Source organism: Lathyrus oleraceus, chromosome 7 (genome assembly GCF_024323335.1).
Source record: "Lathyrus oleraceus cultivar Zhongwan6 chromosome 7, CAAS_Psat_ZW6_1.0, whole genome shotgun sequence".
Taxonomy (NCBI): Eukaryota; Viridiplantae; Streptophyta; class Magnoliopsida; order Fabales; family Fabaceae; genus Lathyrus; species Lathyrus oleraceus.
The window spans coordinates 144,934,165-145,006,253 of record NC_066585.1 but is presented as its reverse complement, the minus strand read 5'-3'; the positions used below and the strand labels follow the sequence as shown (position 1 = coordinate 145,006,253).

The 72,089-nt window shown below is 38.8% G+C and overlaps 2 protein-coding genes across 2 annotated transcripts; both read right to left on the bottom strand.

Annotated features, from left to right (window-relative positions):
• Nucleotides 1-11,801: 11,801 nt before the first annotated feature.
• Nucleotides 11,802-12,787, bottom strand: LOC127102495 (uncharacterized). The gene is made up of 2 exons (XM_051039862.1): nucleotides 12,580-12,787; nucleotides 11,802-12,289 (listed from the first exon to the last, which is right to left on the bottom strand). Exons 1-2 carry the CDS (start codon nucleotides 12,785-12,787, stop codon nucleotides 11,802-11,804), a joined length of 696 nt encoding a protein of 231 aa, XP_050895819.1.
• Nucleotides 12,788-17,415: 4,628 nt separating this feature from the next.
• Nucleotides 17,416-20,992, bottom strand: LOC127101020 (protein OBERON 3). Its single transcript, XM_051038327.1, has 2 exons — nucleotides 18,915-20,992; nucleotides 17,416-18,229 (listed from the first exon to the last, which is right to left on the bottom strand). Exons 1-2 carry the CDS (start codon nucleotides 20,809-20,811, stop codon nucleotides 17,643-17,645), a joined length of 2,484 nt encoding a protein of 827 aa, XP_050894284.1. The 5' UTR covers nucleotides 20,812-20,992; the 3' UTR covers nucleotides 17,416-17,642.
• Nucleotides 20,993-72,089: the final 51,097 nt, after the last annotated feature.

The following is a 72,089-nucleotide window of genomic DNA, read 5'->3' as shown; positions in this document are numbered from 1 at the left end:
AAGATAGAAAGGATGAAATGAATATATTTTTTTGTGTGACGCCACCCCCTCTTAAACCTTAGTTTTAAAAACTTTGTTGTTGTTGTCTCTGTATTCTTTTTCTGTACTCTAAATTCTCTTTGAATGAAATGAATATATTTTTTTGTTGGAATGATTGTGTTTACTTTGTATTTAATTTCTTTTTGAATATTGACAAAGGGGGAGAAAGAATGATTGCTTTTTATATATATCTAATTTCCAATTCTGAAATACAAACATATTTTATATATTTATGACATTGGTAACCCTTATGAGAACTTTGAATAAGTTCACCATGTTAACCAAGTGTTTCAGGTGCTTAAGTTAAACCAGACGTATACAAGCTCTGAACTAGACAAAGTTCTGAACCAGATGTATACAAGTTCTGAACCTGATGAATAAAACTAGGATATGAAACCTGACATCAGTTCTCATAAAAAATTCAACAAGGATATGAAAGCTCTGACAAATCATGATCTGTGATAATGTTGATAACCAGACTTTCTAACACTCAAGTAGGACTCTGAATGAGTTACTTCTGAACCCAAGTTGATGCTTTATGGAAAGTTACTTCATCCATTATAACCACACTTTTGTCTCATGGGAAGATATCAATCAGATAGTAACCAAGTGTCTTCCTTTCTGAAAGAGAGTAACAACTAGGCATTTGCTTTATGGAAAGTTATTTCTTTCATGCTTATTGAAATTTTTATATGTGTTAGGATTATGTTTAGTCTTGAATTCAGGGGGAGCTTACAAACCTAACTCTAACATTCTAAGATGAAAAATAATTTTTAATAGTATAAAATTCAAGGGGAGCTTACAAACCTCGCTCTGATATTTTTATGTGATTAAACCATGTAAAAATTATTCATCAAAATATATTGTTTTGTCATCACCAAAAAGGGGGATACTGTTAGAATAAGATTTGGTTCTACATCTAGCTTTTAGTTTTGATGATAACAATGCATTGTTTATTATAGAACTATTTTATACACTAATGGTTTTTTGTCTAGTGTGTAGCTTTTGGCTAACAGGTTCTTACTCTAAAGAAACGACGTGTGACATCCCCAGATTCTGGAATCAATACACTCTGACTCTGAGGGGATTCAAGTGCTTTACAAGATATTGTCAATTTTTATAAGCAACGATTCTGAAAGCCAATTTTTATTTCCCCTTTCAATTTTTATTTATCGTTTAAGATTTTATGGTTTAAATTGGGTTTTGTTAATGGGTTGGGTCTAAAAGCCAATTTTGCCTCCTCACCATACCCCTATATGTTTGCTTGCCCCTTTCTCATAATTTATATGTACTTAATCTGTTTTTATAATTACTAGTTTGATTCATTGTTAAATATTGATGATGACTTTTCTTGTTATTAATTTTGTTCGCAATTAAATAAGCAAATCTTTTTTCACCATCGATTCAATAATCTTCAAACATTTTTAAAACCAAGTCAAATTATTTTACAAGTCGTTTTCAAACCAACGCGATAACCTCTCAATCAACACTGATATTTCTTCTCCACTTATCTGAAGTGTGTAAACCTTTTTAAAATAAATATACTTCGCATGAAAAAGAGTAAAGGGGGCGTTCGCTTCACTATCTCTCAAGAATTCGAATGATTGGCGCACGCCACTTTGCTCAAATTCTTGTCGCCCCATTAAAGCTTCAACCATGCAAATTCAAATTGCTTTTCTAAACCAACACAATTTCTAAAAAACTTTAATTTTATAATTTTTACTTGGGAAGAAAAAGAGTATAGGATGCGTTCGCTTCACTATCTCTCGAGCATTCGACTGATTGATGTTCGCCATATTGCTCGAGTTCTTGTCGACTAATTAAAACCTTATCAAAACTCAAATTCAAAAACATTTCTTCTAAATTAAATATAATTTCTAAATATTTTTTTTAATTTCTAAACTTCGAATGAAAAGAATGGGAGGCGTTCGCCTCACCATTTCTCGAGTAATTGAATGATTGGCGGTTGCCATATTGCTCAAATTACCGACTTCCGATTAAAACACGCTAAATAAATTTGGATAAAGGAATAGGTGGCGCACGCCTCATTATTTCTAGAATAAGAAAGTGGGAGGCGCACGCCTCACTACCGCACTATTCAACACCCGCAAACAAAACTTTCAAAAATAATTCGAACGAAGAAAGGAATAGAAGGCGGTCGCCTTACTGTTCCCCGAAAGAATTGAACGATTGGTGTGCACCACATTGCTCAATCTTTTGTCGTTCTTCAAAAATATCTCAAACACGTTAAACCCAATTTCTCGCCCCCGTGCGATCGAAACCAACCAAACAAAACATCAAACACATCAATTCAACTCGTCACCCCCGCGTGACCGAAAATATTTTCAAAAAGAACACTGTTAATCCTTTCTAATGCGCACAACAAACCAGTGCTTAAGCCTCCGCCGAGAGTAGAAAAACCAATGTTTAGCCTTTAGAACGCGATTTACACAGTCGTTCATTAAAAAACACCAACCAATCGTAGTGCCCGAACTACGAATGCTCTAATTTCCTTATTTCACCATAAGGATACGTAGGCAGGAGATTGTTGTATCTTCGTGAGCACACTAATAAAAAACCTCCCTTTTCTCCTTTCTGAGGTCCTTATCCATATCTATTATCTATTCTAATTACTCAAAGAAAGCGAATAACAATCAACTAACATTCAAATAGCAAATTAGACTAAAAGGTTCCCGTTGAGTACAACGGACGTGAGGGGTGCTAATACCTTCCCCTTGCATAATCGACTCCTGAACCCGAATATGGTTACGAGACCATTATTCTTTTTTTTAAAGGTTTTATCGATATTTTCCTATTCCTTCATTGGAATGAATAAAGTTCGGTGGCGACTCTGTTCGAACTAATTTTTTTTCCGTGTCCATCGCGAGGGATCGCACTTTTCGAGGTGCGACACTGGTAATCAGGAAAAGTGAAGCATCGGTAGAGAGGGTCATAGAACTGAACCAAAACACTCAAAAGTCCTTCAACCATATCAGCAGATAATACAGACAAGAGCTTCTCATGATGTTGCTTAAAGTCCAAGGGATCTAGTATAAAGGATGATAACTTCCTTAGCTCTTTCAAATCAGGACATCTAAAACTGTACTTCTTAGTGTTCCTTCGTCCATAATCCATGGTCTAAAAATATTTGCAAACAAGACCTTAGTTCCTTGAAATTTATTTTTCTGTGATGAATGTCATGATGCGTATGTATGCATGAATGCAACAATCACAAATAAGGGATCACACACAAGGCGAACACAAACAAAGGTCAAAGGATGGATCAAGTCATCATCAAGATCAATCATCCATTTTGGTGGATTATGGTTTTCACCTTATCAACACCCAAGTTCCATTGATATTGACAAGACTGAAGGAGAATTGCGGTCCAAAACGCAGCGGAAATTAAAATTTTCTCCTTTAGAGATCCTTACGAATGGTCATGATCAGTGATAGAATATTTACCTCTTGTGACGATTGAAACATTTGGTGCAGATCTCTTGTGATGATCAAAACCTTTGATGCAGATCCACGGAGCGATCACGAACGTTGAACGATGACAACGTCTCTACTCAGTCCACACGAACGGATTCCTTCAATCTCAGTGCTAGCTGGTACGAATGAAGGCTTTGAGTGAGAGAGAGAGAGAGAGAGAGAGAGAGAGAGAGAGAGAGAAAACGAAAATAATGCAACCGCAATGAATGCTTCTGCACAAGGGTTCTATTTATAGAACCACTTGTGTGGGCTTCAAGCTAAAAAGCCCACTTAAGTGTATTTTGGCCCATATCTTATAATATGCCCAAAATCACTTAAGCCCATGGTACCTTACGATATTTCGTATTCTACTCAAGTACACCGTACCTTACGATGTTCTATAATTCACTTAAGGGCACCGTACCTTACGGTATTCCTTAGTTACTCTATCTCTCATCAATCTGTCCTTTGTGTGTGACCCTGTAGGTTTTCGCGGCATTGGCAATTATATTAAATCATGTATTTAACATAATAAACAGTGAGCGATATCTAGCAACACATCACTGCTACCCAAGACACGAAAATGTCATGTGATCTAACAATTCCTTCTGTGATAATACTTATGTGTATAATTACCCTTTTACCCTTATGTCTATATTGAACACAAGGCATAGACCGTGTCATCCTTGTCTAGTTCAATATTGGGCCCATAGACATTTATTCTGTTATGCAGGATGGGCAAATTCCATATAGGTCACTCATGTCCCTCAGCATGCTTCGTGGAGTACCCATCAACTGTCTTTATGGTTATCCAGTTACGGACAACGTTTGATCAGCAATAAAGTACTCGACTCTACATCTAGGGTCCATAGTGGTTTCAGGTCGAAGAGTGGTATACACCATTATCACCATGAGAATAACTTATGACACTTTGCATAACTTTCTATATAGTATTCTCATAGCGGGTCAATCCGGTATAAATATTACTCCTAATATTCATACCTATGTTTAAGACTTGATAACTCTTTATCCATGATCCATGAGATGTGATCATCAGTCTACAAACATAATAGTCTTAATGCTTTAATGTTATCCCACTTCACACTAAAGCTCGAATACGGATACTTTAAGAATAGTGTCCTTATGTTTAATGTGATCTCATGATTAAGTCATACTTGATACATTAAACAGACTAGCTATTCTAGGGACTTTATTAAACAAACGTAATAAAGAAAAAGCCTTTTATTATTAATAAATAATTCGATACAAGTATCAAAAGTATTGGCCTCTAGGGCTTACACCAACAAAGACTTGATCGGATCAACCAAAAATTAATGGGTTTGTTGTGAGTCACGAGCACGGAGTCGGGTTAAGAACCATCCCAAAGGAGTGTACTAAGGATACAAACCTATAAATCATGTTTTATGAAAGTTCCCAGAGTCTTAATCCCATCTTTCGGATATTACAGGTTACGATGACTGACTCATCAATCCATAATATTCTCAAGAGAAACTCGTCTGAGTGTGGTATCGTGTAACAACTGTTATCAAGTATACACCTGAACAGTCTCTACACTACGTCCTAAATAGGCCAAGTTGGGTTAAATGTTCTACGGTCCTCAGCTTCTCGGACCCCAAATCAGAGAAAGTAATGCCTAACCACAAATGACTTGTGTGACATTAGTAACTCTAAAAAGGTCTCCACTGAGTAGATGGCTCTCAAGCCAACTTGTTAAGGACTACTCCACACAAGTTGAACATGACTATACCATCCTCCTATATTAATTTCAATCAAGTTCGGGTTAGAACTTATCTCACCACTCAGAGATCACCAAGCACAACAAACAGATTATATCATACAAACAAATATACAAACATCAAATATACAAATATATACACATAGAAAAGTAGTTTGAACCCACTGAGGACTAGACCCCAGCAGAGTCACCACTTAATTTCTGTAGCGATAAATTCATGACCATCAAATTATGGATAAGTTTAACGTCAATAAAACCAGAATCGCCACCGTGCTTTTATTGTTTCCAAGGGAAAAGGGAAAAGTATGAATAAAACCCAAAGATGAAAAGTTTTCAAATCAAAACTAATAAAATGCCAGAGATTACAGATAAGGGGGTTGGTTACACAGAGGGAAGGTGTTAGCATCCAAAGTGTCCTAGGTACTCCTAGGGAGCCCTTTTTTATGTGTGTATGTGTTTTTGGTATAAAATATGTTTGAGAAAAATAGAGTGTAAGGATGAGAAAAGAATTCATTGATTATATTTTTGTGTTTGACAAGACCTTCAGACTTGTGCCTACATACCAACATAAAAATGAGGGATCAAAACCTCGTAGTTCGTGGTAACAATTTCAAAGTTGGTGAATTGCTTTTAACAAAATTTTAATAAGAAAAGGCATAAAGGGCCAAAAGTTTGAATGGGGTTGTTAGTTCTTTTTGTCTTTTGAAATTTTAAGTCAATATGATTAGATTTATTTACAAGTTTGATTTAAGAAAAAGAAGTTCAAAAGTTCAATGGCATAAGGCCAAAGTTTCTACTTGAAATAAGGTCTAAGTTCGAAATCACAAGCAAAGAAAGTTTTTGAAAATGGGGAGAGATTTTGAAATTTAAGAAGTGGGAGGCGATGAAGAGGCTATCCTAAGCATAAAATTAAAAGTTACGAGTTAAAAAGATTTGACCAATGAGATGCAATCCAACAGACAAGAATGTCATATAGAAACCCATTTCCCTTAGACTTTGAATCAAGAAATAATCAACAGGCAGATAGCAATCTCCAAACATCAAGAAGATCAAGGCATCAAATAAAGATAGCCACATCCAAGCAAGCAACTTCATAGCTAACAGTCTTCTTTGTCTTATCATGTATCAGATGAAATATTCCCTGATCAACTCAGAAGAAAGCATTAGACACAAGATCAAAATAACAATTAGCACACAGATAAAGTGACAGAAGAATTCAAATAGAGTTCAGGGCTTGCATCAGATGAAGGATCAGTTCACAATAGCTTGGTTTCAAAATGTTGGCATTGGCCAAGTCCTTTTTGCATAGGGAATGTTGCCAAATATTTTTTTTAGGGTTTTTGTTGTTTATTAAGTGTTGTAAGGTTCTAAGGCCACAAACAAAATCAAAATGCACAAACAAATATATACAATCACAAGATATGGCTGAAATGAGCAAAGTAAAAATGACATAAACATAAACAAGTTAAATGAAATGGAAATGGAAATGAATGGTAAATGATTGGAAATTAAATTTCATAAAGGAAATGACTTGAAAGTAAAACAATATTAATAAGAGTTAGTCAAATGTTAGTTAAATGTTAGTGGTGTTTTGCTTTTTTAATTGATTAAGTCATTCTTTGGAGAACACTCAACCATCCATTCACAAGCATGGATCCTTAAACCAAGACATCTTCCATAGGAAGGAAAAAAGGTCAAGTTTCCACACAATACCGTGAAGGATGGGAGACTTACAATCTCACTTACTAGAATGTTATGCCTTTAGGGTCAAATTTAGCTCTATGTTAAGCAATTGTAATTGGACTTATGTAGAAGTCACAACTATCTAAGGTCGGGCAATAAAAAATTAGGTGTTAATGCATGTTAGAGATTTGGTATAATGAACAAAACTCCTAAAACATACCACACACTAAAAGAAAAGATCAAGAGGCATGGACCTATCTCATCCATACTTGTATTGGTTCATCTAACACAAGGTCATGGATGAACCAATTAGCCTAGGATATTTGAGATTTCATTGGTCAATGAAAGGAATGGGAAAGAATAGGGATGAAGATGAAGGGGGGGGGGGGGGGGGGGGAATGAGAGAAACACAAATTGGTCATGAAAGGAATTTTATCAAATTAAAATCATTCATTCATTTTGGGAGATGAAATGTACATTTCATCAATCCCCTAAATCCAATGATTTTAATCCAACAAAAGTCAAATCAATCTTAACCAAGGCCCAAACAAATAGTCAAACATCACAAGACCATAAAAATGGCTCAACATAATTTTCACACATTTAATCAATTTAAAAATGCATTAAAATATAAATTAATTTGGTCAAACCTAAAACCTCTTCAAAACACCAAATAAATGGCCAAGAGATTTATCCTAGGTTAAACAAGGTCAAAGGACGTTAAACAAAAAATTTCATCATTTTTGAAAAGTCAGAAGTATTTTTAAACAATTAAAAATATTTTTAAACAATTAAAAATATGCACCAAAACATTTAATTCATGAAAAGTATCAAAATCAATCCAAAAAATAATTTTAATTCAGAAAATGAAAGAGAAAAATATTTAAAGATTTTTGGTGAAAGTCCCATATTTTTTGGATTAAAAATGAAATTATTATGAATTAAACAAAATAAATGGATTAAACATAAAATCAAAAATTAAAAAGAAATTCAAAAAAATAAGGGCCATCAGATCTCCCTCATTAATTGAGGTGGCAGATCTGATGGCCAAGCGCGTGCATTCGACAAACACCTGAGTCAAACGCGTTGCACAATTAATAATCAAAATGGATGCTCAAGATTAAAACGGTTGAACCAGATCAGATGGCTTGGGCTTTGCCAACGCACCATCGGAGCCCTAGCTCCAGTCATCTTCTCCAGTGACCTCCACCAGACTGGTCCAAGCTCAACTTAATGAAAAATGAAAAACAAGGACACTATTTCAAAGAGAAAATGCTCAGGAGCTTGAATCTGGTCTCAATTTTCTCCAATTCCAAGTATATAAAAAGATACAGAGATTTGAATTTTGAGGATCATGAACTGGGTTACTTCGATTTGACCTCAAAGCAACTCAATCTTGTTGCCTACATTGGTAGGACTTCAGCCAACCAAAAATCACAAAAAAATAGTGAAGAATTGAGAGAGAATCGAAGAGATGAAGTTTCTGAAAATTCACCTTCGAGGGAGCTTCAACCTTGCTTTATCTTGATTCCAATTGTCCTTTGCTTGGTTTCAAAAGCTTGTAGGAGGTGATTAGGCTCAAAGAAAGGCTTGGACTCTTGGAATTTCAATCTCAAAACAAAATGAGATTTGAAGCTCGATTTTCAAATGAAAACCTTCAAGATTATCCTTTAATGGTGAGGGTTTAGATTGAAAGTTCAAAGCTTGGGCATGAGGTCCTCAATTCTGAGCCATGAAGGTTGTATTTATAGCCAATGTGATTCATTTCCACAAACTTCCAAAATTTGCCAAATTTAGCAATTTGCATTGCATGCTTGCATGGGCGTGTGATAGGCCCATCATGTGATGTATTCAAGTCCAAAATCGCTTGTGTGTAATGCTGAGATCATGTCATGTGGCCATGCATTTGAATTTGAAATGTGAAGGTGAAATCCATCCAAATGGTCCTTTGAAAAGAACCCATGCGCAAGTCCTTCATTTCTTGGCCATATGAGATGATCTTTGACTTTTTGGAAAGGTGAGATCAAGGGGAACAACTTTCATGTTGAACACTTTTCCATTTGAAGCTTGTATAATGACGAGTTTTGAGGTGGAAGTTTGGAAAATCAAACATATTTGAAAATTTTCTAAGTACCAAGTCAAATGTTCACTTCTTCCACCTTGAATAACTTTTGCTATGGACTTCAAATGGAAAACGTTCATCCGTCAAAGTTGTAGATATTTCAAACCTCTTTAATTTGGTCACAAATTTGACCTCATTTGGATTTGGCATGAAGGAGTTATGCATTTTAGAAGTTAAGGAAAATCACTTGTTCAATGATAGTGGCCTAAAAATGACCTATAATGTTTCCTCTTGGCACATGCATTTGCAAGTTGAATTTGAACTTCTTTCAAACATAAAAGTTGGATAGGACATCTTTAATTTAATCATGAAACTTGAATGGCTTTCATGTCATAAAATTTGAGCAAGTTATGGTCTTTGAAAGTTGACCTCTCAACTAGGGTTCAGACAAAATGACCTATAATCTTTCACCATAAAAAATGACTTTACAAGAAAAACTAGCTCTTGACTTCAACATTAAAGTTGTCTTTAATGTAATAAGGAGTAAATTTTATCTTTGAATCATTTTCATATGACAAAAATTGTAGGAGATAGGGTCTAGGGAACCCCAGTTTTGACCAGTTGACTTTCTCTGGTCAACCACCATGAACCAACTTGCTAACTTGACATTATCTTGATATTTGGGACTCATGGAGGATCATATATGTGTAATAGTATGTAATATGAAGTATCCCTTGAAATATTTGATCAAATGATGAAGAAACTTGTTGAGGAAGTCACACAAGATACCTAGATGAATTAGGGCTTCCAAGGCAAACAAGCTTCAAACTCTTGATGAGTTCTTGATCAAAATGATATGTGAAGATCATGAGGATCCATATATGATGTCTAGAGTCAATATGAACCATATCTTGATTGATCTCCTTGCATTAAGGGTCTTAAACCCTAGATATGAGCTTGAGGGAGCATGGGTGAACACACACACTACCTACAAAAGCAACAAACTATACATTGACATATTTTTGGTATTTTGGTTAGTAAATAATGAAAAAAAATTATGATACAATCAAATGTTCCTGGTGATCTCTCCTAATGCAATCCCAATGAATAAGGGGTGAGGATGATGCCAAGGTGTGATCCCAAAGCTAATGCATATGATGAGATAGCATGAGGGATCTTAGGATCAAAATTGGGGTCTTACAGGGGGGTTATCCCATAATATGGGGTGGAAAAACACCATATGAAAAATTTAAAATGTCCCACAAATTCTAGGGATGCATTTTTGATGCACCCTGTCTTAAGTCAAAGCGTTAACTGATCCGGAGATGCATCTCTGAAAATTTTCAAAACAAACCCCCATGTATCCTTTTTTGAAAGGTTCGTTTTAAACATTTATTGATCTGGAGATGCATTTCTGTTTAGGATTTCTTGAGATGCATCTCAGTAATCTATCAAAACAGTGCAAGTATAGTTAGTTTTATGGTTACTCGTATAAAAATGCTGATTTATAAATGTTAATACCCATGTTATATGATGAGCATTAAACCATACAATCGATATGGAAAAAATGATATATATAAATCTAGATGGTCGAAATAAGTCATCAGTCGATACACAATGAAGTCGAAATACACAATATAGTCGAAATAAGTCAAAATAAAATAAAATCGATAATAAATGTAAAGTAAAAATACTATCAACTACTGTGTATGTCAGACTAGACCTCCTCAGCCTCCTCTTCCCCCCGCCCTCCGACGTTGTATCCAGTACATCAATGCCTCTCGTTCCTCTATCATAATGGCATCTAGGACATCCCTCACCTCAAACTCATCAAGAAAGATACCTCTACCAAAGTCTGACTATGAAATATCCATAATGCAACGACATCTAGGAAACAAATCATGAGCAGGATCTAACCATGCATGCTCCTCCTCTAGTATCTCCTGATGAGCTAGTCTCGGTGGATCTCCTAGAGCATCCTGCACAATGTATGAATGTGAAACCCTGAAGAACCACCTAATATACTTGTCGACAAAGCTCTAATAGCTCTCAGTTATGCTACTATGTGCCTCATCCGGTACCAGATGACTAAGATAATCATTAAACATGGCATTTTATATCTCTACGTGTCATAGCAGGAGAAGCTGAGACAAATGGGTGTTTGAGAATAGTCTGGTTGTAGTCGAACTGACGCATGACACACTCAGGAAAATGAGGAAATTCCAGACGTGAATTACAAGCCAACCATCTCAAGTATAACACCATGTCATCAAATGGTCGCGTCTCACGGTGATCGACATAGTTGTTAAAATGCATATCCTCGTCTACCAAGTGGTCAAGATACACTTTGAATGGTTATATCGCATGGTTCCCTCTGAGCGGGGAAAATGCATAAGAATGTAGGTCGGTACATACAACCAGTTGGAGATGTGTGGGGAGTATTGGAGGATACAAGCCTAAAAAGTATTGGAACACGCAAATCATCAGTAAGGGCGTTGTAAAAATGTAATGAAAATGATACAAACACTAAAAGACCAATAAATATTACCGTAAAAAATATATGCTTCTTGTTACCTACTTCATCTTCCACCTACAACCCTCAGATAAATTCAAGTACAAGTAGATCAAACAAGAGGTCCCCCAGTTTTACTCATGGACCAACTCAAAGTCCTTGAAGTATCATAGCTATACGACATCCACATAAGTGGCACTATTGTCCATAAAAATCTCAGTGCCAACCAAATATAATAGGTATTCTCTCATAACATATTCTCTATGGAGCCCCACCTACTCTTCATCACCTCGAGCCTGCTCTTCTCTAAGGAGCTCGTATGTATATACCTTTTTCAGGAATTCAAACCTAGCATGATCCCCTCTGGTTTTTTCCAACTCCATCATGGCGGCCTCTAGGTCAACGCCCAAATAGTCTACCATCAACTCTAGTGCCTCTTCTTTTCTAATCCTCCCATGATCTAAAATTTTCCCCCTAAGCAAAAGATGTAGCAAACACGATACATCATCGAGTGTGATAGACATCTCACCAAGTGGCAGATTAAATGACGAGGTCTCCGTGTGCCATCTCTCCACAAATGCATTAAGAATATCATGGTTTACCTTAATATAAACAGTCTTGCATAAGTCCTTCATCCCAAATAGAGACAAATTAGTCTGAAACCACTCGTCATTAGGCTGATGCAAGCAAGTAATATTCCTCCCATGGTTAATAAATTTTAGAGGATCACTGTCCTGTAGAAAAAATAAATCAATATCAGAAACTTGTAATACAATAATAAATGTAATTTAAAAAGAATGCATCTAACTAATTTCACCTATTTGTCCTAGATATGTCTGGCAGTATGGTCCAGGTAAAGAGGCAGCAATGACAACTCTAGAGGTCCTCCTCCAAATACCTGTGATGGAACTGGCTCATCAGCCTCATCAGCCTAAGGTGGAACTGGCTCATCAGCATGAGGTCCCTCTGGTGCCTGGAGTGACACAGGTGCCTCAGGTACCTCTGGTGACTCGAATACCTCTAGCGTCTAAATAGGTGAAACCTATCACTTACAGGAAGATGGAGGCAATGATACGTCACTAGGTGACACTCGTCTCCTATTGGGAGAAGAAGATGGAGAAGCATGAACCCCAAAAGTCGATGCCTCCGCATGAATTGGGCTAGAGGGAACAAGAGCCTCTGAAACCTGATTATTTTCCCTCCTGAAAAATGCATGTTGTGCAATCCTCCTGTGCCTCAGTATGTCGTTTGTATCAGCCATAATACACGTAAGTAAACCAGACAAGTGTCATACAATTACTACAAGCAACCCTACAAGTAAGAAAATAAAAAAAAAAGCAAACAGATAAATTACGAAGATGTAGCTCCGGTTCCTGAGAATCCAAACGTTGAGAAATTCCGGATAAGCATCTCTAGAACTTCCTGTAACTTTCTGTTGCGTCAATGGTTGTAATGTAGCCTTCCAAAACCCAAAAAATAATGCATTTATCGTTACTTTTAACCATCAAACACATTTCCCATTATGTATAAACTAGCAATCATGCAAAAACTATCTATTTCATAAATTTTAATCGTCAATTTCTACAAATTTATACCAAAAAAAAGGTTACAAAAAAAAACTTACAAATTGAGAGTTTACGTCAGTGTTGCATGATCTCTTTGAGGTACTTGATGTTGATGGAAGATGGTTTGAACTTGGTTGGTTAATTTTGAGAGAATGTGAGTTGAGAAAGTTTTAAAGTTATTTTTTTAGAAGTGAGGAAGGAGAAGGGGTTATGGCACATTTTAAAACAAATAATGTCCGGAGATGCATCTCTGTAATATTTACGAATATGCATCTCCATAGATTTTTAAATTAAGTTAGAATTTTATTTACTCAAGGTGCGTCTGGAGATACATCTTCGGAATCTGGGGTCATTTTTATATTTTCACGTGGTGCCCTAGTAATACATATGGTAAATTAAGAAATCCCCAAAAAAACTAACTAACTAACTATGCATAATGGACTGGGCTTAAGATAAAGAAAACATAAATTACAATTTAACATCCCCTTCAAACTGGAATGTATGTTTAACAGTCCAAGTTTGTGAACTAGAGAAATGAAAAGACCAAGATGCAAGGGTTTTGTGAAGATATATGCAACTTGGTTTTCTGAGTTAATCGACATGAGGTGGATGACTTTGGCTTGTAATTTCTTGCAAATCAAATGTCAGTCTATTTCTATATGTTTCGTTTATTCATGGAAAATTGGATTTGTGGATATGTATATGGAACTCCCATTATCATAATAAATTGTGACCGACTGTGGATGTGAGATGTGAAAGTCTTGCAGAAGATACAATAACCATTATACTTCACATGAAGTATTTTCAAGGTCATTGTACTCCGCTTTAGAAGATGATTATGAGACTACCAATTGTTTCTTATTTTCCAGCTTATAAGATTGTCACCAACGAAGAAATTGAATCATGCGGTGGATCTTTTGGTCATGGGGTAGGCTCCCCAGTCTGAGTTTGTGAAACTAGTGAGGTTAAGCGTGGAGTTCCTTTTGAAATGGAGACCCAATGATGGTACATTTTTTAGATAGCAAACGGTTCAAAGTGCAACAACCAAATGAGTATTGATAGGCTTGGACAAGTGTTGGTTTAATATGTAGATAAAAAAGATGATGTCAGTACGTGAACGTGTCAAGTATAACAACTCACCTATAATGTTGTGAAATTGAAAGGGGTCTGAAAAAGTGGGATCATCAGTATTGTCTAATTTATGGCCTGGGTCCATTGGTGTGGAATCAGGTTTAGCTCCTAACAGACTTGTAGCTTCTAGTAAGTCAAGGCAATACTTGCATTAACATAATGTGATACCTTTTGATGTGCGAGCTATCTCAAAATCTAATAAATATCTTAAGTGTCCAATATCTTTAGTGTTGGATTTATGGTCCAAGAGACCTTTGATATTAGTTATTTCGGAAGCATCGGTACCTGCAAGAATTAAGGCATCCACATACACCAAAATGACAGTAAAATGATTATGGGTTTTCTTAGAGAAAAAATAATAATTCAATTTAAATTCATAAAACCTATGTCAAATAAGGTAGTGGTTGATTTATGGTTTCATTGGCGATTGGCTTGCTTTAGCCCATATATGGATTTGTTGGGTTTACAAACCATATGGGGAGGCACTTTAAGGCCAGGAGGGGTTTCACACAGACTTCCTCCTCAAGGTCTTCATGCAAAAAGGAAGTCTTAATATCTAACTAGTGTAGATGTCAATTAAAAAAGATGCAATAGATAATAACAAACGAATGGTGATCATTTTAATTACAAGACTAAAAGTCTCTAGATAGTTTAATCCTCCTGTTTGATTAAAACTCTTAGCAATAAGTTTAGCCTTATATCTCTTAATGATAGCATTAGGTAAAAATTTAAGTTTGAAAATACATTTGCATCCAATGGTCTATTTATTTGGGGAAAAGGTTGGATGTCCCAAGTATGTGTATCAGTGAGAGAGATAAATTCACTTAGAATGGATTGTTGTCAATGCAGATTTGTGATAACAGAAGAATAAGAGGTAGGTTCATGCATAGTAGAGATACTTAAGTTAAACAGCTAATGACCAGTAGATAAATTAGCATAAGAAAGATAGTGGGATAGAGGATATGGAGTATTGTCTGTGTTGGATGTAAGAGTGGATGCAAAGTCTGATGAAGTCTAGAGTCCAGAGTTTTATGAAGTCCAGAGTCTGGTGAAATCCAGAGTCTAGAGTCTCTTTATCTAGAGTTCATAGTTTATTTTGTCCAACTTTGTTCAACGTCTTGGTTTTTCAGGGTCTTACTTTATCCAGCATCTGACTTGTTCATATTCTGCTTTATCCAGCATCTAGCTTTTCAGAGTCTGCTCTATTCAGCATCTGACTTGTTCACAGTATACTCTATTCAGCATCAGGCTTGTTTGGATTCTTCACACTTAACAAATTGTTAGAGTACAAAATTGTTCTTTATACTTTGTTATCATTAAAACTCAAGGATTATAAATGAAGAACCAAACTTGTTCCAACACCCATGTGGTTCCTAGGAAAATGGCATCAACGTAAAGTCTCGGAATAATGGAACTTTTCCGAATGGACAAACTTTGCTAAAGTTGAGTGTCGTCAATGGAAACATCATTAATGGGTCCTAACTGACGATGTCATGCCAACCGAATCAAAACTAACTCCTAATTATACGTATTGAGGTCGGTTACAACTGAGTTTGTGTTTGAAAATAAGTATTTAGTCAAATCACGCCAACAAGCGTCAACATTTAACCACTTACACACAACTCTCTATCCAACAAACTTACCAACCCAAACACTCAAACCCACAACCATTACATGTCACTCACTGAACTACAAAACCAAAAGCATACCCCATACCTCCAACAACCACATGATTATAACCAAAACACCCAACAAAACTATATCGCCAACACATCCTACCATAGCCAAAACACCTAAGAAACACATGACATCAACACTTCCTACCATAACCAAAACACTTAAACATCACAACACCAAAACACTCAACAAACATATGGCTACCAATTACTACAACAACCATTTTCCTTTCCCCAACGAAGCATTCACATCAACGTCGTCATTCAATCGACCAAGTTGTGCACCAATAACCTCAGCAACCCAAACAACAACAACATGGGCAATGAATGCAATTACGACTGTGTGTTAATGCATACACAAGACTACGTAGAATTACAAGAAATTTTTAGGGATGATGGTGATGGTGATGCTCCAAGGACCTTGTATCAAACATCTCAGCATGTGAATCAAAAGAGACCTCTACGAGATAGGGTACCTCAGAGGTGTGAAATCGGTGGCATGTATGATCAAGTAGGTCATTATCATTAGTGTAAAAAATATCCTTGCATATAATTCGATTTAAATTAAATATTAGTATTTAATAAAAATAATTAATTAATTAATTGTTTTAATTAAAATAAAATAAAATACAAAAATACAAAAATGTATGCGACAGATGAATTGACACTCTTTTGAAGATTAAAGTGTAGGCGTCAATTGAATTGATTTGTCCTACTAAAAGCGTCAATTGATTTAATTTGATCTATTATAGACATCAATTTATCTAATTTATCTTCTAAAATATTAAAAGCGTCATGAATTTTTCTTTTTGAGAAATGAGTATTTTAACAATATTGAGAAAACATATTTATTGTTATTTTTATTGAAAAACACGATTCTTTTTTATAACAAAAATCCATCTTTACAATACGATTTGGAAGATGAGTAATGGCACTTCGATTCATGTGAGATTTAAATATTTGATTAAAGTCACGACTACAAAATCAACATAGAGCTTCATCCATAAAAGTACTAACAACACTAAATATGAAAGTCCTACCTAGCCACCCACATTTAACAAGAACACTTAAATAAGATAAAATTAAGACCAACTTTTAAGACAGAAAAATGATAATTGCATTGCATAGAAGAGACAAAAACAATAATATTAAAACATGTTCTATTGTCGATATTACCCCTATATTTACCACATGCTTTAACATAAAAACTCGTTATTATACTTAAAAATCATATTTCAAACATACGGATATGAGATGCTCTTAGTTGTCGAATATAAAAGTGAAACATGAAAGCACATTGCTCAAAATGAAACCATGAAAAGATTCATATTCCCTTTCACAATCATCAACATGGTGTGAACTTGTTTCAATGTCACCAAATAAACAAATCCTAGAAATGCAATCTAACCAAAGTGCTTCACCATTATCCTTTTATGCTTCATCCACCAAGTAGTATATTACCAAGGACCACTCAGTTTCATGTTTTTATTATGTTCTCTCAAACCATGCAAAATATATAACAGAAAATATATAACAGTTAAGATATATGTCTAAAATTGTATGTTTCAATAACACAACTCTATAAGCAATGAAACACCAGAATCTCGGCGAATCTATAAACCGAAAATCGAAAAAAATGATCCATTCTGGAAACAGTCAGAATACCGGAGCAGAACTTCAATAAACAAAATAAAACCGGATAATAATAATAATAATGATAATAATATGAAAGGAAAAAAAGAGGTTAAATCCATTGCTGCTTTGTTGCCTCCATTCTCTGCAACAAACCATCGATCTCATCTTGCATTCTCTTCTTCATTTTATAGTAATCGAAGTAGGAATTTTCCACGACTTTCAGGTCATCCAACTTCCTTCTCTGCGTTTCCTCGGTCTCATGCAGACTCAGTTTCGAAAGCTTTGTTGTATACTCATCTTCCATCTGAGCAGTCTTTAAACTGACCATCTTCTGAAACCCTTCTGCTTCTCTCCTCGCTTCGTCTGCTTTAGTTTGGAACATTTTAGCTTCTGCCTCCTTTATCCGCACGATGCTCTCCAAGCTTTCGATCCCGCCTTTGCTTAGTAAAGCTGCTAATTGAAGATCAGCGTCGTTTTTTAGCTCGCTTAAGATGGAAGCTTTGAGGTCTTTTTGATGAAGATCTTTAGACGAGGTACCGGAATGTGGCCTCGAGTAGCTCGAGTCATAAGAGTATTTCTGTATTGAAGAGTTAGCTTTTGGAAGAGATAGTGTGTCCTTTGGAAGGTTGGCTTGAGAGACTACCAATTCCTTTGAAGAAAAACCAGAAGCCGGATAGTTTGCCATGTTCTCCGCATCTATTTGTCAGAATAATTATCTCTCAAAAATTAGACATCAGATAACACTTAAATAATTTAACGAAATCAAACATGTCTTCATCACAAAAAGCTGATCAATAACAAAACAAAGCAAGTTTATAATAACAAAAGTTGCAATTTATGTAATACTAACTCTTCAGATTGAAGACATGTCTGGTGTTCTATGTGTTGAAGACATATAGAACACCAGACATGTGTCCAACATCAACACATTTGATTACATTAATCACTTTATTTTCTCAAATTATTATGGGTGTTAGTGTCAGGTGTCTGTGTTTGTGTCAGTGCTTCATAGGCGTCAGGCGTTATTATGGGTGTTAGTGTCAGGTGTCTGTGTCCGTGCTTCATAGGCGTCAGGCGTCAGTTTAGGAATTTACAACATTCCAACACTTACTATCTCAATGAAGCACTTCAATGCAAAGTACCAATGCTAGGACACAAATAGTTTGACCAAGAAAGAAAATAATGTCATACCGAGTTTGTAGCATAACATTCGTGCCATATTAAGCATAAATATTCAAAGTAACACATGATTCATTGTTCATTCCAATCAAGCATAAAAAGACCAAAAACTATTAAGTTTCCTTTATTTCACCGATCTATGATTATAGAACTTATTCAACTCAAAAACAAATTTAATAAAGAGCACAGTTGAGACACTTACAGTTGAAAAATTGCATGATGTAATTGCAGGCATCTGAAGGAGATACTATTTTAGTTTGAAGCTTTAATAGCAAGTCATCGGTTTTAAAATGCAATTCCTTCCCTTTGCGATCTTCACTTCCCATAAAAATCCTCCTAACACAGTCAAGCTCTTTCAACAAAGTTTCAAGTCCCCAATCCTTAGCACAACACATGAACACGTCTTTGACGAATCCAAACATTTCCGAGGCATGTCCGCATCCAATACAATGAAACTGCATTTCCGATGTCCCAGAAGGCCCCTTCAAGCTTGGCCCTGGTTTGATGAGCTTCCTTTGGAGGCCACAGACAGCATGGCACCAGTGCGAACAAACATCGCATCCAATCCAGCTACAAGTGTTACTTGCGCAATCGAAGTTCAAACAAATAGGACACATACAAGAGCTACAAAACCCTTTGTTTCCCGAGCAAATCTTACAGTCACAATCATCAACAGGAAGCAAACTCTTGCAGGTAACATTTCTACATCTCCTATACAAGAAAATCTCTATCATCTCAGATAATTGAAGATTACCGTATAAAAAGCTCGACAGCCCCATCTTGACAGCAACTAAAATCTCTAATTGAACTTTATTGCCCTTTGAAAGAGTCTCCTTGGTAAGATCAGACCTTCTCTCAAGGCGGTTTTGAAGGCTGACCAATTCTTCTTTCTTGTTCTCAATCAGATTCTTCAAGTATTCCTGAGTCGACGCAACGACTTCATCGCTAAACTCCTGAACCGTCAGTGAAACAATAGGGATAGATTCTGAAACAATTTCCCTAACAATTCTTTCCGGTCTCGAAACATTCCTAACCATACCACCATCTAAACCTTCAAACATTCTCAGATTCTCAGAGTTTCTTCCTCTTGAATCCCCTGAATGAGCTTCAAATCTAGGTCTAGCAGGCAACTCAGACGGATAAAAAGAATGATTCTCCGAACTAGTAGTTTTATACTGACTATTATTCCCTTGCTGCATGAACGAACTGATACCGGTTCCACCTCCATGATTCGACAAAGCAAGAACACCATCACCTATTGGTTTAAACCTGCTATGAACAGAACCATTAGTCCCTTCACCACAGTTCCAAATATGATCATCTTTGCTCATCGAAAACTCAAAATTCTCAGTCGAATTCCGCGTTAGAGAGCAACTTGGATTGTGCGAAAACTGGTGTGAATAAGAGTGAGACAAAGAAGGTGCTGTATAATCAGTTGAATAAGTAGTAACTGTAGTTGAAGGCCTACTAGGTTTGGTCCTAACCAGTTGCTGTTGCTGATCACCATTATTATGTAAGGCGTTTGAAGCAGTGAGAGAAAGAGACACATCAGGTAAAGCAAGAGAGAGATTCAGTGTCTCAAGCTTCGGTTTCTTATCCCTAACACTCTCTCTTTCTCTCTCAACATCTTCTTCTTCAACAGATCTCTTGGAAGAATCCTCTCTTGTTTCACTCAAACTAAGAAAATCTCTTTCAACCCATTTCCCATCTTGGTTTGAATTCTCAGAAACCATAACCTCTTTACCCTTTTGACTCATTTTATCAAAAGAATTCAGAAAACTCTCATCATCACCATCACCATGAACATCTTTATCAGCAAGACTCAATTTTTTACTTCCACAAAGATAGCTTAGGGTTAGTTCTTGCATACCTGAGTTACTACCAACAGCGTTGTTATTGTTAGACCCACCAACACCAGAACCAGAACCAGAACCAAAACCAGAACCAGAACCACCCATCTCTGAATCCTTCCGAAAACCAACATCTTTCTCATCTGGGTAGCCTTTGTTAGGCTCAAAATTCGGTCTTGACAACTTGCTCCTTGAACTTTCACCATCAGAGTCAGCAACACCATTACGAAGATCTTTGTTTGCCATCATGGCCAAAGGAACAAGAGAGAGAGGGGGACAGCTTAACTAGGAGAGAGAAACTAAACTAAGGTTAACAATTTTAATGTTATGGCTATGTTTGGTTTCGGTTTTTCAGCAGAGCATAGACAAATAGCTATGATTTCAAGCAACGGCTGGATTTATATTTTTCAACCGTTCACATTAACTAAGTACATGGAATACTTGTTTTACTTAAATCAAATTATATTTGAATACATTGTATAAAATTAGAAAAATGCTTAATGATTAAGTTTTTTTTATGAAAACTTGTGTATTCAATTTATTGAAAATTGAAAATTTATATTTTTTCAAACAAAATAATTTTTTTAGTAAATATCTTTAAAGAGAGTCCATTATTATTGAATAAATATATATTTTTATTTGAATATATATATATATATATATATATATATATATATATATATAGTTGAAGTTTTGTGTTAGTTAAGGGATGACAGAGTCACAAGTGTAAGTAACGGCAACAGCTAGCAAGACTTGTTCTTCTTTTATGCAAACCTCATTTTCTGCGTTGCTTCTTTGGATACTTTTCTTTTTCTTTTTCACTAAAATAAGAACTGTTCAAGATAGACTTCACAGATACGATAACAGTTGACCAATAAGGTTTTTATTTATAGAAATTGAATTTATTTGTATATTTTGTCATTAATTTTATACAATAATCAGTCAAATATTGTGTTTTTATTATATTTAATTTATTGAGTTTTATACTATTTTGTTTTATTTAATTGATATACTTAATGGGTAAGGATTAAATATAAAAATATTTTTTTTATAATTGTGTATTGATTTTATCAATAATTTATAATTAATTTTTTTATTAATTTTTTCAATATAAATTTTTTATTTATGAATTTTTTTTAACAAGTTAACATTACTCATATTTAATTTATAATAAAATAATTTAAATAGTCAAATATTTTTTCTTTACATTTTGGTCTAAATACATTTGATTTTTGAATTTATTTGTTTTATTGTTTTTTTCGTGGAGGTTTGTTCAAATTTTATAGAAAAAGTGCATTGGTAATATAATTATTTTATGAGTGGCGTTATCCAATATTAAAATTTATATGTTTTTTATTTTTCATTTATATTAATATTATAAAAATATATTATTTATAATTAATGATCTCAATTTCAAAATATATATATATATATATATATATATATATATATATATATATATATATATATATATATATATATATATATATATTCAAATATTGTGTCTAATATTCAAAATGGTGTGAAAATAATATTTCCCATAATTTATACAGTCAAATAGTCATAACTGTTACTATCTACTTTTCTTTATAAATTAAAAAAAAAAATGCTTTTTTATTTTCTAATTGTATTTTTAAAGTCAAATATGGTAATTGAATTTTATGTGTATATTTTGTCATTAATTGTATACAATAATAATTCAGTCAAAGATGGTGTGTTTTTATTTAATTAAATTTTATGGTATTTTGTTATATTCAATTGATACTCTTTATCTATAATAAAATATAAATAAAATATTTTAATCAGTCCAATGTTTTTTGTTTAAATTTTGGTCTAAATAAATACATTTTAGTTTTTGAATTCATTTGCTTTATTGTTTTTCTTCTAGATTTGTTGATGTTAGAAAAAGTGCATCAGTAATATAAATATTCAATGAGTGGCATTATTTGAATATTAAATTTTGATATTGTATATTAATATTATAAAAAGAAAATACTTGATATTTATTCATAAATAATACTTTATATATAATTTTAAAAAAGTCAAATTTTAACATAAATTTACTAACAATATAAAATTTCTTTACACCCCGTAAATTTTAATTAAATTCGTTTAAAAACATATTATTTATAATTATTGAACTTAATTTCAATATATATATATATATATATATATATATATATATATATATATATATAAACTAATTAATCATAATTATTACCGTATATTTTCTTTATAAATTAAAGAAAAATTTATCTTATTATTTTCAAACAGTAATTTTTTAGGTCAAATATACATATTTAAAAAACTAATAAATATTATTATTTTTCATAAAATTATTTATCTTTTATTTATAATATCATTGACTATTCTCTATTTTATTTACATGTTTTTGTTTTACTTTTTAACTTTTAACTAAATAATCACGATTATTACGGTCTATTTTCTCTTATAAATTAAAAAAAAAACTTACCTTTTTATTTTCAAACAGTAGTTTTTAGGTCAATATATACATATTTAAAAAACTAATAAATATTATTACTTTTGATTAAATTTTTTATTTTTAAAAAAACAGTATTTTTTATTCAAATATTCCTATTTAAAAATTAATAAATTATTACTTTTCACTAAATTATTATTTTTTATTTTTTAAAAAATGGTATTTTTTAAGTCAAATATATGTATTTAAAAAACTAATAAATGTTATTACTTTTCATTAATTATTTATCTTTTATTTATAATATCATTGACTATTCTCTCTATTTGTTTCCATAACTTTAGTTTATTTTTTAACTTTTGACTACCCTCCTCATTCGGTAAGATGACCCTTATTTTGTTGGTTTTTTTAATGTTTTGTCCATCTTAGAAATTTCAATTTCAACGAAGTCTTCGTTTGATTTCAACATTTCAAACTCCTCATATGTCTTTAATATTGGAATTTTGAACTACAAAAATATTGAATAATAGAGTTATACCATAAAAAAGGAGATAATTGAGGATAAGAATATTTTCATTAGTTTTTGAAAAGATGCATCCAAGACATTTATATCAATGTTTTAAAAATCGGATTGAACCAGTCAGTTCAACCGATTGGACCAAGAATCGGAGATGAATCCGATTGGATTAATCTTTCAAAATCGTTAGTGGATCAAAACCGGAAAAAACAGATTGAATCGTCCAAAACTATTCGAAACAAATAACCGGGGTCGATTTTGTAAAACCGCACAATAAAAAAAAATCATCAAATTAACTATTTTTTAATTCTTTTTTTAAATTTTAATATGTCAATATCAAAACTTAACATACATTTCTCAATAAAAAAAATAATTTCATATTTTTTTATAACTATACAAACTTCTAAATTTTGTCATTACATTATAGTTTTCTTTCAACCACGTTCCATCATCGTCACGTCGTTTCTTTTTTAAAATGGTTACGATATTCAACTCAGTATTGATTGTTGTTCAAGTCAATATTGTTTGATATTGTCATGTAAGACTTGTTTGTGGTAATTCAACTCAAAATCGTTTTTTTTGTTTAATAAAGTATTTTGTATTATTTATTTCTGGTATTCTATCTTAATTATTTGAACTTTATTTTAGTTATTATATTCTATTATTTTAATTTTGATTTGAATTAGTTTAACTTATTTTATTATAATTTTTTTTTAATTTGGTCAAATTATTCTTAAATAAAGGTTGAAATGAAGTGTAGAACTATGTTATGTTATTATATGTATTATCGATATTGTTGTATTAATTTTGTAATAGATTTTTTAAATATGTATTTTATTAAGTTGTGAACGTATGATTATGTGTAACATATTTATGAAATTTAGTTTCATATTATTAGTTTATATAATAAACGGTTCGACCTTTGATCAACACAACCAATGAGAATGAAAATGAATTGAATCATACATACAACATATCTAAAGATTAATCAGATGATTTTACAAGTCCTAAATTAGGGGAACAAACATTTCAAGATTTAAAACCCTAAGTATTAAGGCTAATTGCACAGTCAAGAAAAAAGATCTAGTTAAAACTAAATAAACGGTCTAATCATCTAATTATATTATAACAATTTTAAAATCTAATTATCATTCATCTAATTAGAATTCTAAAAATATAATCAAGTTCTAAAACAAACTAAGTAATCTAATTAAATTCTAATACCTAATTAATTTAATCAATTCTAGAAATCTAATTATCCAAAAATTCTAAATCAAACCTAAAATTCTAAATTTAATTAACCTAAGATTCTAATTAGCCTAAAATCCTAATTAGCCTAAAAAGATCTGAGTCTTCACAATATGTTCTTCGTATGAGCTGAAACGGAAATGTGAGAAAATGGAAAAAGATAGACGTGCTTATCGAAAAAGCTTCTTGCAACGCGTGACATCGCTTCTTCATGTCGGTGTCTCTTCATCATCATCAATGGCATTCAATGCTTTGGTCCTAACAAGAAGAAACAATCTACTCACAGCAATGCGTTTGTTCTTTAGTTTCTGTCTTCATCAATCATCGTGGTTTAAAGATTCATGATTAACGTTTTAACTCGCTTCGTGATCGCGCCGTTCAATCCCCAATTCGAAGAGTCAGAGATTCAATTCGCGCCATTATCGTCTGTACGCAAACAGAAGAAAAAAACGTGTCGAAGGCGAATCAAAAATTCACCAAATTGAACAGGTATGGAATCTTCCTTCTTCCGTTTGATTTCCAATTTGCTTCCTCTTCTTCTCTCTCCGTTTGATTTCGATTTGTTAGTTTGTTAGGAAGTTGTGATTGATTTCTGAAGAATTGATGGGTGCATTTTCTATTTCGATTGTGATGCTTCTTTTCTCTACTGAATTTCTGTTATGTGAAAAGTGTATGAAAAATGGAGTGAAAAATCTGTTGAATGAAAAATTGTTGTATGAAAAATGTGGACTTTGTAAAACGGTTCAATGAAAAAAATGTCTTCTCACTTCTGCATTTGGGGCGTGTGAGTGAATTTATAGGACTCGATTATGTTAGAAACTCAATTGAAATTCATAATGAAATGTAATTATAATTCAAAGTTAGTTGAAATCCAAATTGAAATGTAAATGAAAATGAACTATGATTGAAATTCCTCTGATGAAATGTCCTCTTCCGCAAAATGACTTTCTGTTTGCAGCGGTAAATTCATGATCATCAAGTTATGAATAAGTTAGATATCAAATAACAAGAGTCGCCACCGCGCTTTTATTGTTTCCAAGGAAAAAGGGAAAAGTACGAACAAAACCCAAAAATAAGAAGTTTTCAAATCAAAAGTAATAAAATATCAGAGATTAAATGTAAGGGGTTGGTTACACAGAGGGAAGGTGTTAGCATCCAAAGTGTCATAGGTACTCCTGGGGAGTCCTTTCTTGTATGCATATGTATTTTGTATAAAGTGATGTTTACAAACAAATAGAATGGGGATGAGAAAAGAATCCATTAATTATATTTTTGTGTTTGACAAGACCTTCGGACTTGTGTCTACGTACCAACATAAAAATGAGGGATCAAAATCTCGTAATTCGTGATACAAATTTCAAAGTGGATGCTTTGCTTTTAACAAAAATTAGATTTGAAAGGCACAAAGGTCTAAAAAATGGTTTGAATGAGTTAGTTCTTTTTGGCTTTTGAAAATTTTAAGTCAAGTATAGTTAAGTTTATTTACATGTTTATTTAAGAAAAAAATTTTAAAATGCAATGGCATAAGGCCAGAGTTTCTAGTTGGCAAAATAGTCTAAGTTTAGAAAAAAAAAACAAGTACAAACAAAGAAGTTTTTAAAATGAGAGAGATTTTGAAATTAAAGAGGTGGGGAGGAGATGAAGAGACTAATCCTAAGCATAAATTTAAAAGTTAAGAGTTGAAAAGATCTGACCAATGGGTTGCAATCCAATAGACAAGAATGTCATATAGAAACCCCAAATTCCCTTGGAGATTAGAATCAAGCAACAAACAATGCAAACAATATTAACTTGAAGAGCAAGGCATCAAATAAAGATAGCCACATCCAAGCTTTAGCCACTCCATGATCTTCTTCAAATTTACCTATGTAGCAGATGAATTCCACAAGTCACAGGTTCCAAATAACAATTGATCGCGACTTTAGGAGTCTATCGGGGTACTAACTGCAAGTGCACATTCTAATCGCGTAGTTTTAAAAGATATCGATCCCACAGGGACTTAATGAATCGATCTACCGTTTTTCTAGGGTTACTGCGTAAAGCTAAGGCGTTTGATACTTTAATGATTAGGGGGAAAAGTACAACTAAATTTGGATCTAGATAAAATATTAAATAATATGGATATCAGTATGTAGTTCGTCGTAATTAGGGAATCAAATCTTCGTTGGTCTTTTTCTTAATTTTAAAATAAGTCTTTTCAGTAGACACTATTAATTAAAAGTCTTTTCCTCAAACTCTCGCTCTGTTGAATTAGACTATGACTTTATATTTTAACGTACGCTCTCACTATTTCGTTAAATCTAAAATCACTTTTGAAAATAATAGAATCTATGGAAACTCCTTTTGAGAAAATACTAACCGTTTAAACGCCCTCGTCTCAAACTCTCGCTCTGTTGACTTAGATTATATGATTAAACTTAAATGCTTAACGCTCGTCCTCACATTTAACTTTTAAAAATAATTTTTGAAAATGATTAGAATTTAATTAACCTTAAAAATTGTTTTCGCCCTGATTTAAAGTTAATGTTCAATTTACACTGTCCAGTTAAAAACTCAAACCGTCGTTCTATTGATTTTAACTTCTTTATGTCTTTTACTCTCGTACAAAAACCTTGGTATTAACTTTGTAAATTGAGACCAGAAAAAGAGTGACTATATTCTGAAATAAATTTAAACCAACTCAATTTCGATTCCTTTATTCCGCTTACTTTACATACCGATATCTAAATTAATTAGCCAGACATGATAAACATGCATAAACAATAATCATGCATAAATACGGCCATATCAAACAAACAATATATATAAACAGCGGAACAAAGCATATGTAATATAAAACTATAAATCAATTAATTAATGAACCTGGAAAGATACTAGAAATCTGGATTTTATCTCCTAGCTTCGATGCTCGAACACTCCACCACAAGCCGGTTGGATTTGTTCTTCACAATTCTCAATCAGATAGGAAAGTAAAAACAAGGAAATAAAATACTATGATCTAACGTAAGGTTAGATCCAGTAAAAATTACACAATAATTTCCAGTGTAGAAACTATCGTGAGAAAATAAATTGTATGCTTCGGAAATTAAACTAGAAAAGAAAAGAAAATAAATTGCTTGAAAATTTAGAGTGCTGGAAAAATAATGTTGGAAAAATAATGCTGGAAAAATTGTACGGAGAAGAGAGAGCTTCAATTGGCTTTTGTGAGGTTTATTTATATTAACCTCCCAAAATAACCGTCTCCTAGAATGTGTCTTCAGTATGGTCCAAGCGTCTCCGAGTGCATGAGAAAATTTAGGGGAAACCGTCCATTCCGTTACGCACGTAAAGCCTAAAATATAGGATGGAATGTGTGACGTCCGTCACATTATGTGTTACGGTCGTAACACTAGGTTTTAGGATGTGGCGATCGGCACGTGCTTGTCGCGGTCGTGACAGAAATTTTCTTTGTTCCAAACGTGGGTTGGGCTTTGGTGCTTCAGCTTGCTGCTTTTCCTATAAAATCTTCTTTTTGCACCCCTTTCCTTTCTTTTTCACACGTGCTTTAAATAATGATACCTGAAATAAATAATAAGAAAATACCAAGTAATATCGAATAATATAAAATAAATTGAATCAAATAACGATATACTTTAATTAAATCAAGTCTAAAAATGTGATGTAGTTTCATGTTATCAAACTCCCCCACACTTAGACTTTTGTTTGTCCTCAAGCAAGATGAAATTTCCAAACACACATCAATTCGTAATAGGTTGCAAGTAAATCTCGTTTAGAAATAACCTGAGTTTAATCTTAACATCAAAACTACCGTAACAACACTAGATAACCCCACCTTATGCAAACCAGTTCGAGTCATGCTATTATAGCTCAGCCTAGTTCTTTTACTCTTATTTCACCCGTTTTCATTCGAGCGAAATCACATTAAGCCCTTTGTCTTTTCGCGCACTTAGTGGAGTAACCGGTTATCAATTCTGATCCCCTTTTAGTTAGAAGTTCTGGTACATAAGTTGGATAACTTCTTTATTTAGTCTATTGCAAATTGCGGGGGATCGGACCGTAGTCCGCCCTACCAAGTTCAGCACCAGAAACCACTGAACCAACTCACAATGGATCGTTCATACTATGTTTTTGTAGGGTCCGCAACCTTTGGATTAAATGATTGGGTAAGGATCACCTAACTTAATTAGTGCATTTCCTGATTTTTAATATGTTGTTTTGGGAATCATTCACTTGTATTCATCGGCTCTCCACGTAGTTTGCTATTAAGATGGTGCCGACTTCTCATATAAACTACTCGGGGTTACTATAGAACTAAAAGTTCAAGGAATTGGTATAATAGATACTTAGACTGATCTAACATGCTGAGGTTTTTAGAGTGTTGGAGCGGTAATAATTTTGTCTTAATTTCACTCAAGTTTTATAAAATAAGCGACCTTTATACTTATTGAGTGTGTTGAATTTTGTTATGGCTCAAGAAAATTAAGGAGAATAGATAATAAAAATTTTCACACTAGGGACTTGACTTAAGAAAAAAAATTGTTGTTATTGAAAGGGAAATAACATACTCGAAAGGGAAATAAACATACTTGAAAGGGAAATAAACATAACTGAAACAAAGTTTTCCCCCCTACACTTAAATAAAACATTGTTCCCAATGTTTCAAAAAAAGCGAAAAAAAGGAAAAAAATGGAACCCAAACTCAATTCTGCTTGCGTCCTCTTGTTCTCGGACCCGGTGATCGTTCACGTACTGCCAAGTCATCAAACCTGTTAAGCAAGTCAGTGAACCTCTGGTCGGTTATTGCATTCCTCTCTTGTTGTTGTCGTTGCATCTGGCGCATCAGTTGCATTACTTCGTTATTCTGCACATGCATGGCATCAAGCCGTTGGGCTTGATGTTCAATAGCATCCATGATGTCATCATTTATTGCATGCCTTATTCTTCGACGACGTCGGGAGGATGGACCAGCTACATTATCAGAAGGATTATGTGGGACAGAATGTTGTTCAGGACCTTGATCACCTTGCTCCATTTCATCAAACTCGTCTGGGGGCGGGTTTGCTTGTGTAGGCATGGTAGGTTCGGGAGCACTCAGATCGTAGATGAATCTGTTGGGGTTAGTAACATCGGTGAGTGCAATGTTGGGCATAACGACGCTTGGGATTTCTTGGTTATTCACCATAAGATAATAATTCCCGCCTACCCTATTTTTGATTAAGCGGCAGGAGCGACAATAGCTGATATCCATAAACAGGGGTGGCAAAGATTGCAAATTCTGAAGTCGGTCCCCTAAATTTAAACCGAGTGCGATGGTGGTTATTAATCCTCCAATCACAAAAGGTTGATTGCCTCGAGCACAAAGGGTACTGTCATACGGTGAACTGACTTTGTGTGTTTTTGCTTTGGAAAGCAAATGTCGCGGATAGCAAGAGTCGCCACCGACTTTTCTTTTATCCCATAAGGAAAGGTGGAAAAGAACAGGAAAGACCTTAATTAGATTTTGGGTTCGGGAGGTACATTATACAAGGGGAAGGTGTTAGCACCCTTTGTATCCATGGTTATCCATGGGCTCTTAATTGCTGGATCACTTATGTTCGTCTGAAAAAAAAGTGTTTGTGAATTGCTTAAAAAATGTTTTGAAAAGAGAGTTTAACTTTGCAATGATTCTTGTACGAATGTATACAAAGTATTTATCTCGTTTAATTTTGAAAGCGGTTTAGAAAAATATAACTTGGCAATGATTCTAGTACGAATGTATACCAAGTGGTGATTTTCTAGTATTTGCAAAGTGTGAGGTATGAAAAATGTTTTAGGTTGTGAGCCAGCAATTAAGAGTTATACCTACTCAAGGTCTTTATGGGCATTTCCTATCCTTATGAGGGTAAAACTGTCCTTACTATTGAGAAGTAAGTAGTTTTATTCTTTGGATGTAAAAGGGTCATCGTAGGGTCATCGATTGGTCATTAAAGGCAACATTTGTAAGGATACCTTAGCATTCGAAGGGACGATTATCATTTAACCGTAGGCTACAACGACGGGTCACCGAGGGACAAAATCATATATTCGCAGGCAACATCCGAGGGACGATGATTTATTTTATAGGGACATGATGATTTGATCGAAGGGTCTTTGCTAAGTGTATCCCCACATTCGCGGGACATGACCATAATACCGTAATACCGTAAGGCAATAAAGAGAGGTCCAAGATCACATATTCAAAGGCAATTATTTTACAATCAATTAGGTAATTAGGATGAATCTCCACATTAAAATCAATTAAGTAATTAGGATGAATCTCCACATTAAAATCAATTAAGTAATTAGGATGAATCTCCACATTAAAATCAATTAAGTAATTAGGATGAATCTCCACCGGGGTATCCCACAAATAAAGTGGAATACCTAGCAAGCTACCTTCTCGGGAGTATGTGAACCCTTACAAAATTCAACAAACAGGTCAGAATACCAAATCAAGGTGCGGTCAAGAGTTGCACCCAACAAGAGGCATCACAACAGAAATCGTGTTAGGTGAATAATGTATGATTACAATAAAACATGTCAGATAAGCAAGAATCAGAACAAAAAAAAATCAGCGACTGTCACGTTCGCTCCTGCCTCGCCTAGCGACGGCTTAGCAAATGCTCGCTACATGCTCGCTTAGCGATGTGCTAGCGAGCGGCTGCGGGTTCTGGTTTTAATAACAGTACAATTCCAGAAAGCTCCAAACCCCATGGCATCCATCATAGAAATTACATGGTTAAACGTTCAAGACATTCATACATACTTAAATTCACATGTAAGACTTAAGATATTTTTATAAATTCAATCATAATGCCACATGCAAATTAAGAACATAAAGCGGTAATGGTAATGCAAACCTGTTTGCAATTGAATTGCAACCTTGAATTGGCAAGTCACTTTTAGGGTTGGCGCCAGATTGAGTTGGGCGGAGATAACCTTGGTGCAGATGAGTTTCCTTCAGGGTTTCCTTTAGGGTTGCTCTGAATTCTCTGGGTTAGCCTCCAGGGTTTGCTGTGCCTTCTCTCTATCTCCCGTTGTTCGTTCTCCCCCTTTTCTGAATGAGGTCCTTGGTATTTATAATAGTTTTTGTGACCTAATGGGCTCAGAATGAAGCCCAAAAATTCTGGTATTCGCAAGCTTCGCTAGGCGAGTGGCGTAGCGAAGAGTTCGCTAGGCGAATGATTTTGCTCGCCTAGCGAGCAAGCCATTTTAAGCCATTTTCTGGATTTGACCACCTGTGTACTGGGTCTTGATTCCTTTAAGATCAATGCCTTGAGTAATGAGTTGGAGTGCCTTGAAAAATGTCTTGCAAAATTAACGGGCAAATTTTGGGGTATGACAGCTGCCCCTGTTCAATTTTCTTGAACCGAGAGAGTTAGAATGGTATGTACGCCATTCGGGGTCTGGAGGTGGAAGATTATTGAACACTTAGAATGCCCCAAAATTTTCACTTGTTAATCAATTGTTAGTCTTGATGAAGATGGGCTTAAAGATGCCATCCAGGGAGTTTGATGATGAGAGCTTCAGAGTGCGTCGTACATTAGACGATATCTGAAGATATGGGTGTCATACCGGGTCATACACTAGACCGTAGAGTGAGTCATCCATTAGGCTGTCGACTTCGTTGGGGAGTCAGAGTGTGTTATACGCTGCTGGGGATAAGGGATCAGAATGGATCATACGCTAGACCGTATCTGAATAGTAGAGTGAGTCGTCCCTTAGGCGGTCGACTTCGCTGAGGATGAAAGATCAGAATGGATCGTATGCTAGATCGTATCTGAGTTGCAGAATGAGTTGTCCATCAGGCTGTATCTGAGGATGAAAGGGTAGTCGTACGCTAGACCACGTTTCAGAATGTACCGTACGCTGGGTAGTATCGGAGGAATAAAGATCAGAATGGATCATACGCTAGATCGTATCCGAGGGGTGAACATCCAAATGGGTCGTACGCTAGACCGTATTGGAGCCGTTGGAGGAACCATACGTTAGGCTGAATCAGAATGAACCGTACGTTAGGCTATATCTGACAATATTTGTACATGTTGGATTTGCAATAAATGTCTGGGATGGGCTTAAAGATGCCGCCATTAGGAGAATATCAGAGTACTTGTCCAAACGGATGTTCAAGTGGACTATATCTGAAAGATGTAAATGTAATCGATAAAGATGTCCGTCTGAATGGATCTTTATTTTGACTGTATCCGGAGGATAATTAACCTGAAAAATAAAGTTAGCTTCATGCCATGTCATGATGCATGAGATATTTTATGCTTATGAAAATAAATGCGAACAATGTATGCATGCGTATGCTGTGAAATGATGTAATGAATGAATTATGCGTCTGAAAAGTTTTTCCTAGCGACTCCCTGGGGAAAATAAATCCCCATCTTCTGGTTGGAGATACTTGTATTGATGACCCTTTCTTAGCTGGGGATACTTGTATTGATGACCCTTTCTTAGCTGGGGATACTTGATTTCTGTCTGATGGTGGAAACACTCAACAGAGCCTGGCTGGGGGACGGAAGAGATGACCAGTCTGTCTGGTTATGCCAACCTCTTCTGGGAAATAGCTGTTTTTGTTGGGGAATGGAATTAGCAACCGGATTCATTGGAACGCATGGTTAGACCTTCTCCTCGATCCTGAAGTCTTTTGTAATTGCTATTTCCGTTTTATGCATGTATTTTTGATAAACATCGATCATATTCAAATGCATATACCAATTCAATCTAAATCAATGGACGTTTACGCAAACAAAACAGAGAAAGTAAAACAAAAGCATTTTTTTTGGAAACAAAATTGTATTGATTTTGAAAGAGGGCCTATAAACAGGCAATTTTGTGTACAAGGAGACAGAAATCCTAGTAAGAGGAAATTGCCAAGAAAACGAAGAGAAAGCTATGCAGAAAAAGTCCTATTGATTTTAATTCCACTACTGCCATTATGTCTTCAAGCCTCTCATCTCCTGCTGTCGGATAAAAATGATTGGCTTGTTCAGTCCTTTTGACTTGGGTGAAGCTGACCGAGAACGGGACATAGTCATACGCTTTAATCCCTAATTTTTGCCTGGACCGCCTTTTCAGGTTTTCAGTCTACCAGGATACCCTTTTTTGCCCAAGCCGCCTTTTCAGGTTTTCGACTTGCCGGGTGTACATTTTTACATGTTTATCCCTAATTTTTGCCCGAACCCTTTTGGTTCGCCGGGATGCCCTTACTTTTGCCTAGGTACGTCGACCTAGCGGGTCTCTTTTATGCGTAGTATTTTTTAACTATGTCTGCGTTCACGGGATGTGGGAAGTCTTCGCCATCCATTGTAGCAAGTATCATGGCTCCACCAGAGAATACCTTCTTAACTACAAATGGCCCTTCGTATGTGGGGGTCCATTTGCCTCTGGGATCACCTTGTGGTAGAATGATACGCTTGATCACCAAGTCGCCGATTTGATACACCTGTCTCTTGACCTTTTTGTTAAATGCCTGGGTCATGCGCTTCTGATATATCTGCCCATGACAAACAGCCGCAAGTCTCTTTTCATCAATCAAATTTATCTGATCGAGTCGAGTCTGAATCCATTCCCCTTCATCTAAGTTTGCCTCTTTCATGATTCTTAGATAGGGAATCTGAACTTCCACTGGTAAAACGGCTTCCATTCCATAGACTAAAGAGAAGGGAGTTGCCCCTGTCGAAGTGCGTACTGAAGTGCGATAACCATGAAGAGCAAACGGTAACATCTCATGCCAGTCTTTGTACGTTACTGTCATCTTTTATATGATCTTCTTGATATTCTTATTAGCAGCCTCCACGACGCCGTTCATCTTTGGCCGGTACAGAGAAGAGTTATGGTGTTTTATTTTGAACTGCGTGCAGAGTTCAGTAATCATTTTGTTGTTCAAATTGGTGCCATTGTCCGTGATAACTCTTTCAGGGATGCCATATCGACAAATAAGACTATTCTTGATGAACCGTGCCACCACATTCTTAGTAACAGAAGCAAATGAGGCTGCCTCTACCCACTTTGTAAAGTAATCAATAGCAACCAGAATGAAACGATGTCCGTTGGAAGCAGTAGGTTTAATCTCTCCAATCATATCAATGCCCCACATTGCAAAAGGCCAAGGGGTTGTCAACACATTTAATGGAGCAGGAGGCACATGCACTTTGTCCGCATAGATCTGGCACTTGTGACAAGTTCTGGAGTGATGGTGGCAATCAGCTTCCATGGTAGACCAATAATACCCTGATCTCAGAATCTTCTTGGCCATCGTATGTCCACTAGCATAAGTCCCAAAAATACCGTCATGCATGTCTTCCATAATCTTTTCTGCTTCCTTTTTATCCATACAGCGAAGCAAAGTCGAATCATGATTACATTTGTATAATATTCCATTACTCAAAAAGAATTTAGCGGAGAACTTCCTCAGGAATTTTTTGTCGTTGATGGACGCCCCTTCAGGGTATTCCTGAGCTTCTAAATATCTTTTTACTTCGTGGAACCAAGGTTTCTCTTCTACTTCATCAGTGTTAATTTCATAACAGTATGCTGGTTCATCTAATCGTTCAATGGTGATCATGGGAGCTTCATTGTCCCATCTGACTCTGAACATAGATGACATGGTAGCCAATGCGTCTGCCAACTGATTCTCTTCTCGTGGAATATGTTCGAATGTAATCTTTTCAAAGTATGGGATTAACGTCAACACCCGTTCTCGATAAGGGATGAGATTCGGATGTTTAGTGTCCCATTCTCCTTTGATCTGACTGATTACTAAGGCTGAGTCTTCGTACACACTCAAAAACTTGATTCTTAGGTCTATAGCAGCTCTGAGTCCCAAAATACATGCTTCATACTCAGCCATATTATTTGTACAATCAAAACATAGTCTAGAAGTGAAAGGAGTATGGCAACCCTTAGGGGAAATGATTACAACACCAACACCATTGCCCAACGCATTAGAAGATCCATCGAAAACCATAGTCCATCGGGATCCCAGTTCGGGTCCTTCATCTGGTCCAGGTTCTTCATAATCAGTAATAAGCATGACATCCTCATCTGGGAACTCAAAATTCATAGATTGGTAATCATCCACCGCTTGATGAGCCAAATGATCAGCTAGCACGCTTCCTTTGATTGCTTTCTGGGTAGTATACTGGATATCATACTCTGTTAAAATCATCTGCCATCTTGCTATTCTTCCGGAGAGGGCAGGTTTCTCAAATATATATTTGATAGGATCCATCTTAGAAATCAGTAAAGTGGTGTGATTCAACATATACTGTCTTAGTCGGCGAGCAGCCCAGGCCAAAGCACAGCAAGTTTTCTCAAGCAGTGAGTATCTTGTTTCACAGTCGGTAAACTTTTTGCTAAGGTAGTATATGGCATGCTCTTTTCGACCAGACTCGTCATGTTGCCCCAACACGCACCCCATTGAATTTTCTAATACTGTCAAATACATGATTAGAGGTCTTCCTTCAACTGGTGGTATCAGGATCGGAGGTTCCTGGAGATACTTCTTGATTTTGTCAAAAGCTTCTTGACATTCGTCATTCCATATCATCTCTTGATTTTTCCTCAGTAGTTTGAAGATGGGTTTGCAGGTAGCAGTTAAATGGGAGATAAATCGGGAAATGTAATTCAAACGTCCCAAGAAACCTCTGACTTCTTTATCTGTACGGGGAACTGGCATTTCTTGAATGGCTCTCACCTTAGCCGGGTCAACCTCAATTCCTTTACCACTGACAATAAATCCCAAGAGTTTACCGGATCTTACTCCAAAGGTGCATTTGTTCGGGTTCAATCTCAGCTTGTATTTCTTCAACCTCTCAAACAATTTGTACAAATGGTCGAGATGTTCTTCTTCAGTATGAGATCTGGCTATCATGTCATCCACATATACCTCTATTTCATGATGGATCATATCATGGAACAAAACCACCATAGCACGCTGGTACGTCGCCCCTGCATTCTTTAAACCGAATGACATTACTTTGTAACAAAAAGTGCCCCATTGCGTCACAAACGTAGTTTTCTCCATGTCTTCAGGTGCCATCTTAATCTGGTTATAACCCGAGAATCCATCCATGAAGGAGAATACTTTGTGTTGAGCGGTGCTATCTACCAGAACATCGATGTGCGGGAGTGGAAAGTCATCTTTGGGACTCGCTTTATTCAGATCTCTGTAATCGACGCACATTTGCACCTTACCATCCTTCTTCGGTACCGGTGCCACATTAGCAACCCATTGAGGATAAGAAGTAACGGCTAGGAAGCCGGCGTTAAATTGTTTCATAACTTCGGCTTTGATTTTCTCGGACATCTCAGGACGCATGCGACGAACCTTTTGCTTAACAGGATGACAATCTTCCTTCATTGGCAAACGATGCACTACTATATCAGTATCCAGTCCTGGCATGTCTTCATAAGACCAAGCAAAAATCTCCATATAGTCATGTAACATCTGAATCAATCTTCCTTTGACACTGTTTTCCAAGCCTGCTCCTATTTTGACTTCTTTCTTGTCCACTTCAGTACCCAGGTTTACAATTTCGATTGACTCTTCATGCGGCTGTATAGTCCTTTCTTCTTGCAGTAACAGTCTGGCAAGTTCTCCAGGTACTTCACAATCTTCCTCACTTCCATCCTCGGCTTGGTAGATCGGATTTTCAAAGTCATAATGAACAGTAGTAGAACTATTATCAACAGGATCCAGAGTGGGTATGGATCTGCAATTTGTTACGTGAGTGTGTGTAAGAAAACATAGCTTGTTTGGAAGATGACAGGAAAGATAAAGAGCGCGATATTTGAATGCAAAACGTCCATTGATTTATTGAATGTGAATATGCTTATGAAAATGACAAAACCCTTAACAAATTAGCTATTGTGCCCCGGGCATAGACACAATGCTTTAAGAAGTTCAATTGTAAAAATTAAAAATTTGCAACACTAAAATAGACAAAAACAATTACTCCTGACTAAAGGAAATCGGGATAGTGTCTTCAGCCTTCCAATTATTGAGTCCGTCACCAATTGTTAGGAAAATCCAGCTATCCAGGTCGCAATCGCTGTCAGCATCTTCTACAGTATTAATCTGATTCTTGACTACCCTCTCAGAGCTAAATCCCAGGCCGAATCTATCAGACTTGTATGATGCATCGATCAGTTGACCCCAGCCAGTACGGCCACCCTCTTCAACCACGGCTTGAGCGTCCTTCAGAGAAATCATAGCAGGAGGAGCACGAATAACCTTGGGCACACGGGAAGTTGGCTTAAGGACAGGACTAGTCGGAGGAACTACTTCGAATGACTGAGAAGGAGTCTCAAAGAATTCACCATCCATCTCGACGTATCTGAAGGTATGCACACTACTGACAATATACTCTTCTTCCCCACTGTCGCAACCCGAAAAATACAGAGGTGCGAAAAAACAACCAGCGAGAAAGAAATGACAGAAGAGTCGCCACCGTGCGTTATTTATCCCAAAGGAGGGAAAGGAAACGCTCGAAGTAAACCTGGAGAAAAGGAAAGGAAAAGACAAGGTCTCGCAACCAAATCTTGGGTTCGGGAGTCGATTATGCGAAGGGAAGGTATTAGCACCCCTACGCATCTGTAGTACTCTACGGGATCCACTCTTGTTGTTTCTTGTCTAAAGGGTGTGTGTTTATCTAATGTACTATTTACTAAAAGGGTCAAGAGAAAAATGACTCGCACGGATGTCGCATCCACTGCATACGTATCTCATTTGGAATGAGAATCAGAGTCTTCGTAGCTCGGCTACCTATGGGTGAAAGAGATGTGTGCTCGCTAAGACATCGCGTCTTATGCCTACGTATCTCATCGGGAATGAGAATCAGAGCAATACGTAGTTCAAACTAACTATGGGAACAAAGGTCTCGATTGCAACTAGGGCAAGAGAAAGGGAAGGTCTCGATTGCAACGAGGGCGAGAGAAAGGAAAGTCTCGATCGCAACGAGGGCGAGAGAAAGGATCGCAACGAGGGCGAGAGGAAACAAGGATTAGTTGTTAGTTGTTAGTCAAACTCGGCAAGACATCGCATCTTGTGCCTACGTATCTCATCTGAACATGAGAATCAGAGTTGCCGTAGTTCGGCTCACGCACGCCGAAACAAAACAAAACACAAAGGGCAAACATGGAACCCGAACGCCAATCGCTGGACTTACATCAGCTTCCGAACCAAACATACCCACACTGGAAACCAGATGCCACTTGATGGACTTATACCGGACTCCAAGCACACAACAATAGGATACGGAATGCCAATCGCTGGGCTTACATCCATATCCTAACACACACAAGAAGAAAACAAGCAACAAGTTACTAAGGAGTCGGGAACTCGAGCCTAGCAACTGTCAAGCAAACACACACAAAAAGAAAAAGGGTGAAAAAGAAAGAAGGGTGCCCGGAGAGATCTAGCACGATCTCCTGCCTACGTACCTCATCTGGTATGAGAATCAGGGCGACGTAGTTCCCCTAGACGGGATTGAGGACTAGCCTAACCAGATAACAGAGGGAGACACAACTAGGGAGACTGCGACTCGAGCCTAGATGTGATCATGCAAATTCATCCCTAAGTTAAGGTTTCTAGATAACTTGCACAGGAAGCAAGCCTATCCTAAACATGACTTGCACAGGAAGGAAGCCACACCAAACCTAACTTGCACAGGAAGCAAGCTAAACTAAACCTAACTTGCACAGGAAGCAAGCTAAAGCAAACACACAAGCACAAGTAGCACACACTATATGCAAGCAATGGGCTCAATCAAGGTTAGGTTTTAGTCGAGGGGTCATATCAACCTCAACAAACAAACCACTGTAACTGGGTAGTGTTAGCTCTTAACCTTGCCATTGAGGGGCTAAGGTGAAGCAGATGAAAGGTGAGTGAAGATGAGACTTCACAGCTCTTATCCCTGGCCTGGGAGAGCTTAAGACAAGAATGTGTGGGTTTAGAAAGTGGGAACCCTTCTACACATTTGAAACTGACTCAACTGTACAATTGTACAAGATCTTGGGTTTGTATCTGCAATGCATCAACACAGTGGTGTGAGCAAAGCAGATGACACACAGAATAGCAGGGGATAGATTGCATATCCCTTGGGTTCTGCCAATTGCCTCTTCACTTAGGAGGTCTTTGACTCTATACAAGGGCAAATGTAAACAGTCACAAACATTGCCTCTTAAGGAGGACTTCAGACAGTTGCCTGGCCAAGTAACAGGCCAGGTCTTCCAGACTACATGAAGTAAAGAAGTTATACCTCAATGCAAATTGCTCTTAAGCAAAGCAAAGCAAAGTTCTTAAAGAACTATAAGCAACTAAAGGTACCTGAAACCAGTCAGACAACATCAGTATACAAGTCAAAGTTAAAGCAGAAAGAGATAGAAATCAACAGTCAACACAATCAGTTAAATATGCAATGCACAAGGCTCAAGGCCTGTGAGCCAAGCAACCTACAAGACAAACAAGTTAGTAATGATAATCAAACAGGCATCAATTAATTTGTATTGATCTCTCTAAGGCAACTGCTTCTTATCCTGAAAAAAGAACTCAAACATGAGCAACAGGACCACTAGGACAAGCCTAGGGTCAAAAGGGGATGAGAAAGTCAAAACAGCAAGTGAAATCCAATCAAAATCATATTCAAACAATCAAGAAACAAACTCAATTGGTTTCACATTCATATCAATCATCATCATCATTTTATAAGCAAATTAGGTCAAAGCATGGCATATGGAAGCTCATAGAAGTCAACAGCAAGACTCAACTCAAACCAATCACAAACAATTCCAAAAATTCTCAAATGATTCATGATCAAACATCATCCATAACATGATAAGCACACCAAATTTCAGCTCAATTGGATCATAGGAAGTAGGGAAATGAAAATCAGAAAGGCAAGGCAAGTTCAAACATGCTCAAAGAAGTCAACCAAACATGCACCAACTTGAATAAATCATAAATCAGTGATAGCAAATGATAAATGAATGGGACAAACACCATGATAAACCTTAAGGTGTCTACTAATCACATGTCAAATTTCATGTCCATCCAATAATGTATGAGAATTTCACAAAGCATATGGCATCAAGTGTCACAAAAGTCAACATTTTGGTCAAACAGGGGAGAAAAATCCAAACAATTAGGAAATGCATTCCAAAATTCCAGAAAAATTCATACATATTCTCAACATCTAGAAGCATGTTCATGCAAAAATTCAGACCAAATTGAGTTCATTAGGCAAGGTAAATAAAATCATGAAATTGGACATCAATGGTGTGACACAAATTGTCACACCCTAATTCAAAAATTCACAACTCACAAACCAGCAATGATAAATTCACAAACTCTATACCAAAATCACCATGAGTGTGTCTAGTTTAAGCACAAAAAATTTCAAAGCCATTGGACAAAGCATCATCATTTCACAAATGTTTTGGCAAAGTGTACAAAAAATGAGCACATGTCACAAACCCTAGCACAATTTAAAAATCATACATGCAAAAAATCTGGAAAAATCATGATTAAAAACTAGAGATTGAGATGAACATTATGCAAAAAGTCTCATTAATTTTGGATTAAAATTGGATGTGATATGATTTTTGCACGTTGGGTGCATAAAATGGAATAAAAATTGAAATGAAATTATTTAAATGGATTAAAAAAGAGGAACCGGTGGCATAATGGTAATTAAGGGCTCCCTTAAGTGAAACGCACCGTTTCACTTAAGGAGGTGGCAGACGCGGGTTGGATACATGGCTATGTAACAGTATGTTCATGCAAGCAAAAATGTTCAACAGCCAAAACACGAGCAGCAACATGAATTCTGGGTTTGGAAATAGGGTTTCACTACTGTTCATCACCATCCCAAATCGTGGAAAATAATTTCGCCCAGAAAATGAAATTAAACACATCATTGTAACCAGCAAACATCATGCATTCATAATTTAAACTCCATTTTCATTAACTCAACTTATCATGGAAGAATCAAGTAGAAACATATATGAACACCAAGTTTCAAATCAACATATCTTCTTAATTACTTAACCATTTTCAAAACCACGACTACCATTGAGCTCAGCATACAAAGACCTTTCTAAAACATGTCAAGATTTTGCAAATGGCCAGGTTCGAAATCTTACCAATGTTGAAGAACAGTTGAGATTCAAGGTTGTTTGGTCGTGTAAGCTCAAAATAGTTGCTCCTCAAGCTCCCAAATGAAGAATGGTTGAAAGATTCTAGCTCAGCAAGGCTTGGAATGGCTCAGAACTTGAACTGCCATTGATGTGTTCTTGATGAAACAGTGGAAGGCAAGGCTTTACAGTTGAAGAATACCACTTGCAATGATCTCAAAATGGTGATGAGTGATGAAGGCACTAAACCCTAACTCGCGTTCTTGAAGTTTTTTTGACAGAAAGTTCAAATGAAGAAAAATGAATTTTTTGAGAGAAAGAAGTTTTCAGTTTCGAATCTTGTGGGCTGCTAGGGTTGGTTTCAGCAGAAAAATCAATATATGTATGCTGTTTAGTGTTGGTTAAGTGTGGTTAGTGGAATTTTAAACATAATTTGCTAAAGTGACATGTTTTGCAAATTTGCTAAAAACCAACTAAGTTTGTGTGGGGTATAAGTGACTGCACGAAAATGGGCCTCAAATACATTCCAAATGAGTTTTCTGAACATTCTCAATTGGCAAAATATATTGGAAAGGCTTAAATTGCAAAATCACTTTTTCACCTCACTTGAAATAATTCAAGTCACTTCAAAAAGTGCCATTTTGATTGGTGAGTTTTTGGTAAATTGTGATGGCATATTTGGAAAGAGGGCATCAAATGTGACTTGTAGCAAAAAAACCCCACCCAATTTGGCCAAATGGTTTGGAAGATATGCCACTTTGAAGTTCAAATATTTTTGAGAATGATTTGGTCATAACTTGCCAACCATTCATGGGAATTGAGTGTTCTTGGACTTTTTGAAAATGGGAGAACAAGATCTTCAACTTTCATGTTGGGCAAAAATTCATTTGAAGCTTGTATCATGATGTAATTTTGAGGATCAAGACTTTCCATTTTTGGCAAATTCCAATTACAGGTCAACTTTCTATTTTTGGAAATTTCTTGTTTGACTTCAAATTCTTCCATGATGATGTTTGACATGTTATATGGACATGAATGAACCCCTTCAAACCATTTCCCACCTTGAAATCCATAAAATCAGGCACAGTTGACCACAGTTGACCATGGTTGACTTTTTAGGGTTTCTGGTGAACTGAGCCATGACTGATGACTTCTGGGCACCCAATCTTTGACCAAAACACTTCAAAAGGACCCCTAGGTCATGTGAACATGTTGGACCAACCCTAGGGCGTTGTCTCAAAGGAAAATGCACTTGCTTGCTTGATTGACTGATCTCCTGACCAGTTTGACCTAATCTGTCTGATGAACCTGCACTTGGGCAAAAGGGACAATGCAATGTTATGCAGTGGACTATGTTAATGTTATGACCTAATATGAGAATGTATGTACAAAGGGTAGGTGCAAATTTGAGGTACTGCAGCTGCCCCTATTCAATCAGCTGGGAACCCGAATGGATGAGAGCAACGGCTGTCAGACTTTCAGGGTAAACAGGGATTGAATACCAAGAACCGTAGAAATTTGCACTCTGCTGGGAAAATAATTAACAACGCCTGTCAGGATCGGCAAGGAAACAGTCTTGAAACAATGATCCGTCTGAAACGGAGAAAGTCGGCCTGATCACCGAAACAGAAACATATGGGTAACTGGTGACACCAAGAACCAAGGCCTGAACGCCGCCCGTCAGTCTGAATACTGAACCTCGGAATATGAGAGATTTGATGTCGATCTGAAACATCGGAAATTGGCCTGGACGCCACATTCGGTCTGAATACCGGAAAATTGGCCTGAATGCCAAAAGTACATCGACCTGATCGTCGGAAACTTCTTCGATATGAAAATCGGAAATTGGCCTGAACGCCACTTCGGTCTGAATACCGCCTCGATCTGAACACCGGAAAATTGGCCTGAATGCCATAAGTACATCGACCTGATCGTCGGAAACTTCTTCGATCTGAAAATCGGAAATTGGCCTGAACGCCACTTCGGTCTGAATACCGCCTCGGTCTAAACACCGGAAAATTGGCCTGAATGCCATAAGTACATCGACCTGATCGTCGGAAACTTCTTCGATCTGAAAATCGGAAATTGGCCTGAACGCCACTTCGGTCTGAATACCGCCTCGGTCTGAACACCGAAAAATTGGTCTGAATGCCATAAGTACATCGATCTGATCGTCGGAAACTTCTTCGATCTGAATATCGGAAACTGGCCTGAATGCCACTTTGGCCTGGATATCGAAAACTGGCCTGAATGCCACTTCGGTTTGGATACCGGAAAAAACTGGCCTGAATGCCACTTCGGTCTGAATACCGGAAACTGGCCTGAATGCCACAAGTACTTCGACCTGATCGTCGGAAACTTCTTCGATCTGAATATCGGAAACTGGCCTGAATGCCACTTCGGTCTGAACACCGGAAAATTACTGGCCTGAATGCCACTTCGGTCTGGATACCGGAAACTGGCCTGAATGCCACTTCGGTCTGGATACCGGAAAAAACTGGCCTGAATGCCACTTCGGTCTGGATACCGGAAACTGGCCTGAATGCCACAAGTACTTCGACCTGATCGTCGGAAACTTCTTCGATTTGAATATCGGAAACTGGCCTGAATGCCACTTCGGTCTGAATACCGGAAACTACTGGCCTGAATGCCACTTCGGCCTGGATACCGGAAACTACTGGCCTGAATGCCACTTCGGTCTGGATACCGGAAACTACTGGCCTGAATGCCACTTCGGTCTGGATACCGGAAACTGGCCTGAATGCCACTTCGGTCTGGATACCGGAAAAAACTTCATGTCTATCAGCATCGGCGAAGATAACAAAACAGTGATACGTGAGCCGACACGCATGCCAAAGACCCATGCTGGGGATAACAATCGAAAGATTGACCAAAGAGTGCATGAGATATATTATCTGTAGCCGTCAAAATGTAGATAATACACTCGCATGGAAGATTATCCATAACCGGGTTGTAGGTTATTAAATGAATAAATGACCGAAAAGAAAGGCAACGGGGTACCAGACTAGGTATGCAAAAGATGACCAATCAAAAGAGGATAAAGTTGCTTACTCAGAGCAAGTATCCAAGAAGAAGGGGAAGACCCAATGGGGACAATACTGCTTGATCAGGGCAAGTATCCAAAGGGGACAAGACTATCAATACCACAAAGAGGGGATTACATCTACCGGTTAGTAGGCAGAAAACCAAGGAAAAGTAACCAGTCATCGATAGGATGAGCACACAGGGTTAACTCCACCAAGGGATGAAAGTGGGATTTTACAACTACCAGTTAGTAGGTAGAAAACCACAAAGATAGGACTTACAACTACCGGTTTGTAGGTAGAAGCCAAAAATTCCGCTGAGGATGAGATGAATGAGTGCCGGTTAGTGAGCAACCGTTCATTTATGCCCCAGAGAAGTACAAGAGACAGCGAACAAGAAGCCAATTTAGGATCGATCCAAGAAGGCAAACTGAATCAAGACTCATCCTAATGAGGAAAGAACTCAATAGGGAAAACCCATCCCATTATGGAGGGAACGGAAGCAACCGTCATCCACGAGGATGTATCTCGGTGGGGAGCGCAGAAGGAATGATGGACATTTTCTGCTTAAGGGGTCGACTCTATATGGAGAGATCAGACACGCCCACATATGCTAGGGGAATTGAACCAAGCTTGCAAAATGATGCCAACTTCAGGGAGTAACACTGCTGGGGATACCCACTCAACTAAGGAGTCACTTGTTGGGAAAACACCAACCTCTCAACCATGCTGATGAACCCAATTCTGAAGCCGATCCAATGGCGCGATGCTAAACTCTTTCCAACAACCCAATCTCGGCTGGTCACCACGGCCTAGGGCTAATGGACATGTTTGCAATGTTGATGCATGAGTTTTTTTTTGTTTTACACAATGCCCCATGATCATGGAAATGCTATGCACTAATGATGTAATATGCTATGCTTATCTAAATGATGAATGCATAAACACACGTCTCCTCCAAAGACAACACCGGGGAACTCCAGGAACTGTGCTGAGGATCTTATAATCACGTCAACTTCCACCCTGCTGGGGAAAGACAAACCTTGCTGAGGATGCACTCCATCGAACCCGAACTGCTTGGAGATTACCCTGCTAGGGGAGGCAACCCATTCTTATCTCTACTGGGGATGATTTTCTCTGAACCCGATCCGCTTGGGGACCTCGCTGAGGGAAAACCATCAACACAAACCCTACTGGGAAGGCAGTAACCTTTAGGCTCGCTAAGGAGACACTGATCTCAAATCTGTTAGGGAGGTAACCCTCTCACACCCACTGGGGAAATACAGCTTATTGGACACGGAACACCTGTCGAGTCGCCGAACAAGCGGCATCCATCGTCCACCCACAGTGTCGGCTTTCCTCTTTTGAGAACACCCAGACTCGCCTAGACTCCTCTGATTCATCCCACGAAGATCGAATTCCTGGGATTCATACAAGCTTTCCAGTCCTTAGACTTTGAAGATGATTAATCCTCCAGGGTCGCCGTCACAACTCTGTCACGGGCTTTTCACCGTTTGTCTATCCATTGCCCCTGGTCGGGCTCTGCAGGGATCTCTTTTGTCAAAAGGTTTCATACCACTACATGCTAGCGAATGAAGATATCTAACGGTACCTGCACAAGAGATTGTTAGATAAAAGCGTGCCCCAGGCGTGCCAACACTTCAACACCTTGGTCACTCAAACTTCCGAATAAGATTTCCAGATTTCAATCTTATAAGCACGCATCGGAAGGGACCTCTATGTTTCAAAATGCAACTATTCTTATCAAAACGAATGGATGTTTTCGTAATCAAAACGGTAATGAAAACAAAAACAAAATTATTGGACTGAACACGCATTTATTGATTGAAACAAAAAGGACGGCTCAGAACTGAGCGACGCACAGGAGGCAAACCCTGGAAAGAGGTGATTGCACACAAAAGGAAAAAAATATCTATCCTAATGGCAATATGAAACCGTGATCTCATCGGGTTCCAACTCGGTTACACCTCATATGTCCTCAAGACTTTCCGCACTTTCGGCCTTCTAAACAAGACGCTTCTGATTTGATCTCTGTCGAAAATTAGCCGTGATGTCTTAATCAAAGCACAAACGATCATGCCAGACACAGTTGTTCGTTTCATTCCCTCTTTTGCCTGGACCGCCCTTTCGGGTTTCAGTCCACCGGGATACCCTTTTTTTTTGCCCAAGTCGCCCTTGTGGGGTTTTCGACTTGCCGGGTGTACAGTTCTTTTCTTCTATTATCCCTAACTTTTGCCCGAACCTTTTCTCTCTTTTCTTTTGGTTCGCCGGGATGCCCTTTTTGCCTGGACTCTTTTGTTCTTTTTGTCCAGCGGGTCTCTCTCTTTTTTTCACGAAGTATCTTTTAACTGCGTCCGCATTCACAGGGGATGGAAAATCCTCGTCATCCATGGTCGTCAGCAACAAGGCTCTGTCAGAGGAGACCTTTTTTGACCACGAATGGATATTCATAATTGTTTATCCACTTGCCCCACGATCGTCTTGAGGAGGAAGGATCCTTTTCAACACCACATCTCTTCCATGCTACCCACGAGGTCGCACTTCTCGGTTAACAACACGCTTCACTCATTGGGTACCACTGCCCCAGGTAGATGCACGTACCGAAGTACGACACTCAGGATACCAACTTCGTACTCAGCCACCATCGTTGGTGTGTTCAAATGTTATCGGGGAAGCACTAGGTCATTCACCTTAAACTCTCCCCATCAGACATCAGAATCCGTTCGGATTCGGGGTCAGGCCCCTCCTCCGGGATCGGTCACTCTCAATCTTTCGATTCGAGTACCTCGAGATGTCCTCATCAGGGACTTCAAACTTCCTGGACTGATAATCATCAGTGGGCGAGATAACCATACAGTACCCTCCTCTTGATTACTTTCTGGGAGACATACTGAACATCGTATTCAGTCGACACCATTCGCCCTCTCTTAACCCGTCCGGTCCATGCTGACTTCTCAAGCACGTACTTGATCAGATCCATTTTGGACATCCACAAGGTGGTATGAACCAGCATACACTGTCTCAATCGGCGAGCAGCCTATGCCAAAGTACATCAAGTTTTCTCGAGCAGTGAGTGTATTGTTTCACAGTCGATAAACTTTTTGCTTAGGTAAATTGCGTGCTCTTTTCGACAAGACTAGTCATACTAACTCAATACGCACCTCATAGACCCCTTAAGGGCTGTCAGGTACCAGATTAGCAGTCGTTTCTTCCCCGGAAGGTATCAGAATCAAAGGTTCCTGCTACTCTTTTTTTTTTGTCTTTCCATGCCCCTTGGCAGTCCTCATTCCACCTGACCATTTGATTTCTTTCTTTTTTTTGTTTATTTTTGGTTCAGGCGTTTCTAGTACTTTTTTTTTTTTTGCAGGATCGACCTCGACTCCTCTTTCGTTTGCAACATGCCTCGGCAGCTTGCTGGACAACACTTCATAAGTGCGCTAATTCGAACTCAACAGTATGAGTTATCTCTACCTGTCAAACAACTTGATCCATCGGATGCCCCTCTTCTGCTTGGGACTTTGCCATCATGTCATCAACATGGCATTTGCTTTCACGATGAATCATATCATGAAACAAAGTCACCCTAGACTTCTGATACTTGGCACCGGCCTTCTCGATACTGAACGACATCACCTTATAACCAGAAGGTGCCCCTTGTGTGATGGACATGGTTTACGTCATATCATCTGGCAACAGTTCAATCTGGTCTCGGCCAAGAAGCCATCCATGAAGATAAAACTGAGCATTATAATCAATCCAATACCTCGTTGTGACGTACCGGGAATTCATCTTTCAGATTAGCTCAGCTCACATCTCGACAGTCCACACACATTCTCATCTTTCAGCACCGGTTTCCGCTTCCCTGGAGGACAATCTTCTCTCCATGGTAACTCGTGCCTCCACAACATTGGTATCTTACCTTGGTGTATCTAGATACAACCAGGCGCACATATACCATCCTGTTCTTGACTTGCCTCTGAAGCGGCCTCAATATTCGCTTTCTGACCTCGGCGGTGCTTGGAGCAACAATTCTGAGCACTCCTCATGCGGTTGAATCACCTTCTCCTCTGGATTCAACGACCCGGCTAATTCCAACAAATCACAATCTTCTTCGCCTTCTCCTTCGGCATGATAGATCGAATTGTCGAAGTCATACAGAGGTGTAACCAAATTGTTACCGATGAGATTATGAGGGTAATCACTTTTGAGGTCGGAACCAAATGAATCAAAAGGAAAGAGAATAAAAACATTGCCATTTTTTTTAAACGGTAAAAAAATGAAAAACAAGGAACACCGCTTTTAATCACAAAAACATCCATTTATTACTGATGCAAAACGTTGCAAAATGAAACACATGAGATGGCCCTTACCATGGACCAGTACGTTTCGGGCAAAACGTATGGTTTTCATGCAAACGACAATTGAAACATAGAAATACTACACTTCCGGATGAGTGACAGTGATGCTTTTGGAGGCCTTCCAGTTGCCTGGTACGCACGACTTTATCCACAGCTCGAGCTCGTGGTCGCGGTCGATCTCTTCACTCACTGAACAAGCATGATCAGAATCCAGCATTCCTGCACTGACAAAGATGTACGGTGGACGACGTCCTCTGTTTGGTCTAGACGACTCTTGATCTGGATAACCAATCCCGAACATGTCTGCCTTTACCACTATGTCGATGATCCTGCCCCAACCTCGGGTCTCTTGGTTCTTCACCACCTCCAGAGCTTGTTTATAAGAAGAAATGGACAGCTTCTTCTCTTTCTCGACAACAAGAGCGCTCTCCACCTGGACGGTTTCGATTGCTTGACTGGGTATTTCAAGTTTTCCAATGTCCATTTCTACTTCTTTCATCTTCTGGGTCGTGTCTCCCATCAATACACACCCCTCTGTGGCAACAGCCGCACAGCAATTATCAACCACAGGGAAGACTCCATCCTGCACCAGAGGTTTTGGAACCACAGCCAGGGGAACCTTTAGCTGATCTTCCTCAGTCATCTCCATTCCTTTCTTGACCTTTTTCACCAACTTCACTTTTACAGGACCCTGCCTGGGTACCGGGTTGACATCCCCATTCATTATCTGGGCCAAGCTGATAGCTTTAGAGTTTACCATGTCCTGGACGACATGTTTGAAAGCTCTACAACCCTCAATGTTGTGTCCGGGCACCTCAGAATGGAACTCGCACCTGGCATTCTCATCATAGTGTGCATGCCTCTTCTGTTGTGCTATGGGAATCAAAATCCTTGGCCGGACTAACCCCAAATCTCTCAATCTCCTGAACAAAAGGGTATAAGTCACAGGTGGTTCCTCAAACTGACGATCCTCCTTCTTCTTCTTCACCTGGCTCTTAGCTCTCGGTGCCTTCTGTTGAAGTGGTGGTTGTTGCGGGGGTACAGGTGAGTTACCAACAAGAGTGGTTACAGCAACAACATAAGGATGATAACGATCCTTACTGCGTTCTTTCTTTGCTGGCACACCACTTGACTCAACCTCCTTTTTGAGCGAACCACTGTCAGAGAGTTTCTTTGCTACCGAGACAGAGGGATTTGTTACATCGGATGATGGAGCCTTTCCCTGAACTTTCTCCTTGATCATCCAGCTCTCAATCCTTTCCAATCTCTCAGACATGGCTTTCTGCCCCAAGGCAAGTGTAACACCCCGATAATAATAAAATAATTATTTAAAGTGAGTTAATAATATATTTATTAATTTAATTAAATAATTGGAAATTTTATTATTATTATTATTGGATTATTATTATTATTGGAAAATATATAAGTTGGAATAAGGAAAAAGGGTTTCAGTATTGGTAAAGAGTTTTCACGTGAAACAGAGAAGCGGCTGATAGGTGAAAGGTGGAGAAAATGCAAAGAGGAAGAGCTAGAGAGTAAAGGTTGAAGAACAGAAAAGCTCGAAGCTTAGAGATTGCCGGATTATCTCAGGTAAGGGGGGTTTATCGTCGTTTAATGGGTATTATAGATTAACATGTCATGGGTAGTAATAGCCGTTGAATTGACCCTAATTGGGATTAGGAATGCTGGAAAATTACGTTGGATGAAACTGTGTTTAGGCTGTAATTGAATATGTGTTTGGGTTAATTGTGAATTTCCGAACGTATAGCTTTTTACGGAAGTTGAATCGGAGGTCCGGAAGTCCTCCAACGGCGGAAAATGCGGAGAACTCTGCATTCTGCCTTGTGTTAGCGCAGGAACTGCTGTTTTGCCTGCGTTAACCGGTTAACCCAGGGCGTTAACCGGTTAACACTGTTATAATTTGTGAAAATGTGCTGTTTTGCCTGCGTTAACCGGTTAACCCAGGGCGTTAACCGGTTAACACTGTTGCGTGTTGCCAGAAAATGTATTTTGTCCTGCGTTAACCGGTTAACCCAGGGCGTTAACCGGTTAACACTGTTGCAGAGTGGGAAAATTGATATTTTTAATGTTGTGAACATAATTGGGGATTAGCCTATTATCGTTAATTTTGATGAGTGATTCTGTTGGGTTATGTTATGAAGTGTTGATATAAATATGTGGATAAGTTGTGTTAAAGTTGTTGAAAATACTGAGTTGTAGGCTTGATGAGCCAAAGTTGATTATAAGTTGATTTTGTTGAAAATACTGAGTTGTAGGCTTGATGAGCCAAAGTTGATTATAAGTTGATTATGTTGAAAACCTTGTTGTGTTGCTATTAAGATTATGTTGTCGAAAGTTTAAAGTCGTGTATGCCATGTACATTTCATATGCATTAAGTCGGAGCTTTGCTCACACCACGTTGGCCTGGATTGGCAAAAATCGGAGCTTTGCTCACACCATGTTGGCCTGGATTGGCAAAAATCGGAGCTTTGCTCACACCACGTTGGCCTGGATTGGCAAAAATCGGAGCTTTGCTCACACCACGTTGGCCTGGATTGGCAAAAATCGGAGCTTTGCTCACACCACGTTGGCCTGGATTGGCAAAATTTTAAGTTGAAAGTTGAAGGCTTATGCCTTGATGCCCACTAAAATGGCAATGATTTTAAGTTGGGAGTTTTACTCCGGATGGTACCACATGCATGAAGAGTCGAGTCTCATTTGAGTTGCATTTTATGTTGTTATTGAGTTGCATTGTTTGTCGTTATTGAGTTGCATTTTACGTTGTTATTGAGTATGATATTTGAGCTGATGTGCCGTTACTAAATGCATGATATGATTAGGGTGATTAACGTGTAAATTTACTTAACATAACATGATAATTTATAATGTTTGTTATATCGATTGAGGAACTCACCCTTACAACTATTTTTCAGGTAACGAGCAGTGAGTGAGTAGAAGCTAGTGCCTGGAGTCTAGTGTAGTCTACGTAGGGGGTCGTGCTCTGATAGATGTAACATCGGGACGGGATGTTTTAATTGTTTATTGTTGATTGTGAACCTTTTTACCTGTAAAACGTTATATGTTTTGAATGGTTGGTTGATTCTATCCGCTGCGAATTTTGCAAAAATGTTGTTTTGATTAAATAAAGAGCATGACAGTTATTATGGTGCGAAATGTTGTGTGACACCCTTGGTGCATGATTACTCTGATATATATATATATTTGTTGTTGTTATTAAATATTTGGGGTATTTTAGAAGGGTGTTACATTAGTGGTATCAGAGCAGGTCGGTCTGTCCGGCCAGTTGTCGTGTCGTTACTGTCTAACAATTGTGTAATTGTTACTAGTCTAACTTTAAGTTGTGTTGTAGTGATAAGTTGAAATGGCTGGAAGGAATGACGCTGCAATGGCTGCCGCAATGCAAGCAATGGCACAAGCTGTGCAGAACTTGCCAAATGCTGGTGGAGATGCTGGATCACGTAGCTTGGCGACTTTTCAGAGAGAGAATCCGCCGGTGTTTAAAGGGAAGCATGATCCAGATGCAGCCTTGGGATGGTTGAAAGAGATTGAGAGGATCTTCCGTGTTATGGATTGCACTCCAGCTCAGAAGGTTCGGTATGGTACTCACATGCTAGCAGTCGAAGCTGATGACTGGTGGCTAGAGACTCACGAGAGGTTGACCGTGGCAGGTGAAGCCATTACTTGGGATGTATTCCGTAGGGAATTCATGAGAAAGTATTATCCGGAAGATGTCCGTGGTAAGAAGGAAATTGAGTTCCTTGAGCTGAAGCAAGGAAGCATGTCTGTCACTGATTATGCTGCGAAATTTGTGGAGCTGTCCAAATTTTATCCTCATTACACTGGTGCTGGTGCTGAATTTTCAAAGTGCATCAAGTTTGAAAACGGACTGCGCTCTGAAATTAAGAAGGCTGTTGGGTATCAAAAGATACGCATTTTTACTGAATTGGTTGATAGCTGCAGGATATTTGAAGAAGACAATAATGCTCATTACAAGGTTGTCAGTGATCGCAGAGGCAAGCAACATCAAAACCGTGGCAAGCCGTATGATGCTCCAGCTGGAAAAGGGAAGCAAAGAGCTGCTCCGGCTCAGAGAGCTAGTGGGGGAGGTGCTCCTGCTGGTATAGTTTGCTTCAAATGTGGTCAGGCTGGTCATAAGAGTAATGTATGCACTGCTGAAGTAAAGAGGTGTTTTCGCTGTGGTAAGATTGGTCATGCAATAGCTGATTGCAAGCACAAGGAAGTGATTTGTTTTAATTGTGGCGAAGAAGGGCATATTGGAAGTCAGTGTCAGAAGCCAAAGAAATCTCAGACGGGGAGGGTGTTCGCATTGACCGGAACTCAAACCTCCAGTGAGGACAGACTTATCCGAGGTACGTGTTATATTAATGGCTTTCCTCTTGTAGCTATTATTGACACAGGTGCGACTCATTCCTTTATATCTTTGGATTGTGCTGTGAAACTTAAGTTAGAGATATCTGAGATGTTTGATAGTATGGTGATTGATACTCCTGCGAAGGGTTCAGTGACTACTACTTCGGTTTGTTTAAATTGTCCTTTGAGTATTTTTGGTAGAGAATTTGGGATGGACCTAGTGTGTCTTCCACTAGTGCAGATTGATGTTATTCTGGGTATGAACTGGTTGGTGTTTAACCGAGTTTCTATCAATTGTTTTGATAAGACGGTGGTCTTTCCTGAGATTGAGGAGGGAAAGAGTTTGTTTCTATCGGCGAGACAAGTGGATGAGGAAGTAGCTGATGGGGCAGAGTTGTTTATGCTGTTAGCGACTCTGGAGGCTAAAGATAAACTGGTGATTGGCGATCTAGCCGTGGTGTGTGATTTTCCTGATGTGTTTCCGGAAGAGGTGAATGAATTGCCGCCAGAGCGTGAAGTTGAGTTTTCGATTGATTTGGTACCTGGTACTAGACCGATATCGATGGCTCCGTACCGTATGTCTGCTGTTGAGTTAACTGAATTGAAGAGTCAGTTGGAAGACCTGTTGGATAAGAAATTTATTCGTCCGAGTGTGTCACCGTGGGGTGCACCAGTGCTATTGGTTAAGAAGAAAGAAGGTACTATGAGGTTGTGTGTGGACTACAGGCAACTGAATAAAGTGACGATCAAGAATCGGTATCCTTTGCCGAGGATTGATGATTTGATGGATCAGTTGGTTGGTGCAAGTGTGTTCAGCAAAATAGATTTGAGATCTGGGTATCATCAGATACGTGTGAAAACCGAGGATATTCAGAAGACTGCTTTCAGAACAAGGTATGGACATTATGAGTATTCTGTAATGCCTTTTGGTGTGACTAATGCGCCTGGAGTATTTATGGAGTATATGAATAGGATTTTCCATCCGTACCTAGACAAGTTTGTTATGGTGTTTATTGATGATATTTTGGTGTATTCGAAATCTGAAGAAGAGCATGCTGAACATTTGAGAGTGGTTTTGGGAGTTCTACGAGAAAAGAAGTTATTTGCTAAATTGTCCAAGTGTGAATTTTGGTTAGGAGAGGTGAGTTTTCTTGGTCATGTGATTTCAAGAGGTGGCGTTGCTGTTGATCCTTCTAAGATAGAAGCGGTATCTAAGTGGGAAGCTCTGAAGTCTGTTGCTGAGATTCGAAGTTTTCTTGGTTTGGCTGGTTATTATAGGAAGTTCATTGAGGGATTTTCTAAGTTGGCGTTACCATTGACGATGTTGACTAGAAAGGGGCAAGCATTTGTTTGGGACTCAAAATGTGAAGAAGGTTTCCAAGAGTTAAAGAGAAGGTTAACTACTGCTCCTATTCTGATATTACCGAGTTCGTCGGAATCATTTGAAGTTTACTGTGATGCTTCATTGTTGGGTTTGGGTGGCGTGTTGATGCAGAATAAGCAGGTTATAGCTTATGCTTCAAGACAGCTGAGGGTTCATGAGAGGAACTATCCGACGCATGATTTAGAGTTGGCAACTGTGGTATTTGTTCTGAAGTTATGGAGGCATTACTTGTATGGGTCAAGATTTGAGGTTTTCAGTGACCATAAAAGTTTAAAGTATTTGTTTGATCAGAAAGAGCTGAATATGAGACAGAGAAGATGGTTAGAGTTTCTGAAGGATTATGACTTTGGTTGAATTACCATCCGGGTAAAGCAAACATAGTGGCTGATGCATTGAGTCAGAAATCATTACATATGTCTATGCTAATGGTTAAGGAATTGGATTTAATTGAGCAGTTTAGAGACTTGAGTTTGGTGTGTGAGAGTACTCACAATAGTGTTAAATTGGGAATGTTGAAGTTGACAAGTGGTATTCTGGATGAGATCAGAGAGGGTCAGAAATCTGATATGCTTTTGGTTGATAAGTTGACTCTAGTGAATCAAGGTCAAGGTGGCGAATTCAGAGTTGATGAGAATGGTATTTTGAAATTTGGTAGTCGGGTGTGTATTCCGGATGTTGCCGAACTTAAGAAGAGTATTCTTGAAGAAGGACATCGTAGTGGGTTGAGTATTCATCCTGGAGCTACGAAGATGTATCATGATTTGAAAAAGTTATTTTGGTGGCCGGGAATGAAAAGAGAAATTGCGAGTTTTGTTTATTCTTGTTTGACTTGCCAGAAGTCAAAGGTGGAGCATCAGAAGCCGTCTGGGCTAATGCAACCGTTGGCTATTCCAGAGTGGAAGTGGGATAGTATCAGTATGGATTTTGTTTCTGGTTTACCGAGGACAAGTAAGAATTTTGAAGCTATTTGGGTGATTGTTGACAGATTGACGAAGTCGGCTCATTTCATTCCGATCAGAATGGATTATCCGTTAGAAAGATTAGCTGAGTTGTATATTGAGAAGATTGTAAGTTTGCATGGTATTCCGTTGAGTATCGTTTCGGACAGAGATCCTAGATTTACATCGAAATTCTGGGAAGGTTTGCAGAAAGCTTTGGGAACTAAGCTGAGATTGAGTTCTGCATATCATCCGCAGACTGATGGTCAGACTGAGAGGACGATTCAGTCACTAGAGGATCTGTTGAGGGCTTGTGTTTTGGAAAAGGGAGGTGCTTGGGATTGTTATTTACCTTTGATTGAGTTTACCTACAACAATAGTTTTCATTCGAGTATTGGTATGGCACCGTTTGAAGCTTTGTATGGTAGGAGATGTCGGACACCTTTATGTTGGTATGAGTCCGGTGAGAGTGCTGTGGTTGGACCGGAAATTGTTCAACAGACTACAGAAAAGATTAAGATGATTCAGGAGAAGATGAGAATTGCTCAGAGTCGTCAGAAGAGTTATCATGATAGGAGGAGGAAATCACTTGAATTCCGAGAGGGAGATCACGTGTTTCTTCGTGTTACTCCGATAACTGGGGTTGGTCGAGCTTTGAAGTCAAAGAAGTTGACACCTCGATTTATTGGTCCTTATCAGATTTTGGAGAGGATAGGAGAGGTAGCCTATCGTATCGCTTTACCGCCGTCACTTGCGAATTTGCATGAGGTTTTTCATGTGTCTCAGTTGAGGAGGTACATTCATGATCCGTCGCATGTAGTCCAAATGGATGATGTACAGGTGAGAGATAACCTGACTATTGAAACATCACCTATGAGGATTGAGGATCGAGAGTTGAAGCAGTTGCGGGGTAAAGAGATTGCCTTGGTGAAAGTAGCTTGGGGAGGACCAGCAGGTGGCAATGTGACTTGGGAACTGGAGAGTCAGATGAAAGAGTCTTATCCAGAGTTATTCGCTTGAGGTATGTTTTCGAGGACGAAAACTCTTTTAGTGGGGGAGAGTTGTAACACCCCGATAATAATAAAATAATTATTTAAAGTGAGTTAATAATATATTTATTAATTTAATTAAATAATTGGAATTTTATTATTATTATTATTGGATTATTATTATTATGGAAAATATATAAGTTGGAATAAGGAAAAGGGTTTCAGTATTGGTAAAGAGTTTTCACGTGAAACAGAGAAGCGGCTGAAAGGTGAAAGGTGGAGAAAAGGCAAAGAGGAAGAGCTAGAGAGCAAAGGTTGAAGAACGGAAAAGCTCGAAGCTTAGAGATTGCCTGATTATCTCAGGTAAGGGGGGTTTATCGTCGTTTAATGGGTATTATAGATTAACATGTCATGGTAGTAATAGCCGTTGAATTGACCCTAATTGGGATTAGGAATGCTGGAAAATTACGTTGGATGAAACTGTGTTTAGGCTGTAATTGAATATGTGTTTGGGTTAATTGTGAATTTCCGAACGTATAGCTTTTTACGGAAGTTGAATCGGAGGTCCGGAAGTCCTCCAACGGCGGAAAATGCGGAGAACTCTGCATTCTGCCTTGTGTTAGCGCAGGAACTGCTGTTTTGCCTGCGTTAACCGGTTAACCCAGGGCGTTAACCGGTTAACACTGTTATAATTTGTGAAAATGTGCTGTTTTGCCTGCGTTAACCGGTTAACCCAGGGCGTTAACCGGTTAACACTGTTGCGTGTTGCCAGAAAATGTATTTTGTCCTGCGTTAACCGGTTAACCCAGGGCGTTAACCGGTTAACACTGTTGCAGAGTGGGAAAATTGATATTTTTAATGTTGTGAACATAATTGGGGATTAGCTTATTATCGTTAATTTTGATGAGTGATTCTGTTGGGTTATGTTATGAAGTGTTGATATAAATATGTGGATAAGTTGTGTTAAAGTTGTTGAAAATACTGAGTTGTAGGCTTGATGAGCCAAAGTTGATTATAAGTTGATTTTGTTGAAAATACTGAGTTGTAGGCTTGATGAGCCAAAGTTGATTATAAGTTGATTATGTTGAAAACCTTGTTGTGTTGCTATTAAGATTATGTTGTCGAAAGTTTAAAGTCGTGTATGCCATGTACATTTCATATGCATTAAGTCGGAGCTTTGCTCACACCACGTTGGCCTGGATTGGCAAAAATCGGAGCTTTGCTCACACCATGTTGGCCTGGATTGGCAAAAATCGGAGCTTTGCTCACACCACGTTGGCCTGGATTGGCAAAAATCGGAGCTTTGCTCACACCACGTTGGCCTGGATTGGCAAAAATCGGAGCTTTGCTCACACCACGTTGGCCTGGATTGGCAAAATTTAAGTTGAAAGTTGAAGGCTTATGCCTTGATGCCCACTAAAATGGCAATGATTTTAAGTTGGGAGTTTTACTCCGGATGGTACCACATGCATGAAGAGTCGAGTCTCATTTGAGTTGCATTTTATGTTGTTATTGAGTTGCATTGTTTGTCGTTATTGAGTTGCATTTTACGTTGTTATTGAGTATGATATTTGAGCTGATGTGCCGTTACTAAATGCATGATATGATTAGGGTGATTAACGTGTAAATTTACTTAACATAACATGATAATTTATAATGTTTGTTATATCGATTGAGGAACTCACCCTTACAACTATTTTTCAGGTAACGAGCAGTGAGTGAGTAGAAGCTAGTGCCTGGAGTCTAGTGTAGTCTACGTAGGGGGTCGTGCTCTGATAGATGTAACATCGGGACGGGATGTTTTAATTGTTTATTGTTGATTGTGAACCTTTTTACCTGTAAAACGTTATATGTTTTGAATGGTTGGTTGATTCTATCCGCTGCGAATTTTGCAAAAATGTTGTTTTGATTAAATAAAGAGCATGACAGTTATTATGGTGCGAAATGTTGTGTGACACCCTTGGTGCATGATTACTCTGATATATATATATATTTGTTGTTGTTATTAAATATTTGGGGTATTTTAGAAGGGTGTTACAGCAAGCCCTTGCACAATACTGAACAATCCCCTCATCATCTCTTTCAGTTCAAGGATGTCGGCGTTGGGAAAATCCATCAGCTTGGATTTGTTGAGTCTGACTGTATGTGTCGCATCACGCGAAAAACCGGCGGGAAAACAAGAACAACAGAGCCGCCACCGTGCGTTATTTATCCCAAAAGAGGGAAAGGAAACGCTCAGAGTAAACCTAGGAAAAGACATGGTCTCGCGACCAAAGAGAATGGGTTCGGGAGTCGGTTATGCGAAGGGAAGGTATTAGCACCCCTACGCATCCGTAGTACTCTACGGGATCCACGCACAATAGGAAGGAAAATGGTTGCTAAAACACTGCTCACACACACATACACTGGCTGAAAGAGACACAAGAAAACAAAAGAGACTGACTCGGCAGGATATCGCATCCTGGGCCTACTTAGTCTATCAGGCATAGACATCAGAGTCGAAGTAGTTCGGACTGGGGAGACGACACATGCTCGCTAGGATATCGCATCCTATGCATACGTATCTTCTCGGACGAGAGAAGAATCAGAGCATTCGTAGCTCGGCTAACACGCACACAAACAAACAGACAAAGGCAAACATGGAGCCTGAATGCCAATCACTGGACTTATATCAGCATCCGAACCAAAACGCACTCAAGAAGGCAAACATGGAGCCTGAACGCCAATCACTGGACTTACATCAGCATCCGAACCAAAACGCACGCACACTGGAACTCAATTGCCACTCGATGGGCTTACATCAGCTTCCAAGCACACAACGACACAACAAGTTAATAGGGAGTCGGGGACTCGAGCCTATAACTGTCAAGCACACACTCAAACAAACAGGCAACAAATTGCTAAGGAGCCAGGCACTCGAGCCTAGCAACTGTCAAACAACACACACAAAAAGAAAAAGGGCGCCCGGAGAGATCAGCTCAATCTCCTGCCTACATACTTCATCTGGTATGAAGATCAGGGCGATGTAGTTCCCCTACGGAGGGATACAGGACTAGCCTAACCAGATAACAGAGGGAGACACAACTAGGGAGACTACGACTCGAGCCTAGATGTTATCATGCAAATCATCCCTAAGTTAAGGTTTCTAGCTAACTGGCACAGGGAGCCAGCCTATCCTAATCATGACTTGCACAGGAAGCAAGCCACACACACACTTAACTTGCACAGGAAGCAAGCCAAGCAAAACCTAACTTGCACAGGAAGCAAGTCTAAACTAACCCTAACTTGCACAGGAAGCAAGTCAAACAAACATACAAGCACAGATAGCACACACTATACACAAGCAAGTGGCTCAAACAAGGGTTAGGTTTTAGTCGAGGGGTCATATCAACCTCAACAAACAAACCTCTGGAACTGGGTGAATGTGCTCTTAACCTTGCCATTGAGGGGCTAAGGTGAAGCAGATGAAAGGTGAGTGAAGATAAGACTTCACAGCTCTTATCCCTGGCCTGGGAGAGCTCAAGACAAGAATGTGTGGGTTCAGAAAGTGGGAACCCTTCTACACATTTAAAACTGACTCAACTGTGCAATTGCACAAGATCTTGGGTTTTTATCTGTAATGCATCAACACAGTGGTGTGAGCAAAACAGAAGACACACTGAATAGCAGGGGATAGGTTGCATATCCCTTGGGTTCTGCCAATTGCCTCTTCACTTAGGAGGACTTTGACTCTATGCAAGGACAAAATTAAACATCCACAAACATTGCCTCTTAAGGAGGACTTCAGACAGTTGCCTGGCCAAGTAACAGGCCAGGTCTTCCAGACTACATGAAGATTAGGAGTATACCTTAATGCAAATTGCTTATACAAGCAAAGCAAATCAAAAGTTCACAAGGAACTGAGCAACTAAAAGCACCTGAAACAGTCAAGCAGATGTTAGTATGCATGTCAAAGTTAAATCAAATGAAACAGATATCAACCAGTCAGCACAAGCAAGTGAATGTGCAAGGCACAAGGCTTAAGGCATGTGAGCCAAGCCTCCTACAAAACAAACAAGTTAGTCAATGATATTCAAGCAAGCTCAATCAGAAAGAATTGGTCTCATTGATCATTTGGTGTTCCACCTGAAAACACAAGCTCAAAAGTGAGTAACAGGACCACTAGGACAAGCCTAGGGTCAAAAATGAATTAGAAAGTCAAAACAGCAAGTGGCAAGCATCCAAAATCATGTTCAAACATTCAAGAAACAAACCCAATTGGGTTCACATTCATATCAATCATCATCATCATTTCATGAGCAAATTAGGTCAAAACATGGCATTTGGAAGCTCATAGAAGTCAACAGCAAGACTTGAATCAAAAGCAATCTTAAACATTTCCAAAAATCACCAAATAAATCATGGTCAATCACAACCCACATCATGGTAAGCATGTCAAATTTCATCTCATTTGGACAAGTGGAAGGCAGTCAATAAAAATCAGAAAGTCAAAGCAATTTTGAACATGCTCAAAGAAGTCAACCAAACATGCATCAACTTAGAAAAATCATAAGTCAGAGATGGTGTATGATAAATGAATGGGACTAAGACCATGGCAAAGATGAGGATGTCTAGTTATCACATATCAAATTTCATGTCCATCTAATAAAGTATGAGAATTTCACAAATGAAATGGGAACAAGTGTCACATGAGGTCAACATTTGACCAATCAGGGGAGAAAATCTCAAACAATTAGGAAAATGCCACAAATAATTCCAAGAAAATTCACATGTAAACTAGACATACAAGAGTAGGTTCATGCAAAAAATCAGATCAATTGGAGGTCAAGAAGCATGGTAATGAAAATCATGAAGTTGGACATCAATGGTGTGACACAAATTGTCACACCCTAATTCAAAAAATCATAACTCTCAAACCACAAATGATAAATTCACAAACTCCACACCAAAATCACCATGAGTGTGTCTAGTTTAAGCACAAAAAATTTGGGAGCCATTGGATAAAGTATCACCATTTCACAAATGTTTTGGCAAAGTGTACAAAATATGCATACATGTCACAAACCCTTATACCACTTAAAATCCACTCATCACAAAATTCTGGAAAAATCATGATAAAAAAGTAGAGGTCCAGATGAACACAATGCAAAAAATCCCATGAAGTTTGGATTAAAAATGAACAAGTTATGATTTTTGTAAGTTGGTGATCAAATGAAATAAAAAATTACAAAACACACATCATCCAATGAGACATGGGGTCCGGGAATGGCAAACTTGTAATTTCCCGGACCTTTTAATGAAACGCGGCGTTTAAGGCTACAGGCGTGGCAAGCTGCTATTGGCTGTATGGCCCAGAAACGTGGAAAAAACATGCAGGGCACGGCTTTAAGGATTGAAACACGATTTCTGGGAAAATAATTAGGGTTTCTTCAAGCTTCAGCCACTGTTCATCATCATTGATGAACAAACTTTCCAGAAATACGCAGCGTGCATACCATTCGAATCAGTATGCAAAGCACATCAACATTCTAACCTTCATTTTCATTAATTTATGCTAACAAGAGAGAACCAAGCAAAGAAACATTCACATATGAAACTTTGAGACAACATAACTCCACAAATACTCAACCATTTTCAACCATTCAAAGCTTAACATGTTCATGGTGAAAAGATCTATAAGATGTACATCATGATTTCGTGAATGGTAAAATGCGAATTTTACCTGTTCTTGCAAGGCAGCAGTGATTCAGTGGTTTTCTGGCAGTGATGGACCAAAACAGATATGCCTCAGCCTCCCACACGATGCATGGCTGAAGATTCTTGGCTTGACACAAATTGATTTGGCTTTAAATCAAACCTGCTATTGAAGGAGCTTTGTAAAAACAGTTGGTCCAGAGCTTCTCACAGTTGAAGAATGATGGCTCTAAGGTGCTCACAAGGTTGCTTGGATGATGCTGCAACAAGGTCCAGATCGTGGCCTATGGAGTTTTTGACAGAAAGTTGGAAAATGCAAAAATGAGGTTTGAGAGAATGAGTGATTTTCTGTTGGTTTGTGGCTGCTCCTACTCAAAACAGTTGGCCCTTAACACTCCAGATGATGGTTGGTGAAGGAAGCTTGGTTCATGGATGTTGGAAAATGCTCAAATCATGGACTGTCATGGATGATGTGTGAAGAAAAACAGAACTTGAAAGATGGTTACAGCTAGTGTTTAGTGGTTGGAACAGATCCACAAGGCTGTTTGGGATGTTGTTTTAGGCAAGTCAATGTTTTGTTCTTTGGAGGTTTTGGACAGATTTTGTAAAAATGCCAAAATGTGATTTTTGGAGAATGGGTGAGCCAAGGTTTCTTGCTGTCAAATGTGGCTGCTAACCCTGTTGCTTCTTGCAGAAAATGATCTCTAAAATCTCTGTTTTCAAAGTACAAGGCATGGTTCATGAAATGGTGGGATGGATTTGGTGGGAAATGTACTTTTCTTCCCATTTTCAAGCAACTAGGCATGGCTACATGTACTGCATAATTTTGACTTTGTAACATGACCAAAACCACATTTCTGAACATATTTGGTTAGTAGAATTGATTAGGAATGGTTAATTTGAAAAGTCAAAATTCCACTCACTTGAATTTAATTCATGCAAGTCCAAAAATGCCATTTTGATTGGTGAAGTTTTGGTACATGAAAGTTACATTTTGGAAAGAGGGGATCAAATGTGACTTGTAGGAAAAAACCCCACCCAAATTGGCCAAATGGTTTGAGAGATATGGCCTTTTGAAGTTCAAGAATTTCTGAAATCGATTCGATCATAACTTGCCAACCACACATGGGAATTGAGTGTTCTTGGACTTTTTGGAAATGGGAGGACAAGATCTTAAACTTTCATGTTGGGCAAAAATTCATTTGAAGCTTGTATCATGATGTAAGTTTGAGGATCAAGACTTTCCATTTTTGGTAAGTTTCAGTTACAGGTCCAGTTTCCATTTTTGGAAATTTCTGATCTGGCTTCAAATTCTTCCATGATGGTGTTTGACATGATGTATGAGGACTATTTGGACATGAATGAGACCTCTCAAACCAATTTCATCCATCAAAACCATAAAATCAGCCACAGTTGACCAAGTTTGACTTTTTAGGGTTTCTGGCTGACTGTGCATTGACTGATGACTTCTGAACATCCAATCCTTGACCAAAACACTTCAAATGGGTCCCCAAGTCATGTGAACATGTTGGACCAACCCTAGGGCCTTGGCTCAATGGAATTTGTACTTGCTTGCTTGACTGACTGATCTCCTGATCAGTTTGACCTAATTTCTTGACTTGCTTGCAATTGAGGCAAAAGAGGCAATGCAATGCTATGCAATGGACCATGATATGCTATGACCTAATATGAAAATGTATGTACAATGATAGGTGCAAATTTGAGGTGCTACAGCTGCCCCTATTCAATCAGCTGGGAACCCGAATGGATGAGAGCAACGGCTGTCAGACTTTCAGGGTAAACAGGGATTGAATACCAAGAACCGTAGAATTTGCAAAATACAGGGATCCATCAATGGAAACGTCCACTGGGATTTGATTTTTATTACTGGGTATATATTTTGGTTTTTGTTTTCAAAGGGTATGGCCACATCCAGACATCACAACGATGACGAATGGGAATAGAAATCACAACTAGATGCCAACGGACAACTAGGACAAACTCAACGTTTACCAAGACCAACGGAGAGGTAACCAGACATTAATGAATGACTGGAAAGGTGCAACCATACGTCAACGGACGAAATGGGAAAAACTCAACGTTTATCGAGACCAACGGAGAGGTGAATCCACATGGGGACAGGTACAACTAGACGTCATAGGACGAAATAGGAAAAACTCGACGTTTATCGACACCAACGGAGAGGAGGAAACTCTACTGGGGAGAGTGAACACAACCAAATCATCAACGGATGATTGGGAAAAACTCGACGTTTATCGACACCAACGGAGAGGGGGAATACTTCTTCGATCTGAAAATCGGAAATTGGCCTGAACGCCACTTCGGTCTGAATACCAGAAAATTGGCCTGAGTGCCATGAGTGCATCGACCTGATCGTCGGAAACTCCTTCGGTCTGAATACCGGAAAAAACATAAGTACATCGACCTGATCGTCGGAAACTTCTTCGGTCTGAATACCGGAAAATTGGCCTGAGTGCCATGAGTGCATCGACCTGATCGTCGGAAACTCCTTCGGTCTGAATACCGGAAAAAACATAAGTACATCGACCTGATCGTCGGAAACTTCTTCGGTCTGAATACCGGAAAATTGGCCTGAGTGCCATGAGTGCATCGACCTGATCGTCGGAAACTCCTTCGGTCTGAATACCGGAAAAAACATAAGTACATCGACCTGATCGTCGGAAACTTCTTCGGTCTGAATACCGGAAAATTGGCCTGAGTGCCATGAGTGCATCGACCTGATCGTCGGAAACTCCTTCGGTCTGAATACCGGAAAAAACATAAGACATATTATCTATATCCGTCAAAACGCAGATAATACACTCGCATGGAAGATCATCCATAACCGGGTTGTAGGTTGTTAAATGAATAATCGACCGAAAAGACAGGCATCTGGGTACCAGACTAGGTATGCAAAAGATGACCAATCAAAAGGGGATAAAGCTGCTTACTCGGAGCAAGTATCCAAAAAGAAGGGGAAGACCCAATGGGGACAATACTGCTTGATCAAGGCAAGTATCCAGAGGGGAAAGAATATCAATATCACAAACCGGATACTGATAACTGCAAAGAGGGGATTACATCTACCGGTTAGTAGGCAGAAAACCACGGAAAAATAACCAGTCATGCATAGGATGAACACACAGGGTTAACTCCACCAAGGGGATGAAAGTGGGATTTTACAACTACCAGCTAGTAGGTAGAAAACCACAAAGATAGGGCTTACCACTGCCGGGTTGTAGGTAGAGGCCAACAAATTCCGCTGAGGATGAAATGAATGAGTGCCGGTTAGTGAGCGACTATTCATTTACGCCCCAGGGCAGCACAAGAGATAGTCAACAAGAAGCCAATTTAGGATCGATCCAAAAAGGCAGACTGAATCAAGACTCATCCTAATGAGGAAAGAACTCAATAGGGAAAACCCATCCCATTAGGGAGGGAACGGAAGCAACCGTCATCCACGAGGATGTATCTCAGTGGGGAAATGGCAGGAAAAGATTGACACTTTCTGCTTAAGGGGTAGACTCTACATGGAGAGATCAGACACACCCATATCTGCTTAAGGAAAAAGACCCAAGCTGGCAAGACGCTAACAATTGGGGAGTAACACTGCTGGGGATACCCACTCGACTGAGGAATCACTTGTTGGGAAAACACCAACCTCTCAACCATGCTGATGAACCCAATCCTGAAGCCGATCCAATGGCACGATGCAAAATTCTTTCCAACAACCCAAACTCGGCTGGTCGCCACGGCCTAGGGCTAATGGATATGCTTGCAATGTTGATGCATGAGTTTTTTCTTGCTCTACACAATGCCCCATGATTATGGAAATGCTATGCACTAATGATGCGATATGCTATGCTTATCTAAATGATGAATGCATAAACACACGTCTCCTTCAGAGACAACACCGGGGAACTCCAGTAACTGTGTTGGGGATCCTATAACCATGTCAACTCCCATTCTGCTGGGGAAAGACAAAATTGTTGGGGAAAAAACCATCAACACAACCTCTGCTGGGAAGACAGCTTCAGACTTGGAAAACAGTCACAACTCCGCTGGGGATACGGCCACCTTTAGGCTTGCTGAGGAGACACTGATCTCGAATCTGTTATGGAGGTCACACTCTCAATCCTCTGGGGAGATACAGCTTGTTTGACAGGGATGTCGGTCGACTCGTCGAACACTGGTATCCATCATCCACCCATAGTGTTGACTTTCCACTTTTAAGAACTCCCAGACTCTTCTGGACTTTTCTGCTCCATCATCTTGTATTCCCAATCTCGTCCGTACTCCACGGGGATCGAACTCCTGGTATTCATACAAACTTTCCAATCATCAGACTTTGAAGAGTCTTCTTGATTAACTTTCCAGAACCGTCGTCGTAATCCTTCACCGTCTTTTCACGGTTCATCTATCCCTTGCCCCTGATCGGGCTCTGCAGATATTTCTTGTCAAAAAGGTCCATATTACCACTGGCAAGTGAATGAAGATATCTAACAGCACCTGCACAAGAGATCGTCAGATAAAAACGTGCCCCCGGGTATGCCCCCGGTGTTCTGATATCTCAACACTTAGGTCACTCAGACTTCCAAGTAAGATTTCCAGATTTCAATCTCACAAGCATGCATCAGAAGGGACCTCTATGTTTCAAAAATGCAAATATTCTTATCAAAATGAATAGATGTTTTCGTAATCAAAACAGTAATGACACAAAAACAAGATTATTTGACCGCACACACGCTTTATTTGACTGGAAGAAAAGATGGCTCACAATTGAGCAACACACAGGAAGCAAACCCTGGAAAGAGGTGATTGCACATAAAAGAAAAAAATTTATCCTAATGGCAACGTGAAATTGCGATCTCATCGGGTTCCAACTCGGTTACACCTCATATGTCCTCAGGACTTTCCGCACCTTCTGCCTTCTGAACAAGACGCTTCCGATTGGTCTCTGTCGGAGATTATCCAAGTCATCATGAGCACAAATGATCATGCTAGACGCAGTTGTTCGTTTCATTCCCTCTTTTGCCTGGACTGCCCTTTCGGGTTTCAGTCCGCCGGGATACCCTTTTTTGCCCAAGTTGCCCTTGCGGGTTTTCAACTTGCCGGGTGTACAGTTCTTTTCTTTTATCTTTATCCCTAACTTTTGCCCGAACCTTTCTCTTTTCCTTGGTTCGCCGGGATGCCCATTTTTTGCCTGGACTCTTTATTCTTTTTTTTTTTGTCCAGCGGGTTTCTTTCACGAAGTATTTTCTAACTGCGTCCGCACTCACAGGGAATGGAAAATCGTCGTCATCCGTGGTCATAAACAACAAGGTTCTGTCAGATGGGACCCTCTTGACCACGAATGGACATTCATAACTGTTTGTCCATTTTCCCCACAATCGTTTTGAGGAGGAAGGATCCTTTTCAACCAATTCTTCCGCGTGGTACGCGCGAGGTCACACTTCTTGGTTAACAACATGCTTCGTTCACTGGGTACAACCGCCCCATGCCAGGTAACTGTCAACGCTTTTTCCTCAATTGGACTTGACATGTCATTCCGAGTCCTTATCAATTCAGTCTTCTCTGATTTCTCATATATCTGTGAGGAAGTCACTGCCCCAAGTAGATGCACATCCCAAGGTTCAATATCCAGGATACAGACTTTATGTTCAGCCACCATTGTTGGTGTAACCAACTGTGATCCGGGAAGCACTAACTTATTCACCTCATCTCATTCCCCCTCAGACATCGGAATCCGTTCGGATTCGGGGTCAGACCCCTCCTCCGGGATCGGTCACTCTCAATCTTTCGATTTGAGTACCTCGAGATGTCCTCATCAGGGACCTCAAACTTCCTTGGTTGATAACCTTTCCATGGGTCGCTACTAGCTTCTCAAACACATATCTGATCAGATCCATTTTGGACATCCACAAAGTGGTATGAATCAACATACACTGTCTCAGTCGGCGAGCAGCCTATGCCAAAGTACATCAAGTTTTTTGAACAGTGAGTGTATTGTTTCACTGTCGATAAACTTTTTGCTTAGGTAAATTGCATACTCTTTTCGACAAGACTAGTCATGCTGACTCAATGCGCACATCGTAGACCCCTCGAGGGTTATCAAGTACCGGATTAACAGTTATTTCTTTCGCTGAGGTATCGGAATCAGAGGTTCCTACAACTTACCCCCCCCCCCCCCCCCTTTTTTTTTTTTTTTTTTTTTTTTTTTAGCAGGATCGACCTCGATTCCTCTGATTCGCTCACAACAAGCCTCGGTAGCTTGATGGACAACACTCCATAAGTGCACTAGTTCGGACTCAAAAGTATGAGTTATCTGAACCGGTCGAACAACTTGCCCCAAGTCTACCGGATGCCCCTGTTCTGCTTGGGACTTTGCCATCATGTCATCAACATGGCTTTTGTTTTCACGATGAATCATATCATGAAACAAAGTCACCGTAGACCTCTGATACGTGGCACTGGCCTCATGTGACGGAACGACATCAACTTAGAACAAGAAGGTGCCCCTTGTGTGATGGACCTGGTTTACTTCATATTATCTGGCAACAATTCAATCTGGACTTGGCCGAGAAGCCATCCATGAAGATAAACACTGAGACCTGAGCCATATAATCAACCAATACCTCATTGTGAAGTACCGGGAATCCATCTTCCAGATTAGCTCCAGTCACATTTTAACAGCCCACACACATCCTCTCTTTCTCATCCTTTTCTGACCTTAGCTCCTGCTTCTCTAGAGAACAGCCTTCTGTTGATGGTAGCTTGTGTACCAGCACATTGGAATCCCACCTTGGTGTATCTAGACATAACCAGGCAGACATATTTAACCTGCTCTTCCAAAAGGGCTACCATTCTGCTCTTGACTTGCCTCTGAAACGACCTCAGCTTTCTGCTTTCTAACCTCGGCGGAGCTTGGAGTAACAATCTTGAATCGCTCCTCGTGCGGTTGAATCACCTTCTCCTCTTGTTCCAATGACCTGGCTAATTCCCGCAAATCACAATCTTCTTCGCCTTTTTCTCTGGCATGATAGATCGAATTGTCGAAGTCATACAGAGGTGTAACCAAATCGTTATCGGTGAGATCAGGAGAGTAATCACTTTGGAACGAGACAAAATCAAAAGGAAAGAGAATGAAAAAAATGTTGCCGTTTTTATTTGTTTTTTTTTTTTAAAAAAAACTGCAAAAAGTGAAAAACAGGGAACGCCGCTTTTAATTACAAAAAACATCCATTCATTACTGATGCAAAATGTTGCATAAAGAAACACATGAGATGGCCCTTACAATGGACCATTACGTTTCGGGCAAAACGTATGGCTTTCATGCAAACAAAAATTTGAAAAACAGAAATACTACTCTTCAGAATGAGTGACAGTGACGCTTTTGGAGTCCTTCTAGTTGCCTGGTACGCACGACTTTATCCACGCCTCAAGCTCGCGGTTGCTGTCAACATCCTCACCCACTGAACGGGCATGACCAGGATCCAACATCCCTGCACTGACGAAGGTGTATGGTGGGCGACATCCTCTATTTGATCTAGACGACTCTTGACCCGGCTGATAACCGACCCCAAACATGTCTGCTTTTATCACGATGTCAATGATCCTTCCCCAGCCTTGCGCCTCTTTGTCTTTCACCACTTCCAGAGCTTGTTTATAAGAAGAAATGGACAGCTTCTTCTTTTTCCCAGCGACAAAGGCATTCTCCACCTGGACGGTTTCAACTGCCAGACTGGGTGCTTTACATCTTTCATTGTCCATTTCTACTTTCTTCGTCTTCTGGGTCGGGTCCTTCATCCATACACACCCTTCTGTAGCGACAGTCGCACAAGCATTGTCAACAGCAGGGAAAGCTCCATCCTGCATCAGAGATTTTGAGACCACAGACATTGGGACCTTTAGCTGATCCTCCTCAGTCATCTCCAATCCTTTCTTGGCCTTCTTCACCATCTTGACTTTTACAGGACCCCTTCTGGGCGCAGGGTTGACATCCCCCTTCATAATCTGGGCCAAGTTAATGGTCTCGGAGTCCACCATGTCCTGGACGACATGCTTAAAAGCTCTACAGCCCTCAATGTTGTGTCCGGGTGCCCCAGAGTGAAACTCGCACTTGGCATTCTCATCATAGTTTGGTGGCCTCTTCTGCCGTTCTATGGGAATCAATATCCTTGGCCGTACTAAAGCAAGATCCATCAACCTTTGGAACAGATGGGCGTAAGTCACGGGTGGTTCCTCAAACTGACGATCCTCTTTCTTCTTCTTCACCTGGCTTTCAGCTCTCGGTGTCTTCTGTTGAGGTGGCAGTTGTTGCTGTTGAGCAGGTGGATTGCTGACAGGAGTGGATACAGTGGTAGCGTAAGGGTGATAACGATCTTTACCACGTTCTTTCTTTGCGGGCACACCAACTGGCTCAACCTTCTTCTTGAATGGACCACTGTCGGAGGGTTTCCTTGCTACAGTACCGGAAGGTTTGTTCACTTCGGAGGACGGAGCCTTCCCCTGAACCTTCTCTACTATCAGCCATTTCTCAATCTTTTCCAATCTCTCAGACATGGCTTTCTGTCCCAAGGCAAGCCCTTGCACAACACTGAACAAGTCCCTCATCATCCCTTTCAGCTCAAGGATGTCGGCGTTGGGAAGATCCATCAGCTTGGATTCGTTGGCCCCCAGCAGGTTATCTGAACAGACAAGCTATGCACACCGGTTGATACTGAAACCTACAAAACAGCAAATGGGTTAGTATGACTCACACATGCAATGTCTGTCCGCACTAGGAATATTCAGTCCTCTTTTTTTCTGGTTTCATTGAGACAGATAAAATTTCATCAACAACATTTTGACATCTGGATGTCTCTCAACCGGGGTTTTTGATTTAAAAATAACGGGCCCTGAGTACGGACAGACATGAGTTGAATGCAGATGAATGCGAGATGATATGATGCAAATGCATGAATGCAGGCCCTTGTGCCACCAAGTCATCTGAAAGCCCAATACTTCTCTGAACCAGTCATATCTGTGGGATCAAGTCACCAATAAATCCGACTTGGGGGAGTTCCGAAATAAACGGAACCGGAGATTACATCACTATCATCACAGGAACATCCACTGAACGGATGACAGTCAAATCCTCTGAACAAGTACTCTCAAATCAACCCGGGGATCCGAAATAAACGGAACCTACTGATAAACCACGGGCAGAACTCTGGCGTCCCAGAAATAAATGCCCATAACTCACAGTCACCATCAGTACCAAGAGTCACCAACAAGTCACCAACAATCAGCAACTGTACCTGTAATGATCAAACCCTCCCCACT

Coding starts and splice junctions, on each gene's coding strand:
- LOC127102495 (XM_051039862.1), bottom strand. CDS start 12,787: ATGGCTGATACAAACGACATACTGAGGCACAGGAGGATTGCACAACAT. Junction 12,290..12,579: donor ATCATTGCCTCCATCTTCCT/GTAAGTGATAGG, acceptor TTGTATTACAAG/TTTCTGATATTGATTTATTT.
- LOC127101020 (XM_051038327.1), bottom strand. CDS start 20,811: ATGATGGCAAACAAAGATCTTCGTAATGGTGTTGCTGACTCTGATGGT. Junction 18,230..18,914: donor CATCATGCAATTTTTCAACT/GTAAGTGTCTCA, acceptor TCTGACAAATAG/ATGCGGAGAACATGGCAAAC.